The sequence below is a fragment of the Rhinatrema bivittatum genome, chromosome 1 (genome assembly GCF_901001135.1).
Source record: "Rhinatrema bivittatum chromosome 1, aRhiBiv1.1, whole genome shotgun sequence".
NCBI lineage: Eukaryota > Metazoa > Chordata > Amphibia > Gymnophiona > Rhinatrematidae > Rhinatrema > Rhinatrema bivittatum.
The window spans coordinates 806661625-806733713 of NC_042615.1; the positions used below are offsets into that span (position 1 = coordinate 806661625).

General features: G+C 46.3%; 1 protein-coding gene across 1 annotated transcript; it reads right to left on the reverse strand.

Annotated features, from left to right (window-relative positions):
* Positions 1–3774: 3774 nt before the first annotated feature.
* Positions 3775–38347, reverse strand: LOC115078288 (aquaporin-3-like). Its single transcript, XM_029581135.1, has 6 exons — positions 38140–38347; positions 17465–17591; positions 15694–15831; positions 11701–11819; positions 8779–8996; positions 3775–6361 (listed from the first exon to the last, which is right to left on the reverse strand). The coding sequence occupies exons 1-6, from the start codon at positions 38245–38247 to the stop codon at positions 6193–6195; spliced, it is 879 nt and encodes a 292-aa protein (XP_029436995.1). The 5' UTR covers positions 38248–38347; the 3' UTR covers positions 3775–6192.
* Positions 38348–72089: the final 33742 nt, after the last annotated feature.

The window sequence follows — 72089 nt, forward strand, 5'->3', positions numbered from 1 at the left end:
CCTTTTTCTCTGCTCTCCCCGCTAGCCTTGGGAAGATGGCTACCGCCGTGTCTGCATGCCACTCTCTCCGGCATTCCCGGGCTATGGCAAAGCTTCACGCCATGTTTCTCCTAAGGGCCTCCTTGTGTGCGCACATGGGCGCCACCCATGTCTTTATCCACGTCATGGCGGGAACCTCGGGGGTGACTCCCTCGAGTGACGTCACGCCATCCAGGTATTTAGCCTGCCCTTGTTTGCTAGCTCATCGAGTTAGCAAGGATTGGACTTGTCCGGTCTAAGCTACTCTGCCACTTCCATGTTGCCGCTGGAAGCTCTCTCTGCCCTTCGGGGACTTCTCTAACCTGGGTACCCGCTCCTCGGGGGCCCTTTTTCTTTCTTTCAGGTGCCTTACTGGGATCAGGTACTCGCTCCTCGAGGGCCTGCTCTCCCTGCCTCGGTGCCTGAAACATCTACTTCTGCCTACTGGAATTGCTACCATCAGCTACCAACTTAGTGAGTAATCTAACGTATCAGTCTGTCTCATCTACAGCTCTGCTGCACTGGGAACCTGCATCCAGACTTCCCTAACCATCTCTGTGAGACGGGTCTTCTCTGCCGAGGATCCCTGGCCTGCTATATCTGGATTGCCTCACTACTGCCACCTCTGGTGGAACTCATCAGCTGTTTAATAAAAGACAAATCTCTGTGTTTATGCATCCCGAGTCTAGCCTGGTACTGTGGCTCCTCACAGGGCTTCTCCCTGTGGGCATAGTCACCTCCATAGTACCCCGAGAATCCACTCAAACACCTCAAAACCATAACAGATTGCTAACTCCATGGATTCGGCTCAGCTCACTGCATTGCAGGCCATTCCAGGCCTGGCCCAGCGAATCTCTAAACAGCAGAACGCGCTACTTTTAACCAGCTGCACGCACAGATGAATTCACCGACCACCACAGGTAAAGAAATTACACCGCCAGAAGTGACGGTCAAGACAATTGTACCTCTATCTGCTCCGACACACTTCTCAGGAGAAGTTTGGAAATGTAGAGGATTTATCAACCAATGTTGCATGCACTTTTCCCTGCAACCTAATCATTTTCCTACAGCCTATGACAAGACCACTTACATCTTGTCTTATCATAGCTCCGTCGGAGTGCACTGTACTGTATCGGCCTGTTAGCCAGTTAGAACTTATCTGGCTAAGTTCCCATGTATATTCAGCAGCACATCTATGCCACTGAATATACACATATAACTGAGCACTTAGCTGTATAAGTCTAACTGGCTAAGTGTAGACCTGCTCTATGGCACCTCTAGCTTAGCTGTACGACTTATGTGGCTGAGAACGAATATCGGCAATTAGCCGTATAAGTTGTATGGCTAACTTGCTCTGCCCTGATCCGCCCTCTATATCTCCACTTCTTATGCGGCTAACTGCTTCAGACAAGGTATTAATTTGCTAATGTGCATGCTATTTAGATGGCTCAGCTAACTGCAAACACAGATCATAAAAATAAAGGCCATGACACTCTTAAACTATACCCAGAGGCCCTTGAGAATGAATACATTTGACCAAACTTCTTATTCCATACCCTAACATCGCCAACACACACTTTTTTTCTGAAATTCTTACGCATAACACATATTTACACCACAAATATGTCTTCTCAGACGAAAGAGATATACATGCAAGTATTGTCCTGCACACTGTCCACAGCACAGAGGTTTCACATTGATGTGTGAATAGAGAGTGTCAGGATCAATGCCGTCCTTGCTGTGGTTAATGAGTACTGCAGGCAGTTTTTGTGTAGGGCCTGTCCCCACCCCCTGGCTAATCTCGAAAGCAAGGTGCCTCCTTCCAGGGGGCATCCCCCGGGGCACATGACTAGCCAGTGAGCTTTCCCTACAGTCCTTTTGCTGTTGCCAATATAAAAAGAAAGTTTTCACAGGCCACCAGCAAATCGGAATGAAAAAGAGAGAGAAGGAGGTAACAGAGGAGACACACTGATGTATACTTGAATATCTTTATTTATACAAGGAGAATGTATTTACAAGGAGTAGATTACTGGAGGACAAAAGTATTTGCTGCTGTCATTGACATTGTTAATATGGCCAAAGATCACTGTAGGCACTAAAAGGCTTGGGGCTGAACACCAGTCTGCACTTCAAAAGCTTTTTACGAGCCGATCAGCTGTTTTGGTTTGAGTGCAGAGCTCATTTGTTTGAGCTTGGAGGCACTGCAGTGGCTCCACTACAGGGTGATCATGGAATAGTAAGATGCTCGTGCCCTTCTGAGTCAGGGTGGCCAGATTCATCCCTGAGTCGCTCCCTTCTTTCTCCAAACCATATCCTCTCATACTGCTCTTTGAAGATCTTCTGCTGACACAGAACAACACAGATAGTTTTAAATATGCGCTCATTACAGCTTTCTGCTCTCCTGGAACTCTTCTTTCCTTTTAACGTCTCTCCTGCATTGTATGTAGTGGCTCTCCCACTTCTTCTCTCTGCACTGACAAACAACCCCCATGTGCCAGATGTGCCAGATTTACTTGTATGCCCTTTGGAAACAAGCAGGAGCCAAGAGGAAAAGAGAAATCAGCATGCTCAGTTTAGCGTGATCACGCTATTTAGCCTCCCCTCATGCTATTAGGCAATGCATTTTGGGTTTCCTTTTACACTACTAGCAAGACCATGGATAAGGAACATTTTTTACCATAAGCATGCTAAATCCTATTGCAGCACTTGTTAATTGATATTTTATTGTGCACATTACTTATTTTTTCAAGGCCTCACTAACATTTTTTAGTGCAATTTTTATTCCACAGGTTCCTAAATGTGTTCCAAAGTATATTGACTAAAAACCAACAAAGATTTTAAAAAAATAAAGGTAATTTGTTTAAATCATTTAAGTAACTGATGGAATATTCTTCTGTTAAAAGAACTGATGTTATTGATTGCTGGCTTCTGAATTTCATCCACAACATAATCCTAATTGTTCCTGCTCCCAAAGACCTAGTCAAACAGTGACTGTTAAGTCTGAAGAATGCCACCGAGTGACTCTTCAGCCACCATCACATGATCCACCCAGTTCAAGTCTTATCTTGTTTAGCAGAATGAAGCTGTCAGCTAAACATGGAAAGAACTTGTTTTGCCACGTAAAGAACCCATTGGAACTTTACAAACAAGATATTTTCATGTTCAAGTTGTGTTAAGTTTTGTTTGTTCCTCTAACTGATGATGACAAAATCAAAAACATCTTTTACAAAGCAAAGACGTCTCTAGTCTACAGGAACACCATTCCATGGTCAAGAGTCAAGGTACCCCCGACAGTATCCGATGTCCAGCTCCAGGGAATGGGAGGCAGGCTGTTCTACCACAAATGGAGAGGGCCATGTAGTGAGAGTGGACACTGTCAGAAGAGCAGGTTGATTGATGGCTGCTGGTTCAGAGTCAAATTCCTCTGTTAACATGCAAAAATGTATGCTACAAGAAACCGTCACGATCGGTAGAGTTTTCAGGACTCAAAACTGCTTTGTGGTGGCCAGAAGGTTTCATGAAAGATCTAGAACTTACATTTTAGAGGTTTAATGAAACCCAAAGCATAACTGAGCTCTCCAACGCCTGCTTTCAAGTATGAAAGGTCTTTGAAAAAGCTTTTCGATCAGTTAATGAGTTCAACAGTGAAAGGAAAATTTCTTGGAAACATCTTTTGCAACTCTCTAGCAAAGGAAAAAGGGTGTAGGAGGGGTCAGATAATTTACATGTAAACTGAAGTAAACAAATGAAGTAAAGTTTTTTACTTTAGTAAAGAAATTTATTTTTTCTAAAGAGACAAGAGAGAATACATTGTTCTTTTGATCTGAATTATGTATATTCACATGGTCTGCACATTTAAAGATAAATGTTCGAAGACGTACTCACTTTCTATGAGGGCAAATATACAGTTAGCCCAAGTAAGTCATCCCTATGCAGGTAAATAGATTTTCAGCATGCGTGCATTTTCAGAACATGCGCAAACTTGTCCGCATAAAGCAAGTTACATTAGATGTACGCACAATGCAACCTTACCTTTCCAAAAGGTAGGCATGCAGTCCGCATGCCACTAACGCACCTAACTTTACAGTCCCATTTTGCTTTGCCTAAATGTGCGTGCATACGTTTACCCGTGTAGCAGCCCGTGTACCTCGCGTTTGAAAATTACCTTATTCTGTGGCAGGCTTACATGTGCGAGGTACCTTGGCAGGCAGGGACTTACTGAACATTTACCCTCTTATGGAATTCAGGGCTAAATGAAAAGGAGACAACAGGAAGCTCTTATCTTAACTTTCAAAATCTTACAGTAATTGGTCTCCAAGTCCGAATGTAGACACAAATGAATGCAAAACCAAAAAAAAACAGAAATCTGTGCTGAATATTATTCTAAAATGACCATCCCTCTTTTATTGAAAATCCTTTTAAATTATATAGAATGTACAGAATCATATGGAAACTGCATTTATAAAGTGCTATAGAATCTCTATAGAGATCTACCCTGTATTGTAAATCTCTGTAGAATGTCTATAGAAATAGAAAGTAGCAATAACAAAGGCTATGTAAGATACAAAACTCTACAGAAAGACCTTATAAAGTTCCATAGAGACTATGGAACTTTAAAAGCCCTCTAGAAAATCTACAAAGTTCTATACATTGTAAAATATGAGTAGCAAGACATAGCTCTACAGAAACTATGAGGTCGGAATTCAAAAGCCATTTAGACAGATAACTGAAAGGTTGCCCATCTAAATGGCTACCTGGCAATATTCATCGCCATCTGCGGCTAGAATTTAGCTGCATAAGTCAGGGGCGTTCCAGGGGCGGGTGGGAGGTGTTTCTGGGCAGAGCAGAGTTAGCCGCATAAGTTATTTGGAGTTAACTGCTTAACCAATGCGGCTAATTCTGGTCGGGCTGAAGGGCCATCCTAAAGTTAGCCGGTTAGATATAACCAGCTAACCTTAAGACAGTCGGGTATATTCAGCGGCACGATGGCACCACTGATTATACCCTGCTAGCTAGCCAGATATGTTTATCCAGCTAACTAGTCAAGCTGCACAGCAGCTGAAAATGGACCCTTACAGAAATTACTATCCAATTCACTTTAACTATAGCTTCTCTTTGGAATAATTTTAAAGGATATATCCATAGGGCTGTTAGACTCATACTTTTATTAATTTGTTGTTGTATAAAAAGCTACAGTGCAATTTACATGACCATACACAACCCTACATCTAATGTCAAATACAACACTTTGATCTACCAATACATACAAGATACTACCTTACTTATATCTATGTACAACAAAGTCTGAGCTTCTGTTTTCAAGCATTTTCTAATTTAAATGACCACCAATGCCTTCTGGCAGGCGGTTTTCCCCACCAAATACTCTTCAGTAATCAATAGCTTCCAAAATACTTAGTGCTTCTTTCAAGGCACAATGGGGATAAAGAACAAGACGCTGCAGGTAATCCAGTCGTTCGGAACGAATGGTTGTGTAAACATTCTGATCTAAAAACTATTGGAAAGTCCAGTGCATATCCTTCCCTTCTGTATGCATAATCCATATCTGGAGAAAAAAAATGATTAATGCAGAAGGGGCATAATTTAGAGTACCTGCAAGGACGGCTGTGTGATTTCCATCAATATACAGTACCATGACTTGCCGTGCAAACCCACTGCTCAGCAACACGGCACGATACATTGCAATATGTCGCTCTTCCAAGCTGGCTCTCCTTATTTTCCTTCTTATAACGCTCTTGTTTTCTGGGATTACACAGCATAGTTATGTTTTGTGATCTATTTCACGATTAAACGAAGTGAAATAGCTCATCACTGGTGTATTTCCACAGCGACGTTCAAACTAACTGGTGTCACAAGTGTACTTTTTAATTCCCCCCCCCCCCCTCGTCCCCCTGCCATATGAAACAAAAATAATCAACAAATTAAAAATGCAAAGGGCTTGATAAGGCACAACACAACTGCAAACTTTTCCAGGGTTAAACAAAAAAGACTACTTGGTGCCTCAGTTCATGGGAGATGTGACTAAGCTAGAACAGAGCTCACAGAGTAGAGTCAGACTTTGTCTCCCTTCCCGTCGTCTTCGGCTTCTTTGGTTACTGCAGTCTTATGAAAAAAACCAAAATGTCCTGGCAGCGGCTGGGTCATTGCCGACGGTCTTCAGATCCTCTCTTTCTGCTTCACGTTGGCTAGCTTGACGTTTTCTTGCTCGGTGGACTGCGGCGGGGGCTCGATGTGAAAGCCAATCATGAGCTGGTAAACCAAGATGCCGCCCACCGCCCCGAGCAACGGGGAAACTATCGGCACCCACCACCACTGGCCTCCAGCGCTGCAATAAAAAAAAAAAAAAAAAGGGGGGGTGACAAGAGAAAGGGATGAAATTGGAGGGATGAAGCAACCCTAAAGGCCTTGCCTGTGACTCCTAGCATGATTGCATTTCTAACTGAATGGAAAGGTGCAAACTCGAACCTCCGTTTCTTCATTTGACAGAGCTCCAGAAATTTAGAAACCACAGATTGTACTTGACATCCTACCTGCTCTGGTTTTATTATACTAGATATTGAAAAAAAAAATGCGAGAAAAGAACAACAACATCCCTCAAGCATCAATAACGAGGATCAGATGTGAACCTGCCTTGATGCATTATTTTAAGCACTTTTTTTTTTTTTTTTTTTTAAATCTGATTGTTCAAGAAGAAGCTCTGAGAAACCACAGACAAGTCTACCGGGTTTGTCGTATTGAGCTTCTAATTGCTCTGTTGTTCTCCTTCCATTAAAAAAAAAAAGTCAAGAATTTCTGTTTCGAGGTACCCTCGCTTTTAACGTGTTCAAGCAGGCATTACTAGTGAACAAGGTCTGCAGAAATTCTGCCCGAGGCAGAACCATTCAGCAGGTTTGATTCCCAGACGTGCCTGTGCCCCTAGCTCAGGCAGACGCAGGTTGTTGTTCCATTCCAGCAAATCCTAGGTAAAGCTGAACAACGCACACAGCATCGTTCCACAAACATGCATGGGTTGAGGGAAAGGACTGAAACAGGTTTACAGTGGAAGTGACTCCTGGCTGCTAAAATCACATTGTAAAAAAACCGAAACCTTTCCGGCCCGTAAGGTTCTGTGCCATTCAAAGTTGATGCACAACGGGAAGGCTGCCTGGGAGGGCGCCGTACGTGCACGCTTGCACCGCAACCTCTTCTGTGACCCTTCGGTCTCAGTGAATCGTCCGGCTCGAACTAGAGTTCTCTCTGCCCTTCACGCTTTCCACGCGTAGAGCAGGCAGACAAGGAACACCCGCAGTTCTCAAGAAATAGAAGTGTACAGGGACCTGCTGCCTTATGCCTCGGTGACAGCCAGGGACGGTAACTCTGAAAGGGGCGCGCTGGCACACGTTGATGCTTGCTTATCAGCGTGCACCCTGATGTTATAAAATAGCCTGGGCGCACCTAATGTGCGCCCTATTTTGCAATTGGGCACGCGTAACCGCGTGCATCCGTGCGTCCATGCAAAGACCAGTTTCACCAGTTCGCCACCAGTTCACCCACTGTAGAGCTAGGTCCTCCAAATCCCTCCCCCCCCCCCCCCCCCCCGGTTTAATGGTCTGCACTCCCCCCCAGTTACCCCAGACCCTTTAAACCCCTCAGAAATGGCTATTTTCTTAAGTTTCACCTCCTCCGCAGCAGAAGTACAGGTGCGTAAGTATTTGCGTGCACATCTTTTGGTCCCCACCGCAGAGCACCCATACCCCACCCAAACCACGCCCACGCCACGCCCCCTTTTTTGAATCAGAGCGAGATACGCGCGCACTGGGAGATATGCGAGCGTGTAGGCGGCTTTTAACATCCACTGAGCGCGTGCAAGTACTGAACGCACATATAGCTTCCGATTTTGGTGCCCGCCGGGCTTTTAAAATACACCTCTAAGTGTACATGTTAGGTAAGGCAACGGCAACATAGTTCTGCTACCAAAATGAGAGCATGCTCCATTATTTTCAAGATCTGATGTTAGATTCTATAATCCAGCCCAAGTGGCAGGACTAGATCTGCTCTTGAGCACACACATTTTTCTTCCTCCTAACCTATCGGATTTTTTGCTGCCTCTTGATGATTAATGGTGCCTATCTGCCTGCACATTCCCAGAATACAACGCTGGCTATTTCAGTGAAGTTTACATGGTGAATTTACACAGTGTATATTTTGTATCAGTGACAGAACGTAGGCAGGGCCCCGGGGCACTGTACGGATATTCAGATAAAATAAAGACCACATGATCACCTGCTGAATTTGGATTGATTTTAGGAGCTAAGGTTAAATAATTTCCTCCTCCTCAGCTCGATCTCCTGGCGGCGAGGAAAAGCTCCACCTGCAAGCACCGCTGCCACAGTGCACACAACCTCTATCTATGCTGCAGAGCGAGGTAGTTTTGCATTTTATTCTCACTATGCTTGCTGTATAAGGCTCAGGTAACAAGTATAAGTGGGCTGAGCAGAAGGATATGTTAATAAACTTAGTCATTTATCACCGAAGTGCCTGGTTATTGCACAATGACTCTGTGTGACCGCAGGCAAGTCCCTTTATCACCCTGTGCTTCCATCTACTTAACAGATCCTTCAGCCCCTGGGCTCCCTTTATCCACCTAAGAGGTATCGCCTTCAAAGTATCACATTATAAAGTACATGAGGATCCTGTGTGGATAAAAGAATACCATACAAATAACAAATTATTGTTATTATGTGGTTTGTACAGTAGGCATACCTGAAAACCTCAGTGCCCCAACCAGCAATAGACGTGAAGAGACGAGGTCCAAAATCCCTAGCAGGGTTAACAGCATATCCGGAGTTGAAGCCCATGGAAAGTCCAATGACCAGGACCACAAATCCAACGGTGAATGCCTCGAGGCCCCGGGGAATTGGATTATTGTATGGATCTATAATAGCAAGGACACAGACCACCAGTGCCGCCGTACCAATGAACTGGAGAGAAAGGGAAACACGGTGAGAAATATTAAAAGCTTTAAGAAGAGAAACATCAAAATCAACTGTTTATGGATATTTTGGTAGTCGCTCTTAGCACATGGCTTGCACAGATAAGTCCTCCCTTTTCCCCACATAAGCATGATCTATTGCTTGCCAAGTTAAGCACTTGGGCCCCTAGTGAGTGTCTCTTAGTATCAATAATCTAATGGTGCCAGTGACTGGGACACGAGACTCATGCAAAATAGAGACTGCAATAAGCCATGCAATGATGTTCCCTGAACAAAGGTTATATTGACGTATCAGAAAGATTGGCTTTCTACTATCATGAAGGGCAAACAAGGTTAGATATTGAAGTATTTGGTTTATCAAAACTCTAGGAAGATATTTGGAAGGATGGAATTTAAAAAAAAAAATTGAAGTGCAGGACTCTTTTGACTGACAGAGATGTCCTAAGTTCATACAAGGTCAGCTAGATTAAGGCATTGAGAAGACAGGTTCGATGAATGGGCACTTATTCAGGCTCAACTGATCTTTTCATTCTACAACAAGCCTAATCAGTTCAGGTCACAGATCTTTTGATAGTAACCAAAAACCTCTTTCAGACTCAAAGAATGCATTGAGATCAACGTCAACAAATGAATCAAGGATGTTTAGGGCATGCTGGAAAGGCAAGACAGAGATACTACTGGAGAAGTAGTCTTACCCTGAATTAAACTCCCTAATGGGGGGTAAAATACACAATGTTTGCTTGTAGTTTTTGAAGGAGGGTAAAACATATTAAAATACAAACAGGCTTTGCAAATGAACCTGGAGATGAAACAGATATTTTAACGAACATGTTCATCAAAATACAAGAGGATATTTTCCTCCATATGGAAACTTGTCAGCTGCAGAAGAACCTTATACATATCTTTCTAGAGTCTTGCAATATTATGTTTCTCAGTTGTTATCAGTCCAAAACTGCATCTACTGCTCTACATTTCAACAGAGGGAGGGGGGATGACTGGAGATTGATACATATCCCACCTTTTAAGAAAATATGTTCCTTTTAACAACTTTAGGTAGTTGTTCTTAGCACATGGCTTGCACAGGTAAGTTCCCCCCTCCCCTACAAAGGCATGGTCTCCAAGTTTAGCATTTGGCCCCTAATGAGTGTCTCTTAGTATCAATAATCTAATGGTGCCAGTGACTGGGGCACGAGACTGAAGCAAAATAAAGATTGCAATAAGCCATGCAATGATGTTCCCTGAACAAAGGCTGTATTGATAAAGCGATGGGGCTCGATGGGATACATCCAAGGGAACTAAGGGAACTGAGAGATGTCCTGGCAGCTCCGCTGGCTGATCTTTTCAATGCTTCTTTAGAGTCTGGAGTAGTTCCTGAGGACTGCAAAAGGGCGGATGCGGTTCCTAGTCATAAAAGTGTAAGTAAGGAGGAGGCTGGGAACTGCAGGCCAGTTAGTCTGACCTCTGTGGTGAGCAAATTAATGGAATCGCTGCTACACCAGAGGATAGTGCGGTTTCTGGAATCCAACGGATTGCAAGATCCAAAGCAGCATAGCTTTACCAGAGGTAAATCTGGACAGATGAATCTGATTGATTTCTTTGATTGGGAGACCAGAGAGTTGGATCAAGGCAGAGCACTAGACATGATGTACTTGGATTTCATCAAGGCCTTTGACACGGTTTCGCACAGAAGACTTATAAATAAATTGCGCACCTTTGGTATGGATCCTAGAGTGACCGACTGGGTTAGAAACCGGCTGAGAGGGAGGCGACAAAGGGGAGTGGCACATGGAGTTTTCTCTGAGGAGGGGGCTTTTAATAGTGGGGTGTCTCAGGGATCGGTCCTTGGACCAGTTCTTTCCAATAGCTTTCTGAGCGACATAATGGAAGGGTTGACAGGGAAAGTTTCTCCTTTTGCCATTCAGATTCTCACACCCGTACTTTAAGCTCATGTCAATAACTGTCATGAAAGTTAACATTTAAGTGAAGGAGGAACTGGGGGGGGGGGGTGTTCCCTTCAGGCAGGTGAACAAGCAGTCACCAAGGCTGCTCTAATGCCCTCCCAGGTTTGCTGGCCATGCTGTTTAACTAAAGCAGAAGTCATATGACTGCTAAAGGATGCTTAAGTTAGCAGAAGGATGGTCTTTTACCTCCAAAATGCACTGAAATAATACAAGTGAGGATCTATGAGACAATGATTTCGGAGACGGAAAGCTGTACTCTCAACCTTTGCAAGGTGAGCTCTGCTATTTTATTTTTCTTGCCTGGTCATAGTATTTAAATTGTAATTGCTTCTAAGCATACTTTGATTTAACACTTTTGAGTTGGGACCTGTGATAAGAGCACTATATACTGTAGTACTAGATGCTGGGCAAGATGGGATAACTTTTATTTGATCACTGCAGGAATTATCACAAGGTGTACATGAATTTCAGAGCCCCTATAGGGCCCCTTCTTCATCTGTCACATCTATTCAGGGGACCTTTGTGGTCTTGAAAGCTCATGAATGGCATCGCATTTGGACAATTCTTATGTTGAACCAATAAGAGGGTGTTACAACGTACAAAGAGTTTCCTCTAGTCTAGACCAATATGGCTCCTCTTAACTCTGCAATAATATAACACTATGGGGGTCTGTAGGAATTAAATATTTGCAAGTGCTGTGACACATGGGATGTAGCTCTCTGGTATCCTTACCTGATCAAAGAATCCATTCATTAGGGTCAAATGGTCAGTCGGGAAGGTTGCGAAGATCCCTGCTGTGGCATTTTCTCCCGTTACGTACAGCTGATCACCACCGAAAATCCATATGGCATCTGGAATACAAAACCACAATTTATTTATTCATTTATTTATTTATTTATTTATTTATTTAACAACTTTTAATATACCGACGTTCGTATGGCACATCACGCCGGTTTACAAGTAACTCAATTAAAGGAGGAAATTACAATGAACAGGGGGCAGGGGATGGGAGCAGGCCAGAAAAAAGGAGGGGGGTAAGGGAGACAGGAGAAGAGAGAGAAAGATAGGTAGCGTGAAAGAGAGTAAGGAACAACCGTCAAAAATAAGAAATAGGAGGAACTTATTTACAGAAGGGACTATTTACAGCAGTTACAACTAGCAATAGATTAATTACATCGGATACAATGAGCAATTTTGTAAAATAGCAGAACGAGGGCGGGCAAAGGAAAGGCGATAAGGAGGTGCCTTAGAAGGGCTGGCAGGGTGTGAGGGATTAAGGCTGGGGGCTGTAAGTGAGGAACTAGGGTAGGAGTGACTAGGTTTGATTGGTTTCCGGTTTATTTATTTATTTATTTATTTATTTTGAATGATCACAATTCCATCAGCCGTTCATTTTGCGCACTTTTCACCGTCTTTGTTTCACGCTGAGAAAGGCTAATGGATGTTCTTAAAGCCCAGGAATATCCTGGCTGGGAAGTGGCCATGGGAGTTTAAGGGCAGATAATGCATTTATTCATGGGAGGTGACTCATTTTTATTGCTAAAGTTAAAATATCTACTTCCCAGTAAAGTACTGCACCTTTGGATGAGTTTAGTAGCAATGATATAATTGAATGGAAATAGTGAGGTTCATATTCCGCTGCTATCTGGCTGAGCAAGTTAGCTGGATGCGTAGCTCAGTCCCAAAATGCTCCCCATCCCACCCCATCCCTTTTGCCAGCTAAGTATTTAGCTGGATAAATAGTTATCCAGCTACTGTAAGTGACGGCCACTGAACGCTGCCAAGTATTGAAACAGCAGCACTTAGATGGATAAGTCTGAACATATCCGGCTAAATGCTGCTGAATGTTGACCTCAGTATATATAGGGCAGTCAGTGCTCGCGTAGAGCACACAGCTGTAACCCTTAAGCCTGTGAGGGAATCAGTTGGACCGTTAGATGATCGAGGGGTTAAAGGGGCACTTAGAGAAGATAAGGCCATCGCGGAAAGATTAAATGATTTCTTTGCTTCGGTGTTTACTGAAGAGGATGTTGGGGAGGTACCCGTAATGGAGAAGGTTTTCATGGGTAATGATTCAGATGGACTGAATCAAATCACGGTGAACCTAGAAGATGTGCTAGGCCTGATTGACAAACTGAAGAGTAGTAAATCACCTGGACCGGATGGTATACACCCCAGAGTTCTGAAGGAACTAAAAAATGAAATTTCAGACCTATTAGTAAAAATTTGTAATTTATCATTAAAATCATCCATTGTACCTGAAGACTGGAGGATAGCAAATGTAACCCCAATATTTAAAAAGGGCTCCAGGGGCGATCCGGGAAACTACAGACCGGTTAGCCTGACTTCAGTGCCAGGAAAAATAGTGGAAAGTGTTCTAAACATCAAAATCACAGAACATATAGAAAGACATGGTTTAATGGAACAAAGTCAGCATGGCTTTACCCAGGGCAAGTCTTGCCTCACAAATCTGCTTCACTTTTTTGAAGGAGTTAATAAACATGTGGATAAAGGTGAACCGGTAGATATAGTATACTTGGATTTTTCAGAAGGCGTTTGACAAAGTTCCTCATGAGAGGCTTCTAGGAAAAGTAAAAAGTCATGGGATAGGTGGCGATGTCCTTTCGTGGATTGCAAACTGGCTAAAAGACAGGAAACAGAGAGTAGGATTAAATGGGCAATTTTCTCAGTGGAAGGGAGTGGACAGTGGAGTGCCTCAGGGATCTGTATTGGGACCCTTACTGTTCGATATATTTATAAATGATCTGGAAAGAAATACGACGAGTGAGATAATCAAATTTGCAGATGACACAAAATTGTTCAGAGTAGTTAAATCACAAGCAGATTGTGATAAATTGCAGGAAGACCTTGTAAGACTGGAAAATTGGGCATCCAAATGGCAGATGAAATTTAATGTGGATAAGTGCAAGGTGATGCATATAGGGAAAAATAACCCATGCTATAATTACACGATGTTGGGTTCCATATTAGGTGCTACAACCCAAGAAAGAGATCTAGGTGTCATAGTGGATAACACATTGAAATCGTCGGTTCAGTGTGCTGCGGCAGTCAAAAAAGCAAACAGAATGTTGGGAATTATTAGAAAAGGAATGATGAATAAAACGGAAAATGTCATAATGCCTCTGTATCGCTCCATGGTGAGACCCGCACCTTGAATACTGTGTACAATTCTGGTCGCCGCATCTCAAAAAAGATATAATTGCGATGGAGAAGGTACAGAGAAGGGCTACCAAAATGATAAGGGGAATGGAACAACTCCCCTATGAGGAAAGACTAAAGAGGTTAGGACTTTTCAGCTTGGAGAAGAGACGACTGAGGGGGGATATGATAGAGGTGTTTAAAATCATGAGAGGTCTAGAACGGGTAGATGTGAATCGGTTATTTACTCTTTCGGATAGTAGAAAGACTAGGGGACACTCCATGAAGTTAGCATGGGGCACATTTAAAACTAATCGGAGAAAGTTCTTTTTTACTCAACACACAATTAAACTCTGGAATTTGTTGCCAGAGAATGTGGTTCGTGCAGTTAGTATAGCTGTGTTTAAAAAAGGATTGGATAAGTTCTTGGAGGAGAAGTCCATTACCTGCTATTAAGTTCACTTAGAGAATAGCCACTGCCATTAGCAATGCTACATGGAATAGACTTAGTTTTTGGGTACTTGCCAGGTTCTTATGGCCTGGATTGGCCACTGTTGGAAACAGGATGCTGGGCTTGATGGACCCTTGGTCTGACCCAGTATGGCATTTTCTTATGTTCTTAACCTGTTTGATTCACCATCTCCATCATTCCCTCTGTGGCCTTAAGCAATTCACCGTAACCTCCCTGTGCTCACACTTGAATTACAAATTATTTGGGACAGGGATCTTTAATCACATGAATTGTCTTGTGCACTACCATATACAGCAACAATGCTATTATTAATGTCACCGCCCCCCTTTACTAGCCGCAGCTCAACATTCTGCTATGCTTATAGCGGAATGATAAATCCTACAGGTAGCCGGATAAGTGCCAATATTCAGCTTTATCCAGCTAAGGGGGTTATTTTCTAAACGTTTATTGCATGCAAAAGGCTTTTCGCGTGTGATAGGATGTTAATTAGCTGGAGGGGAGGAGTCAGGGAGGGGAGGGGGGAGGAGTCGGCTGCCAGGGAGCGAACGGCTGCGGCCTTTCGCAGGCCCGCCCCCCCCTTCACCCCGCCCCCTTTTTCGCTGGATTCATCATTCTGCGAAGAATGATGAATCCAGCCCTAAGTTAGCCAGATAAGTTAAACATGCTATTTATCAGGTCTAAATAAATCCAGATAAACGTATCCAGCTAACTATTAGATAGCTAGGTATATTCAGCAGTGCAGCTACTCCGCTGAATATCCTTACCTACTTAGCCAGATATGGTTATCTTGCTAACTTGCTCAGCCAGATATCAGATGAATATGGACCTCATTAATTTTGGCACGAGCTAAAGCCATACTTAGAGTAGATATGCTCCAAATAGACTTCCCAAAAGAGCTCTGGCAAGCAGGAGAAGGCTGGACTCAATAAGTCTCTCATCTTCTTTCAGCTTAACCACCTGTGAAATATAGCTCGGTACAGATAAAAAAAAAAAAGAAATTATGCCACACGCCGCCATTCTAGGTGGACAGATGTCCATGAATACTTTTGATTTATATATTCTTTAGGAAATATTTTTACATCTTATCTGCTTACCATAGTACAAGCCATAGACAATGCCTGCTCCAAGAAAAGCCCCGAGGGTCTGTGCCAAGGTATAAATCGGGAATTTAATCCACGGCTCTCTTGCCAACAAGCACGTTGCAAAGGTCACAGCAGGATTGAGGTGGCCACCTGAAAAACAGTTTCTCATTAGTACAATCTACACAAGTAGCCCATGGCTATGTTGAACAATTCCAGATGTTGGTGTACATGCTCGAGGTCTATGGTCAGTGCTTGGTACTGTATTCGAATCGCGGAGGCGTAAACCTGAGATTGTTCACGTCTGCCACGTGGATCCTTTCGTGGCTGATTTCACAATAATCTCGGATGCCTTTCTTGATCTTTCTGTGTCCTCGCTCTCTCTCTCTTTACCTGTCTCACTGCTCTCCTTATAACCTTTCTTCACATACATGGTAAATCCTTTCGTCCTTCCTCAGTTCTGTGACCGGGCAGCACTGTGGGCGCTAACGGGGCATTGAAAGAAATAAAACAGAAGCTGTCCCTGCATGGCATTCCAGCGGCACGGCAACCCAGCCCCAGGGCACGCTTCGTTACACGCGCACACGGGCCTAGCACGCCGCAGAGTTCTGCAGTCCCTGGCTATCAACTTATTCCTGAAAAGATGGGCAATGACTTTTTGCACGGGAAACAGCCTGCAAAGGTTCCACAGAAACTGCTTAAGGAAATTTTACAGAGACATTTTCCATTGTTGTATGCAGTATTAATACAAATTCTCTCACTCTCTCTCTTTAGATAGATATGTATACAATTCAATAAAAATAAGAAGGTGGTGCCTCCTTATTACCTGAATTCCCTAAGGAACATGAGGGCACCTGTACCATGCAGCACGCCAGGGGTTGAAAATGGATAGGCAAGTTTATGTTAAAAGGTACAAACAAATCAATAACATTAAATGGGAATCCTTGGTAAGTTTCTGGAGGAAATGATACCGAGGCGCTATAGAAACTGCTTTATGGAAAGCATACTGAGTAACAAGATGACTCCATGAATCTTAGGGAACTTTTATCCCCAGATGCATCTTTTTTTTTTTTTTTAAATGTTAACTCCTAAACCAATGTATTCTTGGGCCTGTAATCCTAATGACTCAGCAGAAAAATTCAAGGCTACCAAATCCCTGAGCGATTTGGGGCCTAAAGGAAACGGTGGGATGGGACGAAAAGTGAAAAGGAAATGTCCCGGAGTTATTTGGTTACCCTGCTTCCCGGCTGTAGAAACCTTTTTAGAGCATCGTTGCAGAAGATTGTTTTAAGGGCGACACCTCTGTCATCAGAAGACAAGAAGGATGGCAGAGAGGGGGAATGTCCTTTCTCCATGATCTGTTCGCTGGTTGGCATGGGGGTGGTACGACATCATAGGTAGCTATGGACAAGGCTGCCAGCTGGCTGCAGATTGGTTTAAGGCTCAGCCAATTCCATATTAAATGCATGGGCTTCTAGTTTGGATTCCCCTGAACAAAGGCAGGACCACAAGCCTCCTGTCTGCAGTCGGGTAAAACTGAGACTGGAGTCAGCCATTGCTGAAAAGAAAAAAAAAATTGAAAGCAGTTTGGGTAACCCCCAGCGATGGATCTGCTCCATTTAATGGAGAAACCCATGCGGCGCAAAGTAATTACCGAAGGTCGTGGCGATAAGATGCTCATGGGATTGTTTGACTGCCACCTTTGAAGTATCAGGAACCTGCGTTGTACAAACACACACACACACACACACTCACAAAAAGAAGCAGTGACATGAGACGTACATACCTGATATCTGGCCCGATATTATGATACCGAGCATCACGGCAAAACCAAAGGCCAGGTTGACAGTCAAGAACTGTCCATGCGATCCCCTGCTCAGAACCACCTGAGCCACAGAACCACAGCCAAACATCTGCAGGAAAAAAAAAGAATATTGTGACATCTCTCTGGATACCCTGTGAATTATACTGCAGCTGGTAAGAAGTCAGTGCAAATCAAGGATTAGATCTCAGGCCACGTGAAAAGCTTGTGTAGGAAAAAATCTCCCGAGGGAGGGGAGTGTTCCTGAACCTGTAGTCAACACCTTAGACATCGCCTTTCTTACTTTACTGCTTTGAGATTGCTTTTTCGGTCCAATAACTTAGGCAAATTATTATGAGTGCGGTTGTTGCACTGAAAAACTACAACAAATTACTATTTCATTTTGTGTCTTTTCTAATCTGAAATGAAACCAAAAAAACCCCCAAAATTTCATTTTGTTTCTATTTATGATTTAGTGTACACTAAAACATAAATAGCATGTACTAAAACAAAAAAATCAAAGGAAGGAAAATAAAAACAAACCAAATTAAAAAAAATATCTTGGAAACATAACAAATGACACACACACCAAAAAAAAGAATAAATGTACATGGCACACCTCTAAGGCAAATATGGCAGGAAACATGTTAACTGAATGCCAGAGCGATGTCCAAAGCTGGGAACTGGTTTGCATTCAGGCGCTCTTCCCACCTATTGTAATTAAAATCCGTACCTCCGTGCTCATCGATCACCGCTAATGTGGAGCATTTTAACATAAGAACACAAAGGTCTGCCAGGCTGAGTCAGACTAAAGGTCCATCGAGCCCAGCATCCTGTCTCTGACAGTGGCCGAGTCGGCTCACTAGAAAGTACCCAGCAGATCCCAGGCTGTAGATTTATTTCTTGTTCCTCACGCTCAAGGATCAGCAGTGGTTTTCTCCAAAGTCTGCCTGGCTAATAATATAATGATTTATGGACCTTTCGTCCAAGAACATGTCGAGTCTACTTTTACACCCAGCTGTGCTAGATGTCCTGACCACATCCTCCAGAAACACATTCCGCAGCTTCTTTGTTAGTTGCATGGCGACTCCCCTGGTCCTTGTACTATCTGAAAGGGTAAATATTCATCCCCTCTTTACCCGTTCCGCGCCACTCGTGATTTTATAGATCTCCATCGCATTCTCCTAGATGAAGAGTCCTCTCCTGTTTGGCTTTCTTCAGAAGAGACTCACTTCCATCCCCTTCGGCATTTTTGTTGCCCTTCTCTGGACCGTTTCTAGCCCTTTCTCAAGATGGGGGCAAACAGAATTGCACACAATCCCCAGGGTGCAGTCGCCTCAAGGACTGAGGCACAGGCATTAATGTATTCTCTGTTTCATTATCCAAAACCCCGTGCCTTTCTGAAGCATTTCTAACATTCTATTTGTTTTAAGCACCGCCGCGACACACACGGGGCCGAAGACTTCAGTGACTCCCGTATCCCGGTGGTGACTCCTAATAATGGGTCTCAGCATTGCGTTGCACTTGTCCACATTAAATTTTACCTGCCCTTTAGATACCCACTTCCCCCCGTCTCGCAGTTCCTCACAATCTGCTCGTGTTTAAATAACTTTGAATCATTCTCTATTGTCTGCAGAGCAGACCAGCTCGCTTGTGGCTTCCTTTTCCAGATCATTTATGAATATGATAAACAGTACTGGTCCCAGTGCAGACCTCTGTGGCACTCCACTTTTTACCTTTCCCCATTGGGAAAATGGACTATTTAGTCCCATCCTCTGTTTCCTGTCTTTTAACAATTACCAATCCATAATAGGAAATTGCCTCCTGCCCCATGATTTTTTTAAATTTCCTGAGGAGTTTCTCACGAGGGACACTATATCACCCGGCTCACTCTTAACCGCATGTTTATTAGCACCTTCAGAAAATCTAGTAGATTAGTAAGGGAAGACTTTCCTTTCTTAAATCCATGCTGGCTCTTCTCTATATTAAGCCATATGACCGGTAATTTTGTTTATAAAAATAGTTTCTACTGTTTGGCCTGTCACCAGCATTTGTCTCACCAGTCTATAGTTTCCTGGATCACCTCTGGAGCCCTTGTAAAAAAAAAAAAAATAATCGGCATTATATTGAGCATCCTCTGATCTTCAGCTACTGTAGCTGTTTTGAATGAGAGAATACAGATTATCGGTAACAGGTCTGCGGGCTGGAAAGGAACTGGGCAAAGGCCCGGGCGCGGCGTTGCGCGTGCTTTAAAAAATTACACACACACACCCCCCCCCCCCGCAAGGCGCAAGTCGCGACCCGCCCGCAGAAGCGTGTGCCGATATTAAAATCGGGCGCGCGTGTGAGCATCGTATTTTACAACGTGCGCGTGGCGACGCACGCATGTCATAAAATTGCTGCGTCCGTATGCGCCCGCTGGGAACCGCGCAGACGTGGACGCGAGCGTGCAACTTTTTTAAAATCTACCCCATAGTGCTACCCCTCCATCAATGAGATCTACCCTGTCATGATGATATAATATGCCCCCTGTTATCACAGCGTCCCATTGCTTATCCTCCTATCAGGTTTCTGAGATGCCTATTGTGTTCATCAAAGGTGTATTTTGGGTCTCCAATATCTGCAAATTTATCTCACGCATAGTCACTGTGAATATCCTGAGAACCCAGCTTTCTCGTATGTGAAACTGCAGCTTGATTTCCAAAGCCTTAGCTGGGGACGCAGGACTGCCCCAATCTAACAGATCTGCAGAGCAGCATGGCACTGGAGGTCGCGTGACATTTTATTTCATGCTGCAAGAAGGTTCACTTGGGGGAGCATTTGGATGCAGAGTCTCCCTGTGATCCCTGTGAGCGTTTGGCTAAGAACAATCAGATTTTGCTTAGTAGCTGGATGGGGTAACCAAGTGGGCAGGAAAACCAGTGATCTATACCCAAGCCTTGTGAACTGCATACGCAAAAAAAAAAGAACAAGAGGTGTTTGGGCGGCCTCAGGGGATATGTGGCTCTGTCCCACGAGCATTTGCTCCTGTGCATAATTTTTTACACACCGCCAAATTTTACAGAATTGAAGCCAATCTCCTTTGGCTTGCTTCACTAATGTACTGGCCTTGGAAAAGTGTCCCTATTTTTACTTTCATATCCTCTCCCTGCTACTTACAATAACGCATTTGCATGTGTCAGACTGCATTGAAATACTGATTTTATATTTGCAGCTCATCGCTTCGGACGGTCTTTTAATAAGGACCGGGGAAGTAGTTTATAAGCTTTATAAATAAATAAAACACACAGTGGATGCAGCTAATATTTGAAGGCAGGGCCCTTAGAAAATATCCCTTAGGCTACATAAAATGTGACCAGTGACTGGGAGCCCAAACTTTCACTGTTTACTGGGCTTCTTGAAATGTGGTCAAGCAGAGGTTACAGTAGATCAGGCTCAGGGTACCTCAAGATAAATGTTTTCACTGGATAGGGAAAACTTGTCACCCTATGGCTGAACAGATACCCTCCCCCTTCTGCCCCAAATGAATAGCTCTGTTAGTCCAGGAACAGTCCACCGGCAATTTCTACCTCGGGCAGATTCAAATCTTGGAATAAGAGTTCAGTCTACATCTAGTCACTCCACCCTCCACTGCCTCAGGTATAGACTTAGACTGAAGCTCTTCAGGTCAGGGAAATGCCTACCATACCTGAATGCAACTCACTTCGTAAACAGCAATGAGATAAATCAGAATAAAATAAAATAAATAATGCCAAATGTAATAAAAGATTGAAGGTGCTTTCACAACAATCAAACCACAGGCTTCCACAGTAAATGTGCAGGCAGACAGTAGCAAAATAATTTTAGAAGCGCCATAAATTCCTCAGCACAGGGAATTTACCTTTGGCAAAATCTAATACAGTTCATCCTGAGCAGATACATCGCTTACTCAATTCAGAAACTGAAATAAATGATTAGATTTCTTTCATCTGGTGTCCCCACGATTCTCCCAGGGGCTATGCAGAAAGAAGGTGGCTTTAGGCCTAGGAGGAGAGAAAGGACATCCACTGGCTTTTGCCCTGGCGGACGAAGGCACTAGCACGCCGCTACGGGCAAAAGCAAGAAGAGCAATCCCCAGAAAAAGACACGCATGCACTGCAAGTTTCACCCTTTAAACCCAGCAAATGTCAGTGCTGTCAACATCAAGGCTTAAAGGCACAAACCTCTTACTCTCATTCTACTGGAAGAACAAAGATGGACCATTATTCTCTATGGGTAGAGGTTAAGTAATGTTCAGGTAGAGATTAAGCATAGATAAGTTGGAGCTTATGTCACATATGCAAATCTGTCTCATGCTTATTCATTTTGTATAAGCTGAAAACCAGATGAGCTGGTCAATCCCTGAGGACCATCATGATCACCTTCATGACCGTCAATCTTCTCACCAATACCATCACCACCACCACTCCCAGCCCTAACGCCATCGTGATCACCTTCACCACCCTTCATTTTTCTCGCCATCCCCATCACAACTACTTCCAATCCTAACACCATCGCAATCAACTTTACCACCCTCAATTCTCTCATCATCACCATCCGTCCCAGTTGTAACACCTTCACAATCACTTTCACCATCCTAAATGTTCTCGCTGACACCATCACTACCCTTCTCAGTTCTCTTTTTATCACCATTATTCTGAACCTTTAATAAAACCATCATGATCACCTTTACCATCCTTGGTTTTCTTGCTGTCACCATCACCACTATGCCCAACATTATTTATTGAGCCTAACACCATCAAGTTCACCTTCACCACTCTCCGTTCTTTCACTGTCACCATCACCACTATGCCCAACTCTACTTATAAAACTACTACCATCAGCACCCTTAATTCTCACCACCATTTCCAGCCCTATGAAGACAAGCAGTGATCTGAACACTTAAGCCGATTATCATGACTGGGGCTAGGAATCCCAATTTGTAAAGTTAAAAAAAAAAAAAAAAAGCAGGATTCGGAAGTCAGTATTTTCTGTTTCCGATGTAAGGAAAACTGACCAAATGTAGACTGGCTGAAGTTCTGAGTGCTTTACCACAGCATAACTTTTGGGGGGGCTAGGATGTCCTTTTTCTAAATAAATTCTCACCTGTTCACACCTGGAAGAGCGACACGCCTGTTTTTTATGGCAATTCCAATTTTCCATATTAAAACAAGGAACAGCACCGTACAATCCATTCTGGGCATTACAGGAACCCCATGCAAATTCAAAGGCTACTAAACCAGTTCTGAGTGCTTTTTTTTGTTTGTTTTGCTTCCTTTCGTTCTTTTCCTTCTATCTTGCCACCTTTATTTTTTCCTTCCTTTCTTTCACACCTAACTTTACGCATGGAAGACTTGCCAGGCAAAGGTCTGGCTGAGAGCCACCTGTCTCTGGCCTTCTCTTCTGCAAAGCGGACGCAGTGACCAAAGATTCCGCAGTCCAGCTGTTCTGTGTTCATTTACAGCCCCAGGACTGGAGAGAACGGAGGCCCGATCAGTTCTCTAAGCTGTGACTTTTTTTTTTTTTAGTGCATTCTGTGTTTTCTGCTTATCCAAATATTTACATTCCGAAAAGCTTAAAGGACTGGCAAAAGGTCACATAAACTGACAAGAGGGGAGAGACTTAGGTAAAGCATGCACAAAGCAGATCTCCCTAATCCGCTCTTCCTTGGCTTAGAGATGTCACCATTTTTACGACCAGTGGAGGAGCTCTCAGTCTCCACCTGCAATGGAGACCTCAAGGACCTCTGACCTGCAGCATTGGCAAGGGTCATCTGCTGAGTCAAAGAACGGTAAAAAAAAAGTAGATAGGTGAAGCTCGTATACTGTGCACTGACACAGTACCAAATGTTCTTATGTCTTGCTTGAAAATGTACGTAAAAGTGAAATTTATATTCGCACAGAGGGAAAATGCAAGTGAGCCCAAAGGTGCATCACTGAGCACCCATAACATCACGCACAATCAGCCGGATTCAATATCGGTGCACGTTAAATGCTCTCTTAACGAGCGCCGATCCACCTCTCCCAGGTGCCCAATTTAATATTTAAATAGGCTGCCACGGCAGAAAGGAGGCGCTAGGGGAAATTGTGTGTCCCTAGTGCTTTCTCGGCATCACGCACCCAGGATAAGTGGCTGTCAGATGGTTAGGAAAAAGGACGCTCTATTTTACGAGAGTCTGTTTTCCTAATCTGTGCACAGCCACGGGTTAGGAAAATGGACACTCGTTAATTGAGTGTCCGTTTTCCTAACCCGACTGCCGGAGAAATATTTGATTGCATTCTCCTTTTTTAGCTTCCTCTGACTTAATATCCCACATTTTTTTTTGCATCAGGAGTAATAGCTAATAGCCTCATCATCATGAATTGACATGTGATGAGCGCTATTAGCTTCGCACTTGTTTGGACGCGCTAATCCCCTTATTGCATGAGGGGTTTTGGATACATGTCCAAAATGTGCATCCAAGCGCAGGTAAAGTTGTGCACTCAGCCGAGTGCATTGTATTGCATCAGCCTGAATATGCATGCTCCTTTTACTTTCTTTATAAGGCTTATCCTAAGTCGAGGGTCCTCAGTGAGGGTCGCAATCAGGATCTGATTTTCAGGATAACTGAGCCCTGCGATTTACCCTTGTACTTAGACCGCATGTGTGCAGACACACACCCGAGGGATAGCCAATGTGGATATCCTGAAAACCAAACTCATTCAGAACCCGGCCTTAAATCATGTCTTCCAACTCAAGCATCAACGAAGACTTGGAAAGACTTTCCAGTACGAGCTAGCATTTCACCAGTAGGGGATGGGATTCTCATAGAACCTGTCCACCTCTTATCACGTTAGCAGCCCAACCACCCACCCTAGTTCCCCTCATTAATAACCCTGCTACCACAAGTATGGTATGTGTTGACATGGGCCGCCTCGCTTCTTCAGCCTTCATCCCTACCCAGAAGCTGCTGATTGGTATGCAGATGAGAAGGCAGAGAAATTAAATGTCATAAATATTTCCAAGCAGGTACTGGAGCTACGGTATTTGACGAGTTGGCAGGTTAGGTTTGCTGCTGATTGAAATGGCCGTCTTCATTAGCATAATCTAGAAAATTAACATTTGATGGTGCAATTCCGCCGGAGGAAAACGTCTAGCCTGGCAGACTCTCACTGCTACTGTTTGACACTCCTTGTGGGATGAACAAGGAAGTAGCTGCATAGACAGCAATGAGTGGATCTTCAGCATGGAAACTCTCGTCCAGTGCACATAGCCCAGAGGAGTTCTGGTAACTAGTCCGGACGTATCGTTTCTTGTGTAAACGTTTGTTGTGTATCATGTGCTAAATCTGCCACGTCTCTGTGAGACCTGCTCTAAGGACCTTCCACTTGAGAAAGTTAAACAGCCCGGTCACCCTCCCGTAGACTGTGATTGATAAGAAGCCTGTCCTGACTGGAGCTCAGCAGCCCACGGGAAAGATGTTCTGCTCTCTTGAACCTAAGCAATGCACAGAGAGATTTTTATTTTCCTAGTTTTCTTTTCAGAAGGACAGTGAGCTGACCGGAACATAGACTTCAAAGTTTCTGCTTGTGCCACTGATCTATTTCTACCGCTTCACACTAAGGATTTCAGGGGTGGAGGGTTGAGCGCCTGTGAATCGAGATTCTCTGTATGAAAGGACGGAGGTCTGTAAATAGCAGTTCCTCAGCTTTCAGTAACAGGAAAGCATAGAAGCTGTAATATTAGCTACTTCTGAGTTCCAGTTGGTTGATATTCCTGCCATCTGCAGTTAGTTAGCGTGTTAGAGGTCCCCTGCGAGAACTAACATAGAAACATAGAAATTATGGCAGAAAAGGACCAAATGGTCCATCCAGTCTGCCCAGCAAGCTTGTGGTAGCATCAAAAGTATCAGGCGTATAGGTTAAGGGTAGTAACAGCTGCATCAGCAAGTTACTCCCACTCCTACTGGTTTTTCCAGACCTTAAAATTTAGTGTCCTCGTTGGTTGCTGTCTGAGTCCGATTCCCACCCCCCCCCCCAACATTAAAGCAAAGAGTAATATTGGAGCAGAGAGCAATAATGGAGTTGCATCAACAGCATGAAGGTTTATTGGTTAAGTGTAGCAACCGCCACATAGCAAGTTACTCCCATGCACTTCCCTATTCATTTCCATCCTTGAGTCCCTAGGGATCCACAGTGTTTATCCCATGCCCTTTTGAAATCTTTCACTGTTTTCATCTTCACCACTTCATCAGGAAGGGTATTCCAGGTATCCACCACCCTCTCCGTGAAGAAATATTTCCTGGTGTTGGTTCTGAGTCTTACTCCCTGGAGTTTCATTTCATGAACCCTAGTTCTAATGATTTCTTTCCAACGGAAAAGGTTTGACGAATGTGCATCATTAAAACATTTCAAGTATCTGAAGGTCTAATTCATATCTCCCCTCCATTTCCTCTCCTCCAGGGCATACATATTTAGATCCTTCAACCTCTCAACAAAAGTCATTTGATGGAGACCCCTCACCATTTTTGTCACCCTTCTCTGGACCACCTCCATCCTGTCTCTATCCTTTTTGAGATAATCTCCAGAACTGAACACAGTACTCCAGGGGAGGCCTCATCAAGGACCTGTACAAGGGCATCATCACTTCCTTTTTCTTACTGGTTAGTGGTTATTCCTCTCTCTATGCAGCCCAGCTATCACCTTGTCACATTGCTTCGCCATTTTCAGATCGCTAGACACTATCACCCCAAGGTTCCTCTCTTGCTCCATGAACAACAGCCCTTCACCCCCCATCACATACAGCTCTTTTGGATTACCGCACCCTAGATGCATGACTCTGCACTTCTTGGCATTGCATCCCAGCTGCCATGTCTTTGACCACTATTCAAGCTTCTTTAAATCACATCTCATTCTCTCTACTCCCTCCGGCGTGTCCACTCTGTTGCAGATCTTAGTATCATCCGCCAACAGACAAACTTTACCTTCTATCCCTTCCGCATTGTTGCTCACAAAGATGTTGAACAGGACCGGTCCCAACACCGATCTTTGTGGCACTCCGCTTAACACCATTCTTTCTTCAGAGTAGGTTTAATTTACCATCACATGCTGTCTTCTATCCGTCAACTAGTTTGTAATCCATGCCACCACCTTGGTGCTCACTCCCAAGCTTCTCATTTTATTCATGAGCCTCCTGTGTGGGACCGTATCAAAAGCTTTGAGGATATCCAAGAAGATCACGTTGCATGCTCTTCCTCGATCCAATTCTTTAGTCACCCAATCAAAAAAAAATCAATCAGATTTGTCTGATAGGTCGTTCCCCTAAGACTTTTGGGGCTTGCTGCATGGTAATCCTTCCTTAGGGTATGAGAGTGGACAAGTGTGTGCTGGCTGCCATAACCTTAAGGTCTGAGGACTCCTAGAAACATCTGCCCCAGCTGTTGCACTGCCAGCGTTCAGGACCATCAGAGTGGGGCAGTAACAACACAGGAAAGGCACCAGCTAGGGGCGGAGATAACGGGGACACCTGCACCATGGCCTGCCCAGGGAGGAGGTCCTGCTGCCGCTGGCAGCACCGCATTGCTAGACCATGTTGTTTGTCAGGCCACGCAGAGTGCGGGGAATTTGCAGAAGGGCAGCCGAGCTCAGTGACCTGACGCAACGGCGCTTTCTCCCCTTGTTAACCCGGGGGCCGTGCATTTAAGGCAGGCATCAGGGCCTCGCAGGGGTCAAGCAGCTGCCGAAGGGTAAAGCAGTGAGCGCAAGCCTGGGCACGTGGCTTCTCCCCGCCTCCCGCTGGGAGCGAACCAATGAGACGAGGGGAAGTGGAGAGAAGCCTCGTGCACACTGTTGGGGCGGAGAGCCCGGTGCTTTCTGGATTACATTTCTTTTCCTCCGCGGGGTCGCCCTCTCTCGCACTGTTGTCAACCACATGGCGCGCCGCAGAAATTCTACGGAGCACCACATGGTCCAAACAACTGATATGAGCTGTGAAACGCGCAGACAGGAAAGGCCTGGTACATAACCGCTCAAAAAAACATAAAAGACAGGTTTAAGTCAGAGGGTTAATATCCCATCATACTTGGACAGTTGCTGCTGTATCAATCAAAACATACAGCAATCGTGCACAGTTTCAATCATCGATCCATGCAAAGTCTTTTTTTAGGTGATTTTCTTGCCCAATAACATTTCTCATGTGCATATAATGTCTCTTTATCTCTCTTTCCTAGGCGATATCACAAAAAGCGGATCAAGCAATGATGAAATCCTGTCCTGACACAGGCACCCTGTTTCCCATGCTTTTCTGCTTCTGAGGTTGACAAATGCTGCTTAAAATAGCATTAAATACCACTGTGTTTATATAAAATTTATATCTCACTTATCAGAAATTTCCTAGGCGATGTACAAAGTGCATTCATAATAATCACAAAAAAACTCAGTATATTACAAATAAAAACAAACCATCAAACAATAAAATCAAAATAGGCATTAAACATAAAAGCAAGTAACAATAAAACAAAATAAGCACATCCACAACATCAAAAGACAAATGAACTGACATTCACTAGATTAAAAACCAACTTATGCTGACCTAAATAACATAGGAACATATGGCCAAAACCTCTGCAATAAACCTCAGTCACTCTGCATGACAGTAACCAAATTTCAGATTTCAGGCTATACCATGGTTCTAAAGTTATGTTTCATTGCAAGCTTGCAAGTTGGCAGGCTGTAGATATATTATCCATTGAACCTTGCAGGGTATTCAGTATCAGGGCGGCACCCCCACGATCCTTGCTGACCTGAAGAAAGAGGAGCTGGAGGCAGACTTGTCACAAATAGAGAAGAATAACGGAGGGGACAGGTGTCACCATCATGCATGGAAGTGCTGAGAGTATGCAGTAGGAGTGCTACAGCCCTAAACGGCTTGCAAAGATTTTACCTGCTGGGGACGGGGAAGGTCAGGCTTTTAGTAGCTGCACAGCTGGCTGCTGCTATGGCCGGCATCAGTTTCCCCTACAGCACTGACCTTGTACAATATAATACAATTTTGATTTATAGCTCACTTTTCAAGTATAAAATGCTACTCTTAAGTAGTTAACTAAAGAATACAATTCAGTTATTGCAATCAATATCCAATTCAAATCAAGCAAGCATAAAAGCAGAAGCCCAGTCTGTCATTATTTCTTGTATTTATTTGGACTTTTATATTCCGCTTTTCACACTTTTTCAGCACTTCAAAGTGGATTACGTTAAAAAAAATGAATTAAATTATTCATAGCTAATATTAATAATAATATCAGCAGAATATAAACTGCAGCCAATCCCATCCTGGCTCAAGGTCACCCCTAGAACTAACTTCTCTCGCTAACGACCTTTACCCTGTGGGCCAGAACCAGAAAGTCATTCTGCAGCTGCACCCAGAGCAGGGCCAGCTCTTCACCCCACCACCAGTGCTGACATCACGGGGAGGGGGGGGGGGATAGGGCCTCAGCTTCTGGTCTGGGCAGGCAGGCAGAGAGCTTACTGGATCGGCCGGGGGGGGGGGGGCGTAGGGGGGGGGGGTAGTAACTTTACCCCTCATTTACCTGCCTCTTTTCACCGCAGGTATCTGGACTTAAAGTGACAACTGAAAGCAACTCGCGAGGAGAGCAGTCAGTAACTTAGCTCATTTATACTACTGCATGCCCAGGGTTATCACCTGGTCCAGTTCTGGTTCTGCCCCTATGTGCACCTATGGACTTGTAGTCCTGTCTTGCCCTAGAGAAACCGGAACTTCAGGATCTTAAATGGAATGGGGCCAGACCCGAACAGTATCAGCAGCCTGTCAACGCTAGGCAGGCTGCCGGATAATAAAACGGGAAGGTGGCATTATAAAATGCACGCTACAGATTTCTACACCCGCCAAGTGTCCCTGCTGTGGCTCCTTAGAACATCCCTCCTGATGCATTTGTGGTATCCGTGGCGCTGTTTGCGAATTAAAGGAAGCGCAGTGCTCCAGCTTCCACGGTGCAGTGGGATGTAGGGGTGACAGAGGATGGACAAAGCTCTCTCTACAGAAACCAAGCCACTCTGCAGCTCCTTACTGTACCTCCTTCTTCTTTCTTGGACTGTTGATTTGTCTTTTTTTTGTTTGTTTGTTTTTACTACTCTGGTTAGCAGAAGTGTATCAATGAATACTGTTAGCCGGGGCTTTCCGAAGCTGCCCTGGTGACCCTGCAGCCAGTTTTCAATGTCGATGCGTGAGATTGCGTTTGTCTACGTTAGAGACCCGGTGCCTGCAAATGCATCTCAAGCAGATTGGTTGTGGATGGTCCTGAAGACTCGACTGGCCAGTGGGGGGGGGGGGGGGGTCACCGGCATGGGTCTGGGATGCCCTGCTCTCGGCAGCGATAGCGCTGTCAAATCGACATTACGCACCACGGCAGAATCTTTCGTAGCCAGACAACGCAGCATGGAAAAAAACAAAACATCTTTCTGGGATCTTCGGTTCTTCATTAAGCCTTTCGGAAGAAGCCCTGAGGCGTAAATCATGATTTGCTGCTTTCCAAGGCACGTTGCTTTGGTAAGCAAGCCAATTGGCAGTGGGACTCAGAAGCAACTGGCACATCCTGGTTGGTGCCAAGGCGGGACCAGGATCCCAGGCCATGGGCCAGGAGGGCGGTTCCAGTCCAGCCTTTGATTTTGCATCGGACTTTGCTTGTTCTCCCTCTCTCTCTCTCTCCCTTCTAAAAACAGTCAGGGAACACTGCCCATTCCAAAAGCAGAGGATGGAAGATGCATACAGTTAATTCACACGCTGACCCTTTACCATAAACATATATATATATATAGTCCAATGCAGTCCATGCACGTATGCTGCTAGACTCAGACTTGTTCCCTAACCTATTTGAAAATATATATATAGTCACATGAACCAGGTGATATAATTGCCATTGTGTTAAGGATGCCCAGATATTAAACGATAAGAAAAGAATCAGGTCTGACTGTGCCACCGTGGAAATTCCATTGCCTCCTGTTTCTAAACTTTCATGTGCATGCAGCCCCTTCACCTTAATCTCTGCATCGATGCAAAGCACTTTCTAAAGCTTTCACAGGACCAACATAGCAGAAAGGCGCTGCACCGCCAGTGGAAAAACGGGCCTCTGTGTATTTTCATTTACTTGAATGCAGGTGGTCCAAATGACACTGTCCCACTGTGCCCCGGCCAGGCCATGAAGCCGTGTCTAACTGGTCTGGGTTTCAGCACATCCACAATGAATATGCATGAGATCGCTTTGCACACATTGGAGAGCCATGATGTGCAAATACGTCTCATGCACATTCATGCTGGATGTCCTGCACACCAGACTTGTTAGGCTCCAGATCCAGAATTGGGCAAAACCCTCCTTTTACCAACATCCTGCAAATGCTGGGGTAGCTGGAAACCATTCCCGAAATCCATCTAGGGTTGCTACTCAACCAGGGTCAACCTGAAGAGACTAAAAATTCACTCCTGGTTTTCATGTTGTTGCATGCAAGGAAGTGCATTTTTTATTTCCCCTTAGGACTACAGCTCCATGCATGCAATAATGCAAAAACAAAAACAAAAACAAAAAAAACAGGACTAAATCAGGCTGTTTAGGAAGACATGGGTGAGGTGGTGACCCTAAATCCAGCCCTGCTTGATGTTTTTTGCACTGGACATCAGGATGGTTGTGCCTCAGTGAAAGCCATGAGGACCTTGGTTCTCCCTCTGCACCAGTTACATGCAGGTTCCCTCCCTGCTTTTATAAAATTAGTCCTGGTAGCATGACATGAGCGCAGCATGTTATTATACAGAAGCTCCTGGGATGCCCTGCATACGTGTATGTGTGCGCGTGGGAGCCTGCTTTGGGTGTTGCCATCTGCATGGGAATTTGGCTGCTTGTTTTATAGTACTTAAGAATCCAATTTTCTGGGTTGTTCATTTACATAATTTACAAAGCTCATTTTCATAATTAACAACGCAGCATGGGCTGTGCCAAGAACCACATGAAAGCAACACCTTTTCTGCAGAAAGGGGGAAAAAAAACCAACCCACACCGAGGTGATATAAATCAAATCTAAAATAGGGTGGTCCAATTACTTTCTGGGTCAGATGTGTACAGGCTATGGGGAAAGGCCGGGCTCGCCCGGCTCTGGAATGTCATGTCGGAGCATTCTAGAATCTGCAGGCATGGAATCTAAATGCTGAAAGTCGGTGGTAGAGCAGTGACGACTTGGGTTTCAGAATAGGCCCATGGGGGTCTCCCCATCAGATGGTGAGGACCCGAGGCAGGGCAGCCCGAGTCCGAGTGACTGCGCCGATCAAGAGGTGTGATTCCCTGATCATGGCTGGGCACCCCTTTACTGCTCAGGCTCTGGTGCAGCTGTACAGGCCCTCAGTCACTGTTAAAAGCAGGTGCACGCACAGGCCTCAGAATGCTTTGGGATGGAAGTGACAATAAGTGACCAGGGAGTTATCTGGCATCGTTCACAGTCCAGCTTCCATACTGGCATTGGTTTCAGGACACCCAGGACAAACGATGCCACCTTTCACTCTCCGTCCCACTGCATGCATGGAATGAGAGTCCCGTGCTAGAAAGAAATCAGAATCCCAATCTGTGTGTGCAAGAGAATTGTCCCAGGGCTGGCTGGCTGACTGATCCTGATAACCCAGAGCCGTCTGGCATCCCTCTTCATTGATAAATTGTATTTTTATTTCCATTTTATCTGACTTGCATTTCCTTTTTCGTTAGTCCACCATGACATCACAAGATAGAAACCCACTCCTGGTTTTCTAACTCCCCCCTCCCAATCCAGGCCTGTACTTGTTTCTTAGAGTGCTCTGGTGGAGGCAGATACAAAACTAGGACTAGACTTTCTGATGATATGGGACTGGGTTGACTGCAGTATTATACATAAATATATACATTTTGGAATCCTGGATTTGTTGAGAAATGTATCACTTCGCATTCAGAATTCAACTTTACAGAGCATCCTTTTTTTTTTAATTTAGTTTGAACGACTAAAGGAATAATGCCTGAAATTTGTCAGGTAGCCTGCAAAACATCTCAGCTACTTGGAGGATGGGACTGAGTTTCTAGCAGTTTGGCCATGCAAACCGAGAGCTCGCAACGCTGTGGGAAAATGCTTTTCTGCCGCTTTAACAAACCAGAAGCCGAAAGAACCAGGGACCCAATCATCAATTCCCCTGCCGAGCCGCTTCTGCTCGTCACCGCTAGGTGGCGCCCGATCCCAGAACAAGCCTGGGGGGGCGCGCGGGGCGGATCGTACGGCCGGCGAGGCTCTCGCGCGGAAGCGCGTGCGCTCGGAAATGTGACCTTTGCTAGCGCTGTAAGCGGCGGTAACCGCGGGAAACCGACCCCCAGACATTCGTCCGGGGGCGGTAAGTGGATGCCGTAGCCCTCTCTCCTAGACCCGCTGGTACTACGCAGAGCATGGGAGACGAGATCCCCAGGGACTCCGGCCCACAGCCTTGAGTTCTGCCATCCACCCAAACCTGGGTGCACTGGGCAGCTGAGAGCCGGGGCACGTCCCTTCCTTCTCGGGGGGGGGGGAATGGAGCTTTTGCTCCGCCGCATCCATCAAATCGGGATATGTAACAGGCAATTCATGTAAACAGTTTGCTTTCCCTGAGGCCCTGGGTGCCGGCTGTTTTCTTTTGCCGGGGCAGCAGGGTCATTATGCATTGACTATGCAGCAGTTTATTCTCCAGTTGAATTGCTTAGGAGGCTTCCCTGCTATAACCAAGTTAACAGCCGATTGATGCGCTTAGACACACCCTCTGCCCCCCCTCCTTTTGCTTTTTAACAACTGTTAAGAGGCAATTCCCTGCTTTGAGAAGGTCGGGTGTGCCTCTGACAGTCCCTGTACACCTTTCCTGCAGGGCCAAGCACGGAGGAGGGAGTGGCCCTTTCTTACGGGTTAGGTTATTCAGGTGCAAAGGTTCCACTAGTGGTGCCACTTCCTGGCAGTGGGTGGATCTGGGGGTATTATTTCTCTCAAGCAGAGAAGGAAAACTTCATCCATAGTATCATAGTAATAAAGGTAGGAAAAGACCAAATGGTCCATCCAGCCTGCCCAGCAAGTTTCTTATAGTAGTAACTGCTGCTCCGTGCAGCTTACCCCCAAGTTTCTGTTAAGGGTAGTAACTGCTGCTCCGTGCAGCTTACCCTCAAGTTTCTGTTAAGGGTAGTAACTGGCACTCTGTGCAGGTTACCCCCATGTCTCTGTTAAGGATAGTAACTGCCGCTCCCTGCAGCTTACCCCCAAGTTTCTGTTAAGGGTAGTAACTGCTGCTCCGTGCAGCTTACCCTCAAGTTTCTGTTAAGGGTAGTAACTGGCACTCTGTGCAGGTTACCCCCATGTCTCTGTTAAGGATAGTAACTGCCGCTCCCTGCAGGTTACCCTCAAGTTTCTGTTAAGGGTAGTAACTGCCGCGCTGTGCAGGTTACCCCCATGTTTCTGTTAAGGGTAATAACTGGCACTCTGTGCAGGTTACCCCCGTGTTTCTGTTAAGGGTAGTAACTGCCGCTCCGTGCAGGTTAGCCCATGTTTCTGTTAAGGGTAGTAACTACTGCTCCGTGCAGGTTACCCTCATGTTTCTGTTAAGGGTAGTAACTGCCGCTCCGTGCAGGTTACCCCATGTTTCTGTTAAGGGTAGTAACTACTGCTCCGTGCAGGTTACCCTCATGTTTCTGTTGAGGGTAGTAACTGCCACGCTGTGCACGTTACCCGCATGTTTCTGTTAAGGGTAGTAACTGCCGCTCCGTGCAGGTTACCCCATGTTTCTGTTAAGGGTAGTAACTACTGCTCCGTGCAGGTTACCCTCGTGTTTCTGTTAAGGGTAGTAACTGCCGCTCCGTGCAGGTTACCCCATGTTTCTGTTAAGGGTAGTAACTACTGCTCCGTGCAGGTTACACTCGTGTTTCTGTTAAGGGTAATAACTGGCACTCTGTGCAGGTTACCCCCGTGTTTCTGTTAAGGGTAGTAACTGCCGCTCCGTGCAGGTTACCCCATGTTTCTGTTAAGGGTAGTAACTACTGCTCCGTGCAGGTTACCCTCGTGTTTCTGTTGAGGGTAGTAACTGCCACGCTGTGCAGGTTACCCCCATGTTTCTGTTAAGGGTAGTAACTGCCGCTCCGTGCAGGTTACCCCATGTTTCTGTTAAGGGTAGTAACTACTGCTCCGTGCAGGTTACCCTCGTGTTTCTGTTAAGGGTAGTAACTGCCGCTCCGTGCAGGTTACCCCATGTTTCTGTTAAGGGTAGTAACTACTGCTCCGTGCAGGTTACACTCGTGTTTCTGTTAAGGGTAGTAACTGCCGCTCCATGCAGGTTACCCTCGTGTTTCTGTTAAGGGTAGTAACTGCCGCTCCGTGCAGGTTACCCCATGTTTCTGTTAAGGGTAGTAACTACTGCTCCGTGCAGGTTACACTCGTGTTTCTGTTAAGGGTAGTAACTGCTGCTCCATGCAGGTTACCCCATGTTTCTGTTAAGGGTAGTAACTGCCGCTCCCTGCAGGTTACCCTCAAGTTTCTGTTAAGGGTAGTAACTGCCGCTCCATGCAGGTTACCCTCATGTTTCTGTTAAGGGTAATAACTGCCGCTCCGTGCAGGTTACCCCTGTGTTTCTGTTAAGGGTAGTAACTGGTACTCTGTGCAGGTTACCCCCGTGTTTCTGTTAAGGGTAATAACTGCCGCTCCGTGCAGGTTACCCCTGTGTTTCTGTTAAGGGTAGTAACTGGTACTCTGTGCAGGTTACCCCCGTGTTTCTGTTAAGGGTAGTAACTGGTACTCTGTGCAGGTTATTTATTTATTTAATGGCTTTTATATACCGGAGTTCATGCACTAGTGCATACCACTTCGGTTTACACAGAACAAGGATCAGAAAATTACATCAAACAGATTGAACAATTAAACAAATATACAATTACATCCAACGATTGGGTATAAATAACATGGCTAACTTAGTAGGAACTTGGAGTTTGAGGTAAAGGAGAGAGATAGTACCAAGTGGTAACAAGGTTACCCCTGTGTTTCTGTTAAGGTGTAGTAACTGCCGCTCCGTACAGGTTACCCCCAAGCCATATGTTAAGGATAGCAATATTTACAATCAGACTATCAAGCCCATAACAAAATCCGATGGAGTTGTTTGATTTTGGACGCACACACCCCCCACCCCCACCTTGATGCCTCTGGCAGGCTCTTTCTTGCATTTCTGGAGGGGCCTCTGGGCAGCAGGATAGATCCTGGCGCTACCTATAAGGACGGATTTATGATTTTGCTGCCCCCGTGCACTTTCCACGCTTTTACCCCCTTCCACCCGCCTCCCATAAGGGTCTGTTCCAGGGCAGCAGAGGGCTGTTCTGGTTCAGCAGCAAATCTTAGCCAGTCCGCTGCCCCCCCCCCCCCCCCCTAAATGTTTGCCATGCTAGGCACAGACAAATCCAAGGGCTGGCCGTCTACCCTGCAGCTTTAGTATTGGCAAGAGGGATTTACCCTCTGGGTGGCTCCAGATCAGATTGCCTTTAAAAAAAAAACCCCCTTCATCAGTTTCCCCCATTCAAATCTGCGCTGAGCGTTCAGATGCTGTCCTCCTGTCCTGAATCAAACAGCATCCTGGCTTCTAACAATAACCCCCCCCCCCCCCCCCCCCCCCCCCCCAGTTATTTGGGGGACGGAGGAAAATCCATTTACTTTCACCCACTTAATTCTTTTTTTATGTTTTATTTTTTAGACTTAATGGAGAAGCATCTTGGAGCAGAGAATAACTGAAGCCCAGCGAGGGGAGCAGGAGGAAGGTTCATTAAAAACCTGTGTAAAGTTTCTGAATTGGTGGTGCCAATGACTGTAAAATAAGGATTTTTACTTTACACACACACACACACCCCTCCCCCCAGGAAGAAAGCAGAATCAGACAAGATGCTAGCCACTGCCTTTTATTGGCCCTGGGGCAACCTAAAAAAAAAAAAACCCAAACCACAGTTTTCAGGACTGAGACTTCCCAGGCAGCGCTCCTCGGAGGGAGCGGGAGCAGCTGAAAGCGTCCCAAAACAGGTCCGGAAAACCACTTCCAGTCCAGTAAATGAAATAATGGTCTCTCTCTCTCTCTCTATCTCATGCACCAGCAGCAGCAGATCCGGGTGGAACCGATGCCCTGCAACCCCCCCCCAGAACGCCTGCCCTTCCTGGAGATTGTTCCAAGGCTCGCCCGGCTCCTTCAGGTAAGAGGTCCGTGAGCAGCCCCGTCCCTTGCCTAAACCTTGACCATCGAGCCCTGCACGCATTGCACAATTCAGACCCTGGCCGTACGAAAACACTGCTGGCGTAACCTGCAGAAAGTCTTTTTCCGAAACTCCTGCACTCTGAGTCAGCACTAGAGATATCGAAATAACTTCAGCAAACTCTCTGCTGAGACATTAGTCAGCAGCCTAAAGAAAAAACAACCTAGCCCAAATGCATGAATAAGAGGCATTTGTCCCCCCTCCCAGGTGAGCAGTCTTTTCTGTCCCAGGACCACCTCTGAAGGTGCTCCTTTCTGAGAAAGAAGCAGGGGCTCCCGATGCGAGGCCACCCAAGTGCTGCTGCCGCTGCTAGCCGGAGAATATCTCCTAGAGCCAATAACAGGGTGCTGCTGACAGGGTGCTGCTGACAGGGTGCTGCTGACAGGACGTTCTTTGGAGCAGAGGGTTCCCAGAACAGGAGCTCCCGCCCTGGAAGTGGAAACTGGAGAGCTCTGCTCTCAAAGGCATCTGCCTCCCCGGTCCAGACCCCTGCCACGGCTCTTGGCTGGGAGCCCTCCAGGGGGGAGAGAGAGAGAGAGGACAAGCCGCCTGTGAAGTGAGAGGCACAGATGCAGATGCTATTAGCAACCTGCTCCATCAGATGTCGGATCGGTGCCCCGTGCCAGGAGTCCCTGCCTGCCTATACGGCGCCAGCTATTGTGTGCATATGTTGGAAGGGAGTCTGGACAAACGTGTCCATTCTTACAGACTGCGCAAGTGGGGCGGAGGAGAGCGTTTGATGGCTGCCGTGGCTGTAGCACGCGGGATCCAGAAACAAGATTTATCCCTGCCCTCGCTTCCAGCTGCCCAAGCTCTGTTGGCAGAGGTGGGGAGGGAGGCGGGTTCAGCTTTGCAGCTCCCGTCCCCCAGCAGCACAGGAGAAAGACGAGCTGTCCCCCTGCCTGCTATCGGTGGCAGCAGGCAGCTTCTGCTTGCCCTGTCTGAGCGCGCTGAGCCCTCCTGATAAATGCCAGAGCGCGCCACCCCGGCGACACTGCGCTGTACGACGCGCGACCGCGCCACGGTATCGGCTGAAACACTCCTGCTTCCACCCAGCCACCCACGGGCAAAGCAAGCAGCAAACCTTTAACTTGTTTTGTGTTTCCAATGCAATTTTTTTTTTTTTTTAAAATTTCAGTCCTGTTATATTTTTTTGACACGATGAATGGAGAGAAACTTTCCAAAAGCCAGACAGAAATGCGATAAGTTGGGTCCCGTAACGAGGCGACATCTACAAATTGTTTGGTCTAACCGAGCAACCGGACCCACTTAACCCTTGTTTGGAAGTTTCCTGTTTTGCATTTAGTTCAACTCCTGAAACTTTTAAGGTCTGTAGCATAGGGGGGGGGGGGCTTACCACCAGGATCAAGGTCCCCAGGCACTCCGCCAGAGCCTGTCTCATCAGCTTGTTGTGGATTCGCAGCATCTCCCCGCACCGGTTAACCAACTCCTTCTGCCGACCCATGGTGGACTGGGATCTTCCTGGAGAAAAGGGGGGCTGGTGTGGTGAGCTGTGTCCCCGCTCAGTCGAATCTCTCCACGGTAACTGTTCTCCAGGCAGACCTGCCTTTGCTTATAAATAAGTTCATATATCCTGTAACACCCTCCCTGTGTGACCACACCCCTCCCCACCCCAGGGCAGCCTCCCAGCCCACATGCACAGTCCAGAACCAGCAGGGCACTGCCTCAAGTCAGCCCGCAAACATTCAGAGATCCTCTGGGTGGAGAAGCTTCAAAGGTTTCCGGATGCTGCCACCCCCAAATCGGTCCTGAGTGTACCCACAGAATTTAATATCACAGGACAGTTCCACCTTTCAGGTGTCAGATGCTCTCCTGAAACTCCGTCGGAGCTGCAATGTTTACTCTTTGATTCATGCATGTCTTATTGTGCCCTGCCATGAACACTGGAATGGTGGGATATAAATAATTTTAAATAAGAATGAAAATAAAATACTATCAACACTGACAGCATGCTGTGCTACCTTCTTCTGACTACGTACTGCCCGTCTAATGTTCTTTATTTTGCAAATAATCTCATGCAGGGGGATTGACAGGTTTAGACTGAAGGCTTGCATTTATTTCTTAATATTCTGCTTTTTCAGCCACTTCAAAGCAGATTACATTCAGGTACTTTTAAATATTTCCTTATCTAAATTTGTACCTGAGGCAATACAAGGTGAACTGACTTGCCCAAGGATTTGAACCCTGGCATCCCTGGTTCACAGCCCGTTGCTCTAATCACTAGACTAGCTTGCATCTTCCAATACTGTAGACTTGTGCTTTCAGAGAAGAGAAAACTCCTTGCAGCACTGTTCAGTGCATGACCTTGAACAGATCACTTAATCTCTCACAGCTTCTGCGTACCGTAGACCGTAAACTCTTTCAAGCAATGACCTTGTAAACATGCGATGGACATTTTAGCAGCAGAGCCTTGTGCTTCCAGCAAAGAGCAGGAATACCCTGACAGCTACCACAGGCAGGATTTTTCAACTCCGCCCATTGTTAAGTGACCACGGGTGGGATTTATCAGCCTCATCAGCAATTGTGATAATACAGACCAAGCTTCCAATCATACAGGCCCATCTCTACTTGTATGAGCTCCTGATGTGAACAAATACAACGCATATTTGTTGTGCGACGTATTGTATTAGGCTTGTTGTTGCCTGCCATCCTAGACCTGATAACCCGCACCTAACTGAGAGCTACAGACAGTGGCAGCAGCTTCTACATGTACCGGATCCCCTGTATTGCCGACATTTTTTTTTCCATGAGCCCGTGCTGTCGAGGGTAGGAAGCACCTCCTTACCTTCGGGCCGATACAGTTACCCCGCGATTGGACCTGCATTTTGGACGCGCTAGCTTTACCCCTTATTCAGTAAGGGGTAATAGCGCATCCAAAACGCACGTCCAACCCCCCCCCCCCCCGAACCTAATAGTGCCCGCAACATGCAAATGCATATTGATGGCCCTATTAGGTATTCCCGCACGATACAGAAAGTAAAACGTGCAGCCAAGCCGCACGTTTTACTTTAAGAAATTAGCGCCTACCTGATTTCTCCGGGCACTGGGAAAGTGCAGAGAAAAGCAGTAAAAACTGCTTTTCTGTGCACCCTCCGACTTAATATCATGGCGATATTAAGTCGGAGGGTGCACAGAAAAGCAGTTTTTACTACTTTTCTGTGCACTTTCCCGGTGCATCGGAGGTCCTGAAAGTTTAAAAAAAAAAAAAAAAAAAAAGTAAAAAAAATTTTTGAAATAGGCCCGCGGGTCGAAAACCGGACGTTCAGTTTTGCCGTCAGCGGGCTTGAGAACCGACACCGGCAAAATTGAGCGTTGGCTGTCAAACCCGCTGACAGCCGCCGCGCCTGTCGAAAAAGAGGCGCTAGGGAGACACTAGCGTGTCCCTATCGCCTCTTTTTACCGCCAGCCCTAATTAAAATAAATTAAAATACTGAATCGCGCGCTGGGAGAGCGGGCGTTTTTACTGTATCCGCTCACTTGGTCTGTAAACGAGTTCTGGCCCACATCATCAGGCTTCAGAGCTCTTCGTCTCCTTTGATCCTAATCGACTCGGTGCCCCGGTGTCGAAGGGCGCCTCGTCCGGCTGGATAGCTGAATGCATTCAGCACCGCTGCACATCGGGTCAGAGCCGGGGCCTCCTCCCATTCTCCACGTGCAAGGCTGCCACTTGGTCGTCGATGCATCCCGTTACGTCACGTTACCGTCTGGACAACCTATCGGCTTTGGACAGTACAGGCGCTGTTGCATAATGTGCTCTCGCAGCAGCGTCCTCTCCTTGGTGGAGTCCGGGTTGCTTTTCAGTAAAACTCCTCTGCTGCGCCTCAGCTTGGGTCTCCCCACAGATCAGGGCTAATTCAGCCTGCTTATCAAAGGAAAAAGCACAACTTATCTTATGGAAGACTGGTGTTTTCCATAGAGAGCAGGATGAATTAGCCATGAGTTGCCCGCTCCTCTCCCTGGAGCGTCGACTACATGGCTAGTTGGCTCTGTAGCACCCTGAGAAAGCTCTCGAAGCAAACACCTGCACGGAGGTTTCCTGCACATGCTGGTAGAGCTCAGAGCTCATATTAGCTTGGAGAGAGGACTCCGTACCTTCGATGCCGCTGGATGAAGTCACCCACATATCCTGCCTAATTCATCATGCTGTCTACGGAGAACACTGTTTACGGTGAGCAAACTTGCTGTCACTTCTGCTTCCTCAGCTTTCTTGCACCTCAAGCCATGGTGGATCCAACTCCTATCTGGCATCTGTCCTCTACACTCGGCATTTGCCAAAGTCTCCGGTGACCTCTTCACCGCCAAAGCCCAGAGGCCTTTGATCAGTCTTCATCCTACTCTCGACACCAGCAATCACGGCCTATTCCATAACGCTCTGTGCTCACCCGGATTTCAGGAACTTGATTCTCCTTTTGTCTCTCCCCCTTCACGCTTTTAGTGGATCCTCTGGTGGATCCAGCTCCCGTTATCAGTAAGTGTGCCCCGGGGCTCTGTCCTGCATGCTCCTCTCTCGTTTTCCTACTCTTGTTATTTATTTATTTATTTTTAATTTTTATATACCGAAGTTCTTGTAGGGGCTACAAATCACTCCGGTTTACATAAAACGAATAACTGCTCAACAGAGAGCGGAGCTTTACATGGAACCGTAGAACATATGGAACAGTATAACTGTTTGACAATTGTTCCCTTTGTTATCCAGTCTCCCCCCTTGCCTTTTGTACCATCTCTGTGCTGATGCCCCCCCCCCCCCCCCCCGAAATCTACCACTCTGCACCTGAGGCGTGGCCCAGAATCCACTCTCAAATATCCGCAGACTTGTCTGATATCATTACCTGGTCATCCCACCGCCACCTTAAAAGTAACAAAGCCAAGACAGAACTTATCTGCCCTCCCAAACCAACTTCCCCCGCTCTATGGATAACACTGTCATCCTCCCAGTCCCTCAGCCCACAATGATGTTAATCCTTTCCATCTTCGCAAATATGCAAAATGCTGTATTATTGAGTTCATTTTTATTGGAGTAGGGTGGTATGGAAATGTGGAAATGGAATGAGATTTCTTTCTCTATGCCACTGCAAAATTGTGAGCAAGAACTAATGACTTAGGATTGTGTGTGGGACAGACTAACGCTCTTTAATATTCATTTTTTTTTTCTCTATAACAGTGGCATTGGCTTCCAGTCCTCGAAGGCTGCGACTGGCTCTGATTTTCAGGATACCCCGGATGGAAATGCACGAGACAGACTGGCATACAGCCGAGGCAGTGTGCATGCAGATCTAGCTCTTGCATATTCATTTAGGATAGCCTGAGAACCCCGCCAGTTTGTAACCCTCCAGGAACTGGAGGCGAAGACCACTGCTCTGTGCTGTCATCAGAATCGGTCCCTTCCTTTCTGAGCACGATACCAAAACCCTTATCCGAGCTCTCATCACCCTCAGTGGCCTGCTGGTCACAGGTCTCCCGCCGAATCCATCTGTCCAGCATTCAGCTGCCTGCCGTCAAGGATCACGTTAAACCCTCTCCTCAGGCCACTGCATTGCCTCCCCCTCCTCTTCCTCATACAGGTCAAGCTGTTCCTGCTCGCTTACAAATGCCTTTGCTCTGCAGGCGGCTCCTCTGTATCTCTCCTCTCTTATCTCTCCCTGCAGGCTTCCTCACCACCTCTGTTCATAGGATAAACTGCTTTTGCTCTTGCCATTGCCAGTCTGCTGCAATGTATGCCTGGAACGGCCTTTCTGAACTGGAGCATCATCCCCCCTCCCCTCCCCGGCCTTTTTAAGGCCGATGTTAAATCTTAAACCACCTTTTTTTTTTTTTAACTGCAATAAATTAAGTTCCTAAAACCTCCTATTCATCTTGCCTTTGTGCACGACTAGATTGTAAGCTCCATGGAGTAGGGACTGTATCTCATGCGTATCTTTATAGCACTCTCAGGCCGATACGGTATAATGCGCTCCGGCGGAGCGCACTGTTAACCTGCGATTGGACGCGCGTTTTGAATGCGCTAGCTTTACCCCTTTTTCAGTAAGGGGTAATAGCGTGTCCAAAACGCGCGTCCAACCCCCCCGAACCTAATAGCGCCCGCAACATGCAAATGCACGTTGATGGCCCTATTAGTCATTCCCGTTCAATTCAGAAAGCAAAATGTGCAGCCAAGCCGATGTTAAGTCGGAAGGTGCACAGAAAAGCAGTAAAAACTGCTTTTCTGTGCACCTTCCGACTTAATATCTTGGCAATATTAAGTCGGAGGTCCCGAAAGTTAAAAAAAGTAAAAAAAAAATAAAAATTTTGAAATAGGCCCGCGGGTTGAAAACCGGACGCTCAGTGTTGACGGCGTCCGGTTTCCAAACCCGTGGCTGTCAGCGGGCTCAAGAACCGACGCCGGCAAAATTGAGCGTCTGCTGTCAAACCCGCTGACAGCCGCCACTCCTGTCCGAAAAGAGGCGCTAGGGACGCGCTAGTGTCCCTAGCGCCTCTTTTTACCGCCGGCCCTAATTTAAATAAATTAATTTACTGTATCGCACGCACAGGAGAGCGGGCGCTTGCCCGCTCTCCCGCGATTTTTACTGTATCGGCCCGTATGTGTGTACAGAAGCACTATAGATTTTAAATAGTAGAAGTAGTTCAAGACTGTCACTATCCATAATCAGGTTAACTGGCTGACACCCATGAAAATTCCCTGGAGGCCCCTATGAAGTGCCCTCCCCTCCCCCATCAGCCTGAGCCCCGGCCACTCTAACCTTCACACGTAAGGTCCTCTGAGGGCCAGGAGCTCTTTGCACTGAGCGCACACGTACAACAGCCACCAACTGGAAGGTAATCGTTGCATGTGGCACTCAGTGCAAACGACTGGATAGCCCCCCCTCTCACTGCTGGACTACTGTCTGCATCTTAATTATGTTCAGTTGTTAGCAATTTAACATTTCTAAGGGAGTAGGGATGTTAAAACTAAAGTACTTTTAATCTATTGGTTTATTTTATATATGTCGGTAATCCTCCATAATTAGACTATAATTAATCTTATTTATTTAAAAACATTTATATCCCCCACCATCAAAAACATCTGAGCGGTTTACAATATAACATTCATAAAAATGTACAAATATGTAACAAATTAAATAAAACATGCAAAACATTTCAAAACATGTTAAACATAAAATGTGAAAACATAAGACACCTCTGATGTCACCCAGCTCTGAGGTGGCAAAAACCTATGCTGAGGAAAACAAATGCACACTAAAACTTATATAAGATCATTAAAAGCTAAAGTAAACAAATGAGTCTTTAATTGTTTATGAAATCTACTTTTAACTGCCCAGTGGCTCACCATAATGACCCATGTTTTGAACTAATTTCCTGTTACTGTGTCAAGTAAATAAAGGTTGAAAATGTATAGGAAGTGGCACATGCTTGTATTTATATATATATATATTTCATCGATATTCTGCTTTTTGGCACTTCAAAGTGGATCACATTCAAGTACTGTAGGTATTTCCTTATCCCCAGAGGGTTTATAATCTGTTTGTACCCGAGGAAACAGAAAGTAATGTGACTTGCCCAAAGTCGCAGGTAGCAGCGGTGGGATTTAAACCCTGGTTTCCCACCTGCTGCTCTAGCCACTGGGCTATTCCCTTGCTCTTTTCTGCTAGAAAGAAGGGGGGGATGTAGAAACTGGAGCGGGGGAGATGAAACGTAGAATCCTCCGCTGGGAGAAGTAAGTAGAGGAGCCTTCTAGTCTTCTGCGGCCAGAAAGAGCATGAATGAGTATTATAAAAGCTCAAACCCGGATGACTCACAACAATATCTTCTACAGAGGAAAACCATATTCCTAAGCCTTCCAGGTCTCTGCTGCTGGAAACAGTGTGGAAGCTGAAACCTAGACAGCTCACGGTGTCCTTGAGTCCTCTGCCGCAGGCTGCTGGGAGAAATATGCAAATGAGCCTTCCAGCGCTCTGCTGCAGACGGACGCCTCATCCTCCTGAGCGCATTTTACATATGTATAGAGAGCTTTTGAAGACTTGTCTGAAAAAAGCCTGAAAATTAAGTCTGAAACATTTTATGTCCCTTTCTAATAAATATTGGGTTTTAGATTACTAGTTTAAAAAGAGCCACTGAGAACGGTTCCCCGCAACCTCCTACTCTCTCTCACACTCACTCCACAGTCCAACAGTCCAAGTGCTGTTTCCCTACATTTGCCAACGCCGTACCAGAAATATAGGATGGGGGGAGGGTAATGTGTCACCTAACGTGAGCAATCTAATTTGCTGACAGCACAAGGACTTTATAAGAAATCAAGGGGATGCAGAAACATTTATTGGACTAGCATGCTGCCAAAAACCTGACTTTCTGATGAGATGGCTTCTATTATACCAAACGATCGAACACCCCAGGAAAATCATGGGAGACCCAGGAACCATTCTGAGACCATCCTACTCGGAACCAGACTGCTGCATTCTGATTGGCTCAGACAAACTTAAATTATAATCCACGCTTTCAGACTAAGGCCACTCATTTGCACTTTTCATTGGCGTTTTTGGCTCTGATTGGCTGGAGTTCTATTATCACTCATACCTAGGGACCTTCGATTTCAGTTTTTATTTACATTTTTTTTCCAGGCGCTTACCAGTATTTATTTTAATGAACAAAATTGGAGACAATCAGTGTAAAAATGACTCATTTTTTTGGGGGGGCTTTTTTTGGTCAGTTTGAGTAGCTTGGTTAGAGCAGGGGGCTATAAACAAGGAGACCAGCCTTCAAGTCCCACTGTCACTCCTTGTGACCTTCGGCAAGTTATTTTACCCTCCATTGCCTCAGGTACAAACTTAGGGCTGGATTTTCCAACAACGCAGAGCTCTCTGAATTTCGTGGTAACAGGGGGGTGGGGAGCGAAACGGGGGCCGGGCCTGCGAAAGCCGGCAGCCATTGCACCACCGCGGTGTTATCGCTGCCGGCTTTCGCACCCAATAGCGCCACCGTGAAAGGTGGCGCTATTGGGCGCGCTACTGGCGGTGATAATGTGGCTTACCTTATCGCTGCCAGCGAAGTGTCCGCCCCGACACCGCCCCCGACTCCTCTTCCGATGCCGTCGCCGCCCCGAATCCGCCCCAATTTATCTATCGCATGGGCTATCGGGTGCGCTGTTGGGTGCGAAAGCCGGCAGTGATAACACCGCGGTGGTGCGATCGCTGCCGGCTTTCGCAGGCCCGGCCCCCTGTTACCGCGGGATTCAGAGAGGTGCGCGAAGATAGAAAATCCAGCCCTTAGATTGTAAGCCCTGTGGGGATAAGGAAATACCTACAATACCTGAATGCAATCCACTTTGAAATGCTGAAAAAAGTGCAAAAAAGCTGAATATAAAAATATAAATAAACACCAATTAAAGACCCAGTGAAAAATAAAATGTAAGCTGAAAGAAGATCCCTAATCATACCTTACTGTGTTAGAAGGAGGCTGCTTTGGGCTGGATAAATGTAACCGGAGATCAGCGGGAACTTTCCTGAATGGTCTTAGGTTTCCTTGAGGAGTATGGAAAAAGCAAGGGCAAGCAAGTCATCTCTGCGGCAGCACCGAACGATGCTATTCAAGATCAGAAGTGACCGAAGACAGCTCCAGTAGATGTGGTTACAACTGGAGTTTAAAACTTTTATTTAAAAGCAAAATTATTTGCAAGCTGCTCCAGAGCCTATCTAGGTCTTAATTATCAGCAGTGAGCCACTTCAGCATTGCCTTTCCTAGATTTCACACGTCCCTTTCTGCTAGCATTTATTTATTATTTATTTTTTTTTTTTTTTTTTATGCCGACATTCGATCTGAGATATCACATCGGTTTACATTCAGGTACTGTAGGTGTTTGGGTTTAACTAGGAGCTTTGAGATCGCAATTTAACAGACGATTTATTAATACATCTTACTCAGACTTCAGATAAGCTACTCAGAGTAAAGTTCTAGGACTTTAAAACTTCATAGCTTCCTCCCAGCTTACCCAAGGAAAGGATCTTCTGATTCATTCTCTAGTAACATAAGAACATGCCATACTGGGTCAGACCAAGAGTCCATTAAGCCCAGCATCCTGTTTTCAACAGTGGCCAATCCAGGCCATAAGAACCTGGCTAGTACCCAAACACTAAGTCTATTCCATGCTACTGATGCTAGTAATAGCAGTGGCTATTTTCTAAGTCGTTAATTAATAGCAGGTAATGGACTTCTCCTCCAAGAACTTATCCAATCCTTTTTTAAACCCAGCTACACTAACTGCACTAACCACATCCTCTGGCAACAAATTCCAGAGTTTAATAATTGTGCGCTGAGTGAAAAAGAACTTTCTCCGATTAGTTTTAAATGAGCTGCTTGCTAACTTCATGGAGTGCCCCCTAGTCCTTCTATTATCCGAAAGAGTAAATAACCGATTCACATTTATCCGTTCAAGACCTCTCATGATCTTAAACACCTCTATCATATCCCCCCTCAGCCGTCTCTTCTCCAAGCTGAAAAGTCCTAACATCTTCAGCCTTTCATCACAGGGGAGCTGTTCCATCCCCTTTATCATGTATTCACTTTTTTTATTGTTCTACTGACTAGAAATTATCATAGATGGGATTCCTTGCCTCCTGCAGGAACTCAGGGTTTCACTAGCAAACTGGTGTTCTCTCTCTCTCCAGCCATTCCTCCTGAGGGATTCTCTGTCTAACAAGTCCACTTACTGCTGCTGTTCGTTCATTCATGCTGCTGCACCCCCCCCCCCCCCCCCCAAACCCCAGCTCAGGTCTGACACTGCCCCTCTAAGAAACGCTCACAATTATTACCGGTGCTAATACCACTAGGGATCCACTCTTTCTGGGGCACACTATTATTTATTTATTATTATATACCGACATTTGATCTGAGATATCACATCGGTTTTACATTCAGGTACTGTAGGTATTTCCCTATCCTCGGAGGCCTTACAATCTAAGTTTTGTACCTGAGGCAATGGAGGGTAAAGTGACTTGCCCAAGGTCACAAGGAGCGACAGCGGGACTCGAACCCTGGTCTACTGGTTCATAGCCACTGCTCTAACCACTCGGCTATTCCTCCTCCCTCAGTGCCCCCCCTAAGGCTTTGCTTTTATATTAGTAAACGAAGGTCCACAATGAAGCTTTACACTCCCATGTGGTTTAAACAGATTAAAGCTCATTTAGCAGCACGTGCTCTGGAGGGGTTTAAACTCTCCTCCACGTTAGCTGCCCTGAAAGCCTGAGCCACCAGCATCCACTGATCACTGGAGTCAACAGTCCTGATCACCCCAGGGACAGTCAGAGGCGGGGCTGACCACCTCAGTAGCAGTACAAAAGCACCAGAGTAATCCTGCCGTTCCCTGGACTTATGATCCCCGGGGTAACGGTGCTGATCACTGGGCTTGCAGTGCGGCAGATGGGACTCGCTGATCGCTGTAGATGGCTGAAAGCAATGGATCTTCCCACCGCCACCAAGAAAACCTGCCCCCCATCAGAGGAAATGCGGTCCAGCCGGGACTGGAACCCACGGGGATTTGGTCTAAAGCCAGCAGCTCTAGCGGGTTACCCAATGGTAGTAATCCCCCTCCCTGACACACACACACACACTCCCCAAGCAAGCGGTTACCGCACTGGTGTCTGTGATGAAGACTGCAAATACATACACTGTCCTCTTCCAGTGGGGGGAGCACAAGCACAGACTCTTCAGGTTCCCATTGCCACTCAGGCCGCAACGTTAGCCCCCGTTTGGCCGCGCGTTTTTGACGTGCTAGCTTTAACCCTTATACTGTAAGGGGTAATAGCGCGTCGAAAATGTGCGGCCAACCCCCCCCCCCCCCCCCAAATGCATGTTGATGGCCCTATTAGTTATTCCCGCGCCATACAGTAAGTAAAATGTGCAGCCAAGCCTCACATTTTACTTTCAAAAATTAGCACCTACCCAAAGGAAGACATTAATTTCTGCCGGCGCAGGGAAAGTGCACAGAAAAGCAGTAAAAACTGCTTTTCTGTGCACCCTCCGACTTAATATCATGGCGATATTAAGTCAGAAGTCCCAAAAGTAAAAAAATAATTATAAATAAAAAATGTAAAATCAGCCCGCGGCTCGCGGGTTGAAAACCGGACGCTCAATTTTGCCGGCGTCCGGTTTCCGAGCCCGTGGCTGTCAGCGGGCTCGAGAACAGACGCCGGCAAAATTGAGCGTCGGCTGTCAAACCTGCTGACAGCCGCCGCTCCTGTCCAAAAAGGAGGCGCTAGGGACGCGCTAGTGTCCCTAGCGCCCCTTTTTGCCGTGGGCCCTCATTTGAATACTGAATCGCGCGCACAGGAGAGCTCGCCCGCTCTCCTGCGACTTTTTCTGTATTGGCCTGGCTGTTCTGCCCCCTGAATCAGGTTTAAGCAGCTGGTAGTAAAGCAAAAGACAGCGCTAAGGCCCCAGAGAATCACCTCCTGGGGGGGGGGGGGGCGATCAGATCAGCTGAGTTCAAGTTAGCCAAACAATGGCAAGGCATTGCCGGTATTATAAAGGTGATATTGCCTCTGCACAGGACCTGCTCTGGAGCATTTGTGTCGAAATTCAGGAGGTCGTATCTACAAAAGGATACAGACCAGAAAAGGGCCACCAAAATGACGCAGGGTATGAACCATCAGCCCTATGAGATAAGATGTAAGGACTTGACGTGGAAACATAGATCACGATGGCAGGAAAAACACCAAGCAGCCCTTCCAGGCTTCCCTACCTCACCTCCTGTGTACTCTAGAGCAGGGGAGAGCAAACTGGCGGGCAGGCCCTCCGGGGGGGGGGGGGGGGGGCTTGAACAATACTGAAGGGGGACACACTGGCTGCCCAATCAGGGAAGAAAATAATGGCCATGTTGTTGAGCCTCTGAGCCACGGAAGCACTGCAAGCTCAGGAGGGAGGGTTCCGCCGGAGCGCAGTGACTTCGTTGTAAGCGTGCCACGGCTTAGCCGTGTCTCTTTCAGTGGGTCCAGGGAGAAGAGCTGTTTCTGCTGTGACAGGCCCAGAGGGGGGGGGGAAGGCCGCTTGCTCCGCAGTAGAAGTGGACACGGGAGTCTGATGCCGCGGCGCGCCACTGACCCGGGAAGAGCCTGCCGCCCTCAGTCCTCGGCCCAAGAGTCCCTGCCCGGGCAGAGGGAGACCACAGCCAGGGGAAAAGGGCAGGGAAGGGGAAAAGGGGGCCAGAGAGAATGAGAAGGCGGGGAGGGGAGGATAAAGGCAGAGAACGTAAAGAAGTTAAATAAGCAAATCGAACGTGAGAAGAAAACCAAGAAAAGTACTAAAAAAGAGAGAAAAAAATTAGTGCAAGCAGTAAAACAGCAAAAAAAAAAAAAGTTGGACAGGGTGGGATGGCATTTTTTTCTCAGTGCCTAAAATATTTTGGCTGGCACCTAAGCTTAAAGAAAAATGTCCACGTGTGTGCCCTGTGTGTGGTATAGAGTGTGTCTGTTTGCCTGTGCATGAGGTTGATTATTATCATTATCATTATTATTATTATTTACTGGACTTGATATACCGCATCTGCCTGTCTCTCTGTCTCTGTGTCTGTCTGGGTGCGTTGTGTCTATGCCGCTCTCTGTGCCTCTGTCTATCTGGTTTCTGTCTAGGTGGGGTATGTCTGCCCTCTGTACCTGTCTAGTGTTGGGTTTCTGTATTTGAGGTATCTTGTGTCTGTGTGTGGGATCTCTGTGTCCATCTGGGTGTCTGTTTTGCTCTCTGTCGGTCTGAATATGAGGTATCTGTCTCTGTGTCTGTCTGGGTTCGGGGTGTCGGCCCCTCTGTGTCCATGTGTGTATGTGTGAGCTTTACTTCTTTCAGCAACTTGAGGAAAAACAAAATAGGGGCTGTGAGTCACTGGCAGGTAATGTGGCTGAGTGGTGAATACCATTCACATTTGTACACTATATATGTGTGAGTTATCTGGCTAAATTAATATTTGGGAACTTTTTGGGCTAAATTCTAGCCAGATAACTTTTTATCCGGCTAAAATTTGGCTGGACAAGTCAGGGCCATTCCAGGGACATAACTGGGAGTTGCTGGGTTAGCTGGATAAGTTGCAACTTATCTGGCTAACTCTGGTTGGCCTGTACACCTATCCTAAAGTTATCTGGATAAACTTAACTGGCTATCCTTAAGATAACTGGACATATTCAGTGGTGCGACCATGCTGCTGAATATATAGACTATGTTAAGTGGATAAGATTATCTGGCTAACTAGCTGAGCCACACAGCTGCTGAATATATAGGCTGTGTTAAGTGGATATGTATATCTAGCTAACTAGCTGAGCCTCACAGCTGATGAATATATAGGCTATGTTAAGTGGATAAGTTTATCTGGCTAACTAGCTGAGCCGCACAGCTGATATGAATATATAGGCTATGATAAGTGGATAAGTTTATCTGGCTAACTAGCTGAGCCTCACAGCTGATGAATATATAGGCTATGTTAAGTGGATAAGTTTATCTGGCTAACTAGCTGAGCCGCACAGCTGATATGAATATATAGGCTATGATAAGTGGATAAGTTTATCTGGCTAACTAGCTGAGCCTCACAGCTGATGAATATATAGGCTATGTTAAGTGGATAAGTTTATCTGGCTAACTAGCTGAGCCTCACAGCTGATATGAATATATAGGCTATGATAAGTGGATAAGTTTATCTGGCTAACTAGCTGAGCCGCACAGCTGATGTGTGAGACAGGCTCCCCGCTGCTCAGCTGTTAGATTGCCTGTGTTATTTTATTATCACCTGCCCCCTCCCCCTCAACCAGTGCAAAGGTGGGCGGGGCCACAAGGAGTTGGCGCTGACGTAAAGAAAGAGGAAGCCTCTGATCCTCATGCGGGAATAACTGTTTTGTTATGGGGGGCGGGGTTGCCAAACTGCTGCTGCTCAAATAAGTAGTCGGGAGGAGGGATGGAAATCTCGCTTTCCCCACCTGCTGGCCACAGATCTTACCATAGACGAGCGAGAGGGCCCCCCCCCCACTCTGCGTCAGGGATGAGGAGCCTTTCTCAGCTCCCAGAGTTTAGAGGGATTTGACTCAGCATGGGGAAGGTCAAGGGTTGAGCAAAGAAAGGATGTGCAAATGCCTCTCTCATTCTCTCTCTCTCTCTCTCTCCATTTTTCACCCGCCCTCCTTCTCTATTCCGTTTCTCTGCTTGACTCCCATCCCACCCTTTTGTCCACCTGCCTTGGTTCCACCCTCCCCACCCCTAAGCCTGGTGCAGCCTCTCTCTCTTTAAGACTTACCGCTGTCCTGGTGCTCCACACTGGACAGCGTACCTTATCCACAGCTTTAGTGGCTGCCATCCTAAGGCTCCCAGTCACAAAGGGACAAGAAGAGAAACCGCCCGCCTGCAGACCGCAGAACGGCGGCACCGACGCAAAGGTCTGCCGAGAAGGGAAGGCAGGAGGGAGCCCTGAAACTAACTGTCGGGCCGATACAGTAAAGTCCGCGGGAGAGCGGACAAACGCCCGCTCTCCCGGCGCGCGTACAGGCCACTCTCCTGTGCCCGCGATTCAGTATGCAAATTAGGCCTGGTGGTAAAAACAGGTAAAAGGAGGCGCTAGGGACACTAGCGCGTCCCTAGCGCCTCCTTTTGGACTGGAGCGGCGGCTGTCAGCCGGTTTGACAGCCGACGCTCAATTTTGCCGGCGTCGGTTCTCGAGCCCGCTGACAGCCACGGGCTCGGAAACCGGATGCCGGCAAAACTGAGCGTCCGGTTTTCGACCCGCAAGCCCCGGGCTGACTTCAAAATTTTATTTTTTTTTACTCTTGGTAACTTTTGGGACCTCCGACTTAATATCGCCATGATATTAAGTCGGAGGGTGCACAGAAAAGCAGTTTTTACTGCTTTTCTGTGCACTTTCCCGGTGCCCGGAGAAATTAGCGCCTACCTTTGGGTAGGTGCTAATTTCTGAAAGTAAAATGTGCAGCTTGGCTTCACATTTTCCTTTCTGAATCGCGCGGGAATGACTAATAGCACCCGCAACATGCATTTGCATGTTGCGGGCGCTATTAGGTTCGGTGGGGGGGGGAGGGTTGGACGCGCGTTTTTGGCCTCTTATTGAATAAGGGGTAACACTAGCGCATCGAAAACGTGCATCCAATCGAGGGTTAGACTCCTCGTCCCCACCGTCTCAGCAGAGCGTTCCTGTGGGCTGCCCTCGAAAATAACATGTCGGCTCGGACACAGATAATGGGGAAACCTCGCCATTTTATCAACAAGGCCCTTTTGCTGTGCATGAAGGCATGAAGGCAACCTTCAACCACTGCACATCAAACCAGAACTGCAGCTTCTCAGGGCCGGGGCCTCTTACACCTCATCAGCAGTGCCAGGTGGAGCAGCTCCAACCTTCCTTGAAAGAATTTAATTAGTGATACCCTTTCTGATTAATGGTGTATTTTAAAACGGTGACTAACCCGCTGAGGAAGGAGTTGTGAGTTACACAAGAACCAGTTGGAAGAGCGGGGAGAGGGAGGGTGAGGGCTTTAATGAAGAGAGCTCAGAGGAGTGGCTGCCCACCCAAGAACAGGGCAAAGTGGGCTGATTTGCTCACTCACAGGGGAGGAGAGACAGCAGAACCACTGTCACCTACCCTGCACAGTCGACTCTGATGTGTTGTGTTACAGACACACATGCACCAGGGCTGCATGCTGCTACTGAAACCGGGTTACAGACACACACGCCAGAACTACACCCTGACACTGACACACTCTGTTACAAATGTACGTACACCAGGACTGCACACCGACACTGACATGCTGTTGTGTTACAGGCATATGCACACACCAGGATTGCATGCTGACACTGACACGCTGGGCTATAGACAGATAAGCACAACAGGACTGCACATTGCCACGCCATGTTTATAGATGCACATACACCAGGTCTGCACACTGCCACTGACACACTCTTTAATAGACACATATGCACACCAGGACTGCACATTGCCAAGCCATGTTTATAGATGCACATACACCAGGATTGCACATTGACATTGACGCGCTGTGTTACAGACACATATGCACACCAGGACTGCACATTGCCATGCCATGTTTATAGATGCACATACACCAGGTCTGCACACTGCCACTGACACACTCTTTAATAGACACATATGTACACCAGGACTGCACATTGCCACGCCATGTTTATAGATGCACATACACCAGGATTGCACATTGACATTGACGCGCTGTGTTACAGACACATATGCACACCAGGACTGCACATTGCCACTCCATGTTTATAGATGCACATACACCAGGTCTGCACACTGCCACTGACACACTCTTTAATAGACACATATGTACACCAGGACTGCACATTGACACGCAATGTTTATAGATGCACATACACCAGGATTGCACATTGACATTGACGCGCTGTGTTACAGACACATATGCACACCAGGACTGCACATTGACACGCCATGTTTATAGATGCACATACACCAGGTCTGCACACTGCCACTGACACACTCTTTAATAGACACATATGTACACCAGGACTGCACATTGACATGCCATGTTTATAGATGCACATACACCAGGATTGCACATTGACATTGACGCGCTGTGTTACAGACACATATGCACACCAGGACTGCACATTGACTCGCCATGTTATAGATGCACATACACCAGGTCTGCACACTGCCACTGACACACTCTTTAATAGACACATATGCACACCAGGACTGCACATTGACACGCCATGTTATAGATGCACATACCAAAAGACAGAGGAGTATAGCAAAAATAGATGCCATCATATTTTCATAAAGCTTTCATATTTTTTCAAATGAACTCTTGAATCCTTAAAACATTCTTATTTAACATGATGAGGTGTCCTTCAACATGGACACCGTGTTTCGCCGAGATGGCTGCATCAGGAGGGACAGAAAAACTGTAGTTCAACCACAAAAAACAAAATAAACGTCATTATAAAATAAGGACATAAACATAGATGGGTTTAAGCAGTGAAAAACAACAATAGCATACGTGTTGAAGGTGCATTCAGTTTATATCAGGAGTCCATGAAGAGGTAAACCCGTACCAACAAACTTGAAGATATCACTTAGCCAATCATAGACAGTCACGTGATACTTATGTTGACCAATCGGTTCACAGTCAGTGATGTCAAAGTTTAAAAGCCAAAGTGTTGCAGTATGAAATACGAAACGTGCAACAGAAGACTTTAGCGAACAATCAAATAGTACATACAGCAACCAAACAGGCAATAATATAGCAGTATAGGGCACAAACAGTCAGTGTATTTAGTAGCCGTTCAGATGTTAATGTAACAATATAACAAACACATAAAAGCTATATTGTCTACAAAAAATGTACCCACTCAATGTCTGAATTAAGGCCACATGGGGACAAAGCGTGGAGCACAAAGATCCACTTTTGTTCCCTACGTAACAATTGTTCAGAAAAATTTCTACCCCTTAAAGGGGAGGGGGGTTAAAGCATCAATTGCAAAAAACTTAAAAACCGATACAGAATGTGAAAAGGATATCCAATGTGATACTAAAGGATCTTCCTCCCACAGAGTCCGAATACATGAACGGTGCTCAATCATGCGTGTTTTAATCGAACGTGCCCTTGTTCCCACATACAATTTTTGAGAGGGGCAAATGACAACATAAATCACGCCTGCAGATAGGCATGTTGTGGTGAAGCGAAGAGCATATTCCGTTCCAGTAGATGGATGTGTGAAGGAGGATAATGATAGGGCATGTGAACAGACCGAACAGTGTCCACACAGATGATGCCCCACTGGTGGAACTGTCTAAGCGACAGGAGCACGTAATTCAGAGTGTACAAGGCAATCCCGTGAGTTTCTACCACGGTGAAAGGCAAAACGTAACAGGCCCTTGAAGACATCATGCAGGGATAGCATCGGCCAGTGACGTTTAATGATAGAACTTATTTGTTTAACACGGGCAGAATACGGCAATATACAAGTGAGATGATCCGACGATCGTGCTTGTGCTTGAAAAAACAAGTCACAGTTCACATACAAAGCACGTTTAAAAGCATGCTTCAACAGGCAATATGGATAACCTTTTGCTAAAAAGTGTGCCATCATATCTTTATCTTGATGTAAATATTCCTCCTTAGATGTGCATAAGCTTCATAGATGGAAGAATTGACCAACCGGAATATTAGCCTTGAGATAGTAAGGATGATGACTACTAAAAGCTAAGAAGGTGTTCCAATCTGTTTCTTTCCGAAAAATAATGGTGACAAACACATCTTGATCATATGATATTGAAATATCCAAAAAGGAAATTCTTGATTGATGTAAGCAAAAATTGAACTGTAAGTTCCTGTCACAGTAATTAAACCAATCCAAAAAAAGGAAAAATTGAATAACTATGTCAGTCCAGATCAAAAATACATCGTCTATGTACCTAAGCCATATTGGTATGAATTGAAAAAATTGAGAAGGATAGAAAAAACGCTCCTCAAAATCTTTAACAAACAAGCAAGCTAAATCAGAGGCCATCATGGCCCCCATAGCCGTTCCCTTAATTTGTTGATAACACTGTGTGTCAAACATAAAGAAATGTTTTGTCAATGTCAGACGTGTCAAATCCATCAAACATTCAATAGGGACCTGGGGTTCCCCAGGTGGTGAAACTGCCTCCCTTCTCCTCCTTCTGAGAATGGCTTTCTGGTAAACGGCGGGCCAGGCAGCTCTCCCTGTGAAACTGGCGGACCAGTTGAGATTCCATTAAATCAACCTCATATAATACTACCCGTTCAAAAGCCACAAGCAAAGGATCGGCGGGACCCAGGAGGATTCCATTTTGACTTCCTGTAAAGAACTGAGTTATCCTGTGTATACAATTAACCTGAAAAAAAACCTGTTTTATCTTTAAAGAACGGAAAAAAACGATGTAAATAAACCTGAATGTCAAAAGGATCATACGTAATTGAAGGAAAGAATGATAGTCCTTTCTGTAGAACTTTGATTTCAGTCGATGATAAAGTTCTTGATGACAGGTTAAAGGCCAAATGGTCAAGATCTGCGGTGACTGCCATAGATTGTTGCTGTACTGTTGTGACCGCGTTATCCGTATCAAACGTTGCAGGCTTGTTGGTGGGGGACGACCCTGTGAACACAGATATCGAGTCTGTCTAGTAGGTCTACGCAGCTCCAGAAAAGACATTGAAGAGGAGGATTGCTAATGCGAAAATGATTGAACAGAATGGACCTCTCTGGGGCTGACGAGTTGTTTGAAGGGCCACATAGCTCGTCTCCGGACGAATCGTCCAAGGATGATTGTGCAAAGGAAATCTTCTTCCGTGTTGGCTATGCCGACGACATCCATGGGTAGCCAAAGCCCTTTTGATGCACATACACCAGGCTAGCACACTGACACTGACACGCTGATTTACAGATGTACATACAAGGTTGCATGCTGATACTGACATTGGGTTACAGACACACACACCAGGACCGCATACTGACACTGACACACTGTGCTACAGACAGACGCACACAAGGATTGCACATTGACATGCCATGTTATAGATGCACATACACCAGGATCGCACACTGACACGCTGTGTTAGAGACAGACACGCACACCAGGATTGCACAATGACACTGACATACTGTGTTAAAGACGCACAGGCACACCACCACTGACACTCATACACCAGGGCTGCATGCTGCCTTACAGTCCCGCCTCACCAGCAGTGGTGAGGCGAAAGAACAATGTGGGCAGTGGGACCACAGTGGCCCTTGGAGCAGGAGAAAACACTAACAAGCACACTACTGCTGCTTCCTCTCGGAGGAATGCTATAGTGCAGGGATGGACAATTCCAGTCCTCGAGGACTGCAATCCAGTCAGGGTTTCAAGATATCCCTAATGAATACGCATGAGAGAGCTTTGCATGCAATTTGCCTCCGTAGTATGCAAATCTATTTCATGCATATTCATTGGAGATATCCTGAGAACCCAACTGCTTTGCAGCCCTCGAGGACCAGAATTGCCCATCCCTGCTATAGTGCAGCTGCTGCTGCCAGCATTCGATGCCATCCAGTGTAAAGAAGAGAGGTTGGAGAGAGATGGGAGGTAAGAGGGGAGAGTGAGAAGGGCAGGACAGGAGAAAACAGCAGAGAGGAGGAAAGGGGGGGAAGGGAACAGAGCAGGGGAGAAATGCAGAGCAATAGAGAGAAGGAGAGCGCGTGAACCGGAGAAGAGCGGGAGTGGAGGAGAATGGGAGAGAGAGCAGGAGAGCAGCTGAAGGGAGGAACGGGAAGTTATGTAATTCAAGCAGAATTCCACCAGATTCTGCTGATTGGGCCGTGTAATTAACTGCCCGGATGTTGTGCTGGGCAGTGGGCAAGGAGGGGAGCTTGGGCCAGGGATTCCTGGGAGGGGAGAGAAGAAACTTCCACTGGGAGAAAAACAAGACATGCAGGCCTCTAAAGGTTTGCCAGGAAAACAGGGTAATTATATTAATGGTTCCCTTCCTCCTCTCTGCTCCTTAAGGTGGAAGCTTCCTTCAGGAGGAGCTCAGACTCCAGGGGAATGTAGACGGGTAAGCAGGGCCTGCATTCTTTCACAGTCTCTGGGTGGGTTTTTTTTTTTAATTATTATTATTCTTCTTGTTAAATGTTATATAAGCTCTTCTCTCAGCTCACCAATTTTGTGTCGCTAGCTTGGTCTGGGGCTGGTTTTAATATGAAAACCTGTTCAGTTTGTAACACAAGATGGGGGGGGGGGGGGGCATTGGGAGTAATAATCATTGCTTTGCTCTAGGTCACCCTTCTGAGCCGCAGGAGCAGGGTCTCCCGCTGCCTCTTCCCTGCTGATGAATCCAGTGGTCTCGCAATAAACAGGTGGGCTTCCCAACTGGCCCGATCTGCTGCTGCCTTCTTTGGGCCCAAATAGTTGTGGGCCAGCAGCGGACTCCAGGTGCAACAGGAGGAAGACAGAAGCAGAAGGGGGAGAGGAACAGGAGAGAGAGAGAGAGAGAGAGGAAGGGGGAACAGCAGAGGGGAGGGGCAAGCAAGAGTGTGGGGGGGGGGGGGAGAAGGAAGCACTGCCACCGCCGCCACTTGTCCCGTCGTTGAGCCACATCCACCCGCATCGAGCCACATCCACGAGCACCGGAGAGCTGCGAGCACAGCGCCACCCGCTCCTCCCAGGCAAACAACAGCAGCTGGTGACTGCCACCTCAGGCACGGAGAGCGGAAGACGCGGCAGCAGAAAGGGGACCCGGGTAAGAGTCTGAGGATACGTGAGGGGCCCCGGCCTACAAGGCAGGACAGAGGGAACAGTGAAGGAAGAGGACTGGAGTGGCCACGGGGGAGGTGAAGCGTGCCCTGAGTGATATCAAGTGAAGGAGAAGCCCCGCTGCAATTGAGTCTCTCTCCTCCTTTTTTTATTTTTTTAATAGGTTCATGTTCAAAAGGTTTGTCCAGCTGAATTTGGGGCTTAGCCTTACAAACCTGGGTTTTAAATTCTCTCTCACCCCCTTTGCTGACCAGCAGGCCGATACAGAAAAACGCGCGGGAGAGCCGGCGAGCGCCCGCTCTCCCATTGCACGCACAAGCCACTCTTCTAGGCACGCGATACAGAAAGCCCAGGTATGTAAATTAGGGCTCGCAGTAAAAGGAGGCGCTAGGGACAGTAGTGCGTCCCTAGCGCCTCCTTTTTGACAGAAGCGGCGGCTGTCAGTGGGTTTGACAGCCGATGCTTAATTTTACCAGCGTCAGTTCTTGAACCCGCTGACAGCCACGGGTTCAGAAAACGGATGCCGGCTAAATTGAGCGTCTGTCTTCCAACCCGCGGGCCGTGGGCAGATTTTTAATTTTTAATTTTTTTTTATTTTGGGGGCATCCAACTTAATATCACTATGATATTAAGTCGGAGGGTGTACAGAAAAGCAGTTTTTTCTGCTTTCCTGTACACTTCCCCTGTGCCGGCCGAAATTAACACCAGCCTTTGGCAGGAATTAATTTCTGAGAGTAAAATGTGCGGCTTGGCTGCACATTTTACTTTCTGAATCGTGCGGGAATAACTAATAGCGCCCGCAACATGCATTTACATGTTGCGGGCGCTATTAGTTTCGGGGGGGTTGGCTGTGCGTTTTTGACACGCTATTACCCCTAACTGTATAAGGGGTAAAAATAGCGCGTTGAAAACGCACAGCCAAATGCGGGCTGTATCAGCCTGTAGATAAGTTAGAAACATAGAAACATCTTGGGTTTTAGCTGGGAAAGTCATTACCTGGATAAAAATAAGACATTCTGGGGGCTTAATCTTAGCCGGTAGCACTGATATTTAGTGCTACTCAGATAAGTTTATCTAGGAATGTGATCACTGTTCAGAGCAGGTCTAAAGTTATTCAGCCACATTTACCCAGACAACTAACTGATAATATTCAACATACAGCCGGTTAAGTCACAAAAAAATAACCATTAGAAGTCAGCCAGGTTTGTTCACCCACCCCTCCTCATACCTCCCACCCTCCCTAAACAATTGTTAAAAAATGTCTGCACCTATCCCTGACTGTATGGCTAATTTTCAAATAGTGCAGGATGGTTTCAAATACTTGGGTATTTTTTTCTCACAAGATCTAAAAACTCTGTATACCCGTAACTTTGAACACTTTTTGGCTGAGATTCGTTGTAAACTGCAGAAATGGGCAGACTTACTGATTTCCTGGAGGGACGTATAAATTTTGGTCAAAATGAGTATTTTACCAAAATTTTTATATTGTTTTGAACACGTTCCCTGTGACATACCGGCTAAGGTTTTTGAATCTGTGAATGGTTTGATCTCTAAATTTATTTGGCAGTATAAACGGCTGGGTATCAAACTTACCCAGTTAAGGCTCTCTAAAAAAAGCAAGGGGGGGGGTGGCCCTTCCAAATTTTAGAGTGTATTATTGGGCGGCTCGCCTGGTTTCGCTTAAGGTGTGGTTCCGACACGCTGGTGCGGTGTCGCGATCCCTGGAGCAGGCCCATTCGGATGAGATGGATCTTGCTCTGCTTCCACTTGTCCCTCCCGACTCCCCAATTTGTAGAAGAGTGGACTGGTCCTATACTGGCTCATTCACTTCGGGTCTGGGATCAGGTTGTGAGGTACTTGGGGCTGACCAGGGACGAGATATTACTGGGCCCTATTTATGGTAACTCTTTGGTTTCAGGCCTTACCTTCGCTCCAGGACTGAAAGAATGGCGGAGGTGTGGCTTGGTCGGATTGGCACAGCTCTAGGAGGATGGGCGATTTTTAACTTTTGCATCTCTGTGTTCCGGTTTTGATCTTACCGCTCATACACAGGCTAATTATTTACAGTTAAGACCAGCGCACTCTCAGCTGTTTAATCTTTCAGTTTCTCTCCCTAATGGCCGGTTACGTTATCTCTCTGACCCGGATGCACTTGCCAAAGGTACAGCCTTTCTCTATTTGGGGTTACTTCAAGGTAAATTTGGTGCAGACACTTCTTGCAGTCCGATCCACCAATGGAATGAAGACTTGGGTATTTCTCTCACTATATCAAAGTGGAAGGCCATTTGGACAAATGCACACCAGACGGGTTGAATTAATGATTTGTCTGTTACATCACACATATAGAGCCACCTACTCTAAGATGTATGCGGATTCTAGTCCTTACTGTTGGTGGGGTGTGGTGAACGAGACACATATCTACATATGTGGTGGCACTGTGAGGGTGTTAGACAATTTTGGAGTAAAATAATAGATGTTAATGCTGATGTGATTGCTGTTCTTATCTATATTGCGCCTATCACAGGCCTTCTTGGTAGATGGGAAGGATCTCTGGTTCCCAAAAAATGTAGGCTTCTAGCGGCCAGATTTTTTCTATAGCTACTTTTTGGAAAAGAAATCCCTGCTTTGAGCACTGGCAGAAACAAATTCGTCAGATCGCTGATATAGAGTCTCTTCGTTATGCCCTTCGGCATGAGTAATTTAAATATAACCTCGTTTGGGGTCCATACCTCCCATTCCTTGATAATTCAATCACTTGATTATTTTGCTTTCTGGTAATCATATGCTAACCAAACGTGTTTAATTAGCTGTGTTACGTTCTTTACGTTGAATATTGAGATTGCCACCTTTTTCATGCTATTGAAAAATTTGATAAATAAAGGGTTAAAAAAAAATGTCTGCACCTAGCACCTGATTTCCCAACTCCCCCCAACAACCCCCCCAAATAATTAAACCAATGCCGGCACCATAGCGGCCCGAGACCTCTAGCCCCCACCCTCCTTAGCTAAATAAGAAAATTGAAGAGCTCCTTCCTGCCCCGCCTGGAACTCCCACCCCTACTCTCCCGTCCCATCTGGAGCCCCCCTCTAGGCCCAACTGGGAGGCAGCAGACTCTTACCACGCTCGCAGTCACATCCAGCAATCAGATCCACGCTGAACGCAATCAGCAGGATGGAAAGAGCCTGCCCGGCCAGATCCTGGGGAGCTGGAGGAGCTTCACCGGAGGAGGGGACCCAGAGCCAGCTCTTTACCTTTGTTCATTTACTGAGTAACTAGTTAACCCACCTGCTAATGTTTTTATTTGAGTAATTAAAAGTACAATTTGTCATCGACTATGACTTGACATACTTTTAGACACATTTACGTAACCTTTATTTATTTATTTAGTTGCATTTATAATCCACCTTTCCGAGTAAACCTGCTCAAGGCGGAGTAGGACAAATGACAATACAAAAATATCTAATGATTAAAGTCAACAAGCAGCAAGAAGATGAGCGGAAAGTAGTTTGGGTTCTTTGTCTCAGTTGTTTATTCAGGCTGGGAATCTACTCTCCAGGGTTTCTTGCCTACCTTACCCCTATGGGGCAAGAAGAATAAGAGGGGATGTATCCTTGATTGGCACAGGCAATCCTGCATGAGTTTATAACTCCCATTCTTCAAGGCTTGCAATCGGGAGAGCAAGAGATTGAGTTCGAGCCAACTGCTCTTAGTGGGTCTAATGTCTCAGTCCCGACAGCCATTTGCCTCCAGGACAACTGGGGGAGGGAGTCTGAGGCAAGGTCTCGGACAACTGGAGATTTACCCAAATTGTTTATCTCATCCAAGTTGTATGCTGGTGAGACTCTCGCTTAAGGGTTGGCACCTCGAACAGAGGAAGGGGCAAAATTGCCTGTCCAGCATAGGCCTGAAAGCCTGGAGTCTAAGACCCTTCCTACTAAACTATCTGTAGTCACCCTGGATACCCTATGGACAGCTGTGGTTGGCATGAAGAAGACCCTGACTGCTAGAATTGGTAATGCCTTGGCATCATTAAATGGATTACACACTCAGGCACAGGTGGTTTAGGACCAAACACTGAGATTGGTGTCTGTGGAAACTTAGCAAAAGGAGATGCCGGGCTGTGGAGCTGCGTTGATTAAAGATAAGAACATACTGCAGCATAAACTAGAGATTTTAGAAAATCAATGTAAGTAGTTAATCTTTAGCTATTAAATCTTCCAGAATTGCCTCGTATTACTCCTCTAGAAATCTTGAAGAAATATTAAAAGTCCCTTTGCATTCTATATGCCCTATTGCCAGAGCTTATTACTTGCCTACAGGCCCTGGAAAATCCTCTGAAATAAATGTTTCTGGCACATCTGGACTGTTTGCTGACAGTTTAAGTTTCACAGCTTTTCTTCAAGATTCTCAATGCTTCCAGAGAGACGTTGCTGGTAGCGTTTGCTCTCAAACTTGAAAAGATTTGGACTTTAAGAATGCTATTTGGTGCTAAGCAGAATATGTTTCTAGGTCATGGGCAGGCCCGGCTCCACCAGGTGTGCAAACCGTGCGCAGCCAGGAAGATGGTGTCGAGAGCAGGAAGAGGCCTGTGTGCACACAGAAGCAGGAGGCTGAGCCCAGGCGCACCTTTGCCCCGCGTGTTACTTCCATTCCTGCTGCACTATGTTAGCACACCTTAGTGAATAGACCCTATAGTGCATTACAGTCATCACTGCTAGAGATCACCGGGCCCTCAATTACTGTAACCTTCATCAAGCCGCTTAACCTCCCAGTCTGCAAACTCACAGGTAATATTGGTAAGGTGCACTCGGCAGAGCGCACAGCGGTTGTGCGCGCGGAAACCTTACTGCCAGTGCAGCGAGGAGTTTCACGTGCAGAAATGTGCGTGCAAAGCTGTGAGTCCTGCTTAGCGCCCCCGCGAGGAAATCCCCATGCAAACGAGGGCTTTGAACTTTACCTCCCCCGGTGCAGATGGCTGTGCTGGAAATTTTACTCTTGGTGAGAGATGGAGTAAAGTTTCCAGCACTGATCCTGTCTGCCTAAAACCTTCTTAGATGAAACGCCGTACAAGTGAAAATCAAACTTGAAGAAAGAGGAGGAGTTAGCCCATAACTATGGTGGTGCAGCAAAGGCTCCACAGACAGCCCTGAAATGCAGCCAAACTTTGACCATGATACCCAAGGGCATAAACACAACCAATTCTCGCTTCCCCTGGGGTCTGATGGAGAGGAGAAAGGCTCCTGCCACATCCACTCTACAGAGCAACATGTCCGGCACTGGAAGCCAAGGGTCAACCCTCAGTTGCACAGCAAGGGCCAGACACTCATGCCAGGGAAGGGGGGGGGGGGGTGTCAGAGCAAGGCCAGGTAATGTAATTCCCTATCTGCCTCTTTCCCTCCTGCTCCTATCTACCTCCCTCTCTCAGGCTCTCCCCCCATCTCCCCGCGGGATCTCGCACCCGGACTCAGCCCCCCCCCCCCCTCCCTCTACGGCCAGGCCTGCGCCCAAAGTGCCGTACAAGTTTAAAATGTGCGTTCAAACTGTGTTCAGCCCGCATTTTAACTGGGTACTTTTCACATTTTAAGTTCTGGCGGATTAGCATAACATTAGCTTACTGCATTGGGAGTTTAAAAAAAAAACAAAAAAACTAGCTTGTGCGTTAGGAAAAACTGCGTGCTGAATTTCAGCCCACGGTTCCGACGCTCGGCTTTCTGCATCGGCCTGTCCCTGCGCAGTTTTCCGATAGACGCAGAACGGGAGAAGAGCCTTAGCAAATCGAGCCCTGAGATTGTACAGTAAGCTCTTTCTGTCAGGGACACATGGCCAGGTGATTTATCTTGTACAGCACCAGGTGCACTGGCAGAGCTACAGACCCAAGAGTACACTGTGTAACCACTCACATTTTCCCCTTAAGCCACATGCGCTGAAAATACCAGTGGGGGATGCAATCAAAGGCAGAATTCCTCCACAGATTAATTTGTACTCATTGGGTTCCCACCAGGTGCAAATTTAGCTCATGCATTATTCATTGCGGATATCCAGAAAGCCCAAATGGCTATGGGGCTATGACTATGCAAGCCCTGCTCTAGAGAACATTTTTATGCCTTGGTGTCTGGAAAACCTATGAGCGGCACTGGTACAAATGAACTCGAAAACTCATCAGAGATGTGCAGAGCAAAGGTTTCCCCATCAGGCCCTGGAGCTAAGCCTCTTGCAGAAGCAACTGGAAGAATTATCCAGAAACCTTTAATTTTGCGCGCGAGCTTTCAAGGGGTGCCCAGATGTGACTGCGTAGAGTTTGTGACCAGGGACTCCAGAACCGGGAGCGTTATCATGCAATTATGAAATAATTCTACCCCTTACCTGCCTATCAGAGGTCGAGCAATCCCACTTTGCCCTGTAAACCTTCTGGACCAGTGGTGGACCAGAGGACAGTAAGAAAGTACAAATAAAAAGAAAAAAATCAGGACTAAGAAAGGATTGGACAAGTTCCTGAAGAAGTCCATAAGCTGCTATTAATTAAGCTGACTTTTCAATATATTTATAAATGATCTGGAAAGAAATACGACGAGTGAGGTAATCAAATTTGCAGATGATACAAAAATCACAAGCAGATTGTGATAAATTGCAGGAAGACCTTGTGAGACTGGAAAATTGGGCATCGAAATGGCAGATGAAATTTAATGTGGATAAGTGCAAGGTGATGCATATAGGGAAAAATAACCCATGCTATAATTACACAATGTTAGGTTCCATATTAGGAGCTACCACCCAAGAAAGAGATCTAGACGTCATAGTGGATAACACATTGAAATCGTCGGTTCAGTGTGCTGCGGCAGTCAAAAAAGCAAACAGAATGTTGGGAATTATTAGAAAGGGAATGGTGAATAAAACGGAAAATGTCATAATGCCTCTGTATCGCTCCATGGTGAGACCGCACCTTGAATACTGTGTACAATTCTGGTTGCCGCATCTCAAAAAAGATATAGTTGCGATGGAGAAGGTACAGAGAAGGGTGACCAAAATAATAAGGGGAATGGAACAGCTCCCCTATGAGGAAAGACTAAAGAGGTTAGGACTTTTCAGCTTGGAGAAGAGACAGCCGAAGGAGGATATGATAGAGGTGTTTAAAATCATGAGGGGTCTAGAACGGGTAGATGTGAATCGGTTATTTACTCTTTCAGATAAGGACTAGGGGGGCATTCCATGAAGTTAGCATGTAGCACATTTAAAACTAATCGGAGAAAGTTCTTTTTCATTCAACACACAATTAATCTCTGGAATTTGTTGCCAGAGGATGTGCTTAGCTACACTAACCCGCGGGGTATGGCCGCGGGTTAGTGTAGCTGTGTTTAAAAAAGGATTGGATAAGTTCTTGGAGAAGTCCATTACCTGCTATTAATTAAATTGACTTAGAAAATAGCCACTGCTATTACTAACAACAGTAACATGGAATAGACTTAGTTTTTGGGTACTTGCCAGGTTCTTATGGCCTGGATTGGCCACTGTTGGAAACGGGATGCTGGGCTTGATGGACCCTCAGCCTGACCCAGTATGGCAACTTCATTTGTACTATGCCCTTAATAGCGCATCTGTACCTCCGTCTTGAAAAAGCCAGACAGGCTCACAGTTAAGGGAGGATGATTTGGGGATTCAGACATCAATAACCTCACTTTTCGGGGAGGGGGGGCCAGAAACTGAATTTCAGGCATGAGGCTCGCAGGTGAAAATGTGAAATCTTTACTCCCAAAACCTGTCCAGCTCCTACTTCCAGTGTCATCATGAACCCTCGCAGAACCAGTTGACAGCTTGGTCCTTCCGACAGCCGTGCTCATCTTAATGGGTACTTAAGGAACTAGGGAATGGGGAAGACCTTGGAAAAAAAAATATTGCAGGAATGATAAACTGTTTCTGCTCCTCAATGGCCTGTGAACAACTCCAGTGATTCCTATTCATTGGACTTCTGTGCATCAATTACTTCCTTTAAATCAGGATCAGATACCTGGCATGGCAGAGATTAAATACAATAGTTTGCTAATGTCTGTTTTGTTCTCTGTAGAGCGGCACAAGGCAAAACAAACGTGACAGAATTGGAAAAAAATGAGGTAGGAAATAAGGTCCTGCAGGTTGTCCTTTGTATTAAGGACACTTCCTGGCTGAGGACGCTCTTGCTGGTTTAAGTCAAGTGAGAGATTATTGACTGTGGGAGTAGGAGCTCTGCAGATTTAATTGCTTTATTAACTAGTTAAGATCACGTAGGTGGAATTTTTTTTTTTATATGCATCGTGTATATTTTCTGATGAAATTGGGTTACTATGCAAGAGTTGTAAGCCACTCCAAGTGCTGCGGAAGTGCGGCATATAAAACCTTTTAAACAAACAAGTGATGTTTGCCCGTATAAAGTTACTTTCGCAGTACGGATAGCGCCTGCGAGGGATAGAACGTGCATTCACCCTGCTGCCCTCAAGTCTCAGAGCGAAACGCTGCGCTATTAACCTGCACGTTGGCATAGGTGAAGGGGCTGCCATCCAGAGCCCTGGGCGATGGCACTGCGGGGAGGTGCACGCCAACCTATGGGCAGGGAGATTTACTGCCCCTTCTTCCAGAGCTGGAACGGGGTATGGCCGCGGGATCCCGCCTACAGCTGAATTCTCTGAAGGGGCAAGAAGGGTAAAGCGAGACCCGTGCAGAGAGAGAGAGAGGCACGGGGAAAGGTTCCACAACGGTGCCATCCTGACGGCCAGGCCATTTCCTGCCCTTCGGCGTGTTTTTCATGCATCGTTTTTGTCCTCTTCTTCGCCCTGTGTGGTGAGCTGCGCCCGTTTTGTGTGCGACCGCAGGCATTTGTTCGATCGCGCTGACTCACAGGCGTGAAACCTAAGTACACAGCCCCCGTGCTCTGCCCCTGGCATCTCATTCCTTTTCTTCGGCTGGAGGCGGGCAGGACGCTTGCTGCTGTCACTTCTGCCCGGATTCTTGGTAAAGAGGCTTAAACCAGAGTGAGCGCATCTTCAGCCCTGGACTCCTCTCCCAGAGGCTGACCAAGCATGGAATCGCACAAAAGGCAGGACCAAGGAGACATGAGGAGGCCCGCCTAGAGCCAGACACGGTAAGCATTTCCCCCACTGCCGCAATGCAGGGAAGAGCCCTTGGGTGCACACCATGCTTAATTCATCCCCACCTGCCAGCGGGCAGGGTCCCCTGTACCTGTCTCATCCCAGCAGTGGAGATTTTGGCACCTGTCTAGGACTGGGTATCATTCCAGTGGGTGATACCCTCACCGTGTCAGGATCCTACTGGACCCCACCCAACACACACACACACATCGATCTTATAAGCCTTCTTCCCTTTAGAAAGGAGGGTAAAAAAAAAAAACAAAGAACAACCCAACAAAAAAGAAAACTGTAGCAGCCAGACCTCCTTTCAAAAGCACTGAATCTGAATTAACACCACAAGAGGGAAGCAGATAAGTCAGGCTGCCTGCTCCTCTCTGACTTGCTGGCTTATACAGGCAGGGCCGGTTGAGTTTTACCTCTGCTCTTAATTCCCATGAACAGGTACAACCATCGGCGTTGTGGTCAGTGATTCACCCCCGTATCTGATCTGCCTGCCTCCGAGTTCCTGAGTAGCAGCTGTGACTCAGAGGGCTGGCAGGGAGAAAGATGCTTGAGTGAGTGCAGCTCTGCATGTCCCAGGCATGGTATCGATGGGAGGGAGAGGCAGGTGAGGAGGAGCAGCAGCAGACCCATGAAACGGCACAGCAGCTGTCGCTTCTGGCGGCGACTGCTAACTGATTCTGGAGCAATTCTTCAACAGGGCCACTTTAACCCCTGAAAGGACCCTCGGTGAGCTTTATCCCACGCTATATAAAAGCCAGCTGAGCTTGTGAGCCGTGGCCTTCGTTTCAGGGCCACGATCCGTGCGCGCGTGAGCGGGCGGCAGGTAGCACGCAGCGCTGCGTGTCGGGGGCCCCGAGGAACCGCGGTGTTGCTGTCCGGTAGGGACGGCTGCAGGGCAAAGCTGCCACAAGCCGGAAACAGAGCGCTGCCGCCACCCACACACTGGAGCCATGGGCTTGGTGGGGAGATCAGGCTCTGCCCTCCAGTAAGATACCAGTGCTAAAATAAACGAGGGGTGGAGGGGGGGCTGCAGTGCTGGAAAGTTCCAGGCCTCACTGCCAATGGAGGAGACAGCGACTTTGGAAGACTTGAGGGGCGGCGGCGCATCCCACTGACAGGGCTCACCCAGAAGCCAGGAACAGAGCAGCAGGACCCATGAAGGCGTTGTCCCGGGTTGGAAGAGGTCGAGGGCAGATGACGCAGCTGTGATGATGATGAGGGGGGCCTGGGCAGCTCCGAGCACAGCTGCAGATCAAGTAAGGTGAAAAGGGAAGTGTTGAAGGAGAGAGTCGGGGCCTGAGTGTACGTGTGCAGGAACCATGTTAGTCCATCGCTTTCGATGGACCCTGTCAGCTAGTTTTTTTCCATATTGACTCCCTGACCCCCCCCCCCCCCCCCCCCCCAGCATTCTCCTTCCTTCCCTCTCCCACCTGTTAATCTGATGCTGCTGGCCCATGGCTGCTTTTCTCCTCTACACCGCTTGACGGGAGGGCAGCTGCACACTGCTTCCTCCTTTGGGTGCATCCAGGCTGACGCAAGCGCAGCTCTACCTCTACCTTCTTGTTGCCCATACAAGCTGATGTAAGCAGATTTCTACCTTCTTTCAGCCCACACAGGTCCATGCAACCACAGCACGAGGCATCTTGACAACACAACAGCCCGGATCTTGACCAACTCACGCAGAAATGACCATATCACACCGGTATTAAAAAACTTACATTGGCTCCCAATTGCATCACGCATCCAATATAAGGCTCTCTCCCTTGTCCACAAGGCTTTATACAACCCTGACATGAACTGGTTCAACGAATCCTTCCACCTCCACCAATCCAACAGGCCCATCAGACACCAACATCTCGCCTCCATGCCTACACCCTCTCCCAAACATTACAAACTTACCTCCACGAGAGCCCGAGCGCTCTCTATCGCCGGGCCCCACCCTTTGGAACGCAATGCCTGTCGAACTACGACAAGAAGAATGCACAAAAACATTCAAACGGAAGCTGAAGACCTGGCTCTTTACCAAGGCATACACCTAATTTCCCCACTTTCCCCACTCATCCCCACCTACCCTCTCCCCCTTTCCTCACCCCCACCTTTAGGTCCTTCATCGCCCCTTATCGGTTCAGTCCTCCTACCTGCCCCTTTTCTCTCAGCTCGCTTACTCCTTAACCCCCCTCCACCCCTCCTCCCCTCTTACCCGCCCCCACCCCCTCCCCGTCCCCTCCCCTCTCTCTTCTAACTCTACACAATTGTCTTTCTAGGACATTGCTATTATTTATGAATACTTTGTATATATTGATACTCTATATATATTTGTAAATTTTGCTCATAACGTTTTGTTTGATTATTTCCCGCCCTTATCTCCCCTCCTCATCTGTTCATATGTTAATTCATTATATCTGTTCGATGTAAAACGCCTCCTCATTTGTTCTTTTGTTAATTCGTTATTTCTGTTCGATGTAAAACGTCTTCCCAGGCGCCTGTTTCAGTTACACTGTAAACCGATGTGATATCCCCGATGAACGTCGGTATATAAAAATTTTAAATAAATAAATAAATAAAATAAATCTTCATCCTTCTTTTGGCCCATGTGTACTGGTGCAAGAACTGTGTTAAGGGTCTTGCACAATGGGTAGAGCTGGAACAAGAGTATTAGGCACCCTAGGTGAACCTTCAGTCTTGTTCCTCCCCCCGCCCCCCCCTCCACACCCTTCCCTGTAAAAACACGTAATTGGACATCATAGTTTTGCTTTGCATGTATTTACTGTATATACATAAAACAAAAAGAAATAGATGCCGGGTGTCCTTTAAAATGCTTTATTTTGGTGGAGACGTGTGAAAATTGCCCGACTCTGGCGGAGTTTCATCACCTATTGAGGGGCTACGGTAAATAAAAAATTGAAAATTATTGCAACATAATTAACACATGTAGAACATTACAAGTGTGACTTACAAAAATAAAGAACATACAAAAATTAACTTTAAACTAATTTGACGTTAAAACACCGACATATAAAATGATGACATATAAAAATTATTATGAGCATATGTAGTCTTGAAATATCAAACTTCAAACAAAGGTAACTAAATTGACTTAAATTAAAAACAATACCTGTATACGTTAGGAATTGAGGAATGAAGTTGAAGTCATGTTAACTAAAAACACCTAAAGTAACATAAAAAGTGTTAATAAATAAACTTAATGTAAACTAGAGGACTGATGATACATACATATTTATTAAAAATAATTGTTTTATCCTCACATCTTTCATAGATCGCCTTCCTCATTGTTTCTTGGGTCCATCTGTATATACATGATACAAATATGTTTCATAAATCATGTCACACTGATGAAATTGTCAACTGACTTTCGTGGGTAGACTGCAAAAGAAAATTCAAGAAAATCATGAATTTATAGATTAAAAGAAATGCATACAGCGAAGGTTGGAAGTTATGTCTGAAATGGCTAGCTGGGCTAAAATAGTTTCAGACATGCTATTTCAGCACCCTTCTTTTGTGTATCTAAGCACACGGTATTCCCACTTCTTACTGTGCAGCAGCTTAGACCTTCCTAGAGGTTAAATGGTGTACAGTGTGTATCAGTGAGAATCTTCCAGCATCAGAAGGCTCACTTGGAGTTCAGAGGGCAGGTGAGTTTTGGTGAATGACTTGATGGTTCCCCCCCCCCCCCTCCCCGCTCCCCAAAGGGATGGGCCAGTAGGAGGTCTATAAAAATGCCTCCCACAAGGCCCAGGGTGGAGTTGGAATCAAAGTGTTCGTGTGAGTTATTGAAGAGTCCACACGGAGTCGTGCAGAGAAAGAAGTTGTTTTACGGTATTGAAAGAGCTGGAAGACAGAAAAGAGCAATAAGGTGAAGTTGTCCTAATCTGA

Bases quoted from the DNA above. Each gene is read 5' to 3' on its own strand.
- LOC115078288 (XM_029581135.1), bottom strand. From the start codon at position 38,247: ATGGGTCGGCAGAAGGAGTTGGTTAACCGGTGCGGGGAGATGCTGCGA. The intron at 11,820-15,693 runs GTAAGCAGATAA...TTTGTATTCCAG, and splicing joins TGTCTATGGCTTGTACTATG to ATGCCATATGGATTTTCGGT. The intron at 8,997-11,700 runs GTAAGGATACCA...CTTTCTCTCCAG, and splicing joins TGAATGGATTCTTTGATCAG to TTCATTGGTACGGCGGCACT.